Source organism: Esox lucius, chromosome 3 (assembly GCF_011004845.1).
Source record: "Esox lucius isolate fEsoLuc1 chromosome 3, fEsoLuc1.pri, whole genome shotgun sequence".
NCBI classification, from domain to species: Eukaryota; Metazoa; Chordata; class Actinopteri; order Esociformes; family Esocidae; genus Esox; species Esox lucius.
In genome coordinates, this window is record NC_047571.1 from 14,305,428 (window position 1) to 14,359,736 (window position 54,309).

Consider the following 54,309-nt stretch of genomic DNA (forward strand, 5'->3'; position numbering starts at 1 on the left):
GTCAACTAAATGCCTAACAGTTACAGCATCTGACCAGTAACCCAAAGGTTATTAGATTGGATCAATGAACCAGCAAAAGGAAACATCTGGTTAACCCTAATTGAACCTGTAAGTTGCCCTGGCTAAGAGCATCTGCTAAATGACAAAAATGTGAAAGCATTGATTTTTCTCAGAACATGTCCAGGCGTTTTTGAACGCCGGCCACCAGGTGACAGTGTAATACAAGCAGGAGCCTATGTAGAGGTGCCAAGCATACTGCAGTGGTGTGAAAGTAGAACCGATTTTCGGCTCAGAAACATTCAGAGGGTCTTCATTTGCGAGGTCTAAGACTTTGAGAAACAACTGAAACTAGCATATAAAAGAAATACTTATCAGCCTGTATTCAGTTGAACTAAAGTCTTTGTAAGGCTAAATCCTAGAATTGAAACAACATTTTACTTATTGGTAATTTGAACAAGGTTTTGAGATTGTACATTGTTTAGAAACACTGTAGAGGATTTGGCTGGTCTTGGGTTCTTATTGGGTATGCCGTTGAAGTAAACTTATTTAACAACATTGAAATATTGCAATAATCACTGAACACAATTTGTTCCAAGGTCAAAACATTTAGCAGCTCTATTTGCTTTTAAACCAGTGCCCACCTTTTCACTTAATTTTTGTTATTGTTTGAGTTAGCCTATGGTATGTTAAATGAACCACTTTTTTTTTTTAATCCACATCAAAGGGGGAAAAAAACAATTGGACTCCTTGACTTTTTAGAAGGTTGTAGTTAAAGCTTCGAGCATAGATACGAACCAGATCTATCCCCATGTGCATCGGAGTCAGGTCCTCCATTGGCCATTTATAGTTCCTCCCTAAATCAATGGGGAGAACAAGTATTTGATACACTGACGATTTTTAAGGTTTTCCTACTTACAAAGCATGTAGAAGTCTGTCATTTTTATCATAGGTACTCTTCAACTGTGAGCGACGGAATCTAAAACAGAAATCCAGAAAAAAACATTGTATGATTTTTAAGTAATTAATTTGCATTTTATTGCATGACATATGTATTTGATACATCAGAAAAGCAGAACTTAATATTTGGTACAGAAACCTTTGTTTGCAATTTCAGTGATCATATGTTTCCTGTAGTTCTTGACCAGGTTTGCACACACTGGAGCGGGGATTTTGGCCCACTCCTCCATACAGACCTTCTCCAGATCCTTCAGGTTTCGGGGCTGTCGCTGGGCAATACAGACTTTCAGCTCCCTCCAAAGATTTTCTATTGGGTTCAGGTCTGGAGACTGGCTAGGCCACTCCAGGACCTTGATGCTTCTTACGGAGCCACTCCTTAGTTGCCCTGGCTGTGTATTTCGGGTCGTTGTCATGCAGGAAGACCCAGCAACGACCCATCTTCAATGCTCTTACTGAGGGAAGGAGGTTGTTGGCCAAGATCTCGCAATACAAGGCCCCATCCATCCTCCTCTCAGTCGTCCTGTCCCCTTTGTAGAAAAGCATCGGTTGGGATGGTGTTCTTGGGGTTGTACTCATCCTTCTTCTTTCTCCAAACACGGCGAGTAGAGTTTAGAGAAAAAAGCTCTATTTTTGTCTCATCAGGCCTGGACATGCGCTGCAGGATTTTATTCCATGACGGCGTAGTGTGTTACTAATGGTTTTCTTTGAGACTGTGGTCCCAGCTCTCTTCAGGTCATTGACCAGGTCCTGCTATGTAGTTATGGACTGATCCCTCACCTTCCTCATGATCATTGATGCCCCACGAGGTGAGATCTTACATGGAGCCCCAGACCGAGGGAGATTGACCATCTTGTTGAACTTCTTCCATTTTCTAATAATTGCACCAACAGTTGTTGCCTTTCACCAAGCGGCTTGCCTATTGTCCTGTAGCCCATCCCAGCCTTGTGCAGGGCTACAATTTTATCCCTGATGTCCTTACACAGCTCTTTGGTCTTGGCCATTGTGGAGAGGTTGGAGTCTGTTTGAGTGTGTGGACAGGTGTCTTTTATACAGGTAACGAGTTCAAACAGGTGCAGTTAATACAGGTAATGAGTGGAGAACAGGAGGGCTTGTTAAAGAAAAACTAACCGGTCTGTGAGAGCCAGAATTCTTACTGGTTGGTAGGTGATCAAATACTTATGTCATACAATGTGATTTTCTGGATGTTTGTTTTAGATTCCATCTCACAGTTGAAGTGTACCTATGATAAAAATGACAGACTTCTACATGCTTTGTAAGTAGGAAATACTGCAGATTTTCCAGGTTATCAAATACTTGTTCTCCCCACTGTATTTTATATATCCTTTTTTACATCTTTGTGGATGTTAGCATCATTATGGATTAGGTTAATGATGCAAATTGTATTCCTCTTACTTTGTAAACAAATGTTTACCCTTCAAATCAAGGATGTTTCTGTGCCCCCTAATTATACATTGATACCCCAAATTGGAGGAATGTCTTATGGGTTGAGGACCCCTGCAAAGTTCCCCATTTATTTTACATCACTCATAACATTACTTAAACCTTTGTTGAACATTGTCCCGAAACCTCTGAATTTCCTTCCTCAACTGGAATTAACTTGGCTTTACCGTAATGTTCTGTTTGGGCATAGGTTTAGCAGTAGGTTCAATGTTAGACCTAAAGTTGGTTAATGTGTAAAGTGGCTGTCTGACTAAGCACACATCATTTTGTACCCCAGAATAGCAAAAGTTCCTCTGTCCCACTGACATAAATGCAAAAAGACACAGTTGAGTTTTGGTCATGGGGTCATTCTGACAATTGCAGTCACGGTCTTAAAAGACTCACATAGGATAGATCTACTGCAATGATAAAACTAGTATTTTTCTACACACTTGTTTCCACAGTTTTACCTCATCTGTTAAAGGACAATGGGGCTGGAGTCTCCCCAACACCTATCCTCTAAGCAGCAGGACTTATCAACTCGCTGGCCAACCCCTGATCTGACATCCCATTACACACATACACAAACACACACTGGACCTTCCCTTGATAGCGTAAGCCTGATTTAAAATTCTCCTTTTTGGGAGCGTGTCATGTATTTTATATGCATGGAAAAAAGAAGGGCTTGAGCGGGGCTCAAACTCAAATGAACTTGGCTCCTATGTTCCTCTCCTCGGGGATTTCGCTCTCCTTTCATTCTTTTTCTCCTCTTCACTTCTTTTTTTTTTCTCTCTTAGCATTAGTTTTACTACATCATGCTTTTGAAAAAAGGAGCACACGACCTTAGCCTTTGAAGACAAGTGTGACATGAATGAAAAGGGGAGAGGGTATAAAAGTCAGGCCTCTGGGCATTTGGTTTTTTTACACAACCCATTTTGCTGAACGGAGAGGGCGTGGAGTGACACGCTTTGTGTTTGGGTGGGGGTTGCTTTGATGTTTTGTGGGGTCCAGATGCCGTTCCTCTGCAGTGTCTCTTAAGATGGGAGGCTATGGGCATCGGACGGCCAGGTCGACCCTACTGGCCCGTGGCCTGACCAGACGGCTCACACCAACAGTGCCACTGATCAGTCTCCTAAAAGTATCTCCCTTCCTGCTCCCTCTTCTCAAACTCTCATTTGGTTTTCATCCCACTCCTGTCTCTCTCTCGTTTACAGAGAACAGCAATTTTTCCATGAATGCAAAGAATCATAACCACATTTTATAAGATTTTCTTTTGAGCAGACCAGTTGTTCATGTAATGTCACCCACAAAGATATTACCAGACCACATGGAGAAACAAGACACAAACATCCAAGTCAGATTCCAATAAAGATGTGGTTTATTCATAACATGGTGTTACCTAGGAAACACTGGGATTTATTCACACCTAGCAAAGTTAACAGTGTCTTTTACAATATTCATCCCATCTCCCCACTCTTCTAACTTAAATGATATAGGTTAGGTGGTATTTCCATGGAATTAATTAGTAGGTTTTTAAATTGACGCCAAGACAAGTCTGTAAGTTAACTTGACCACTGAAATAAGAACTACTGCGTAAATACTGCAATGCATGTTTGATTTAATTAAATCCTAATAATTGTGGATATATACAGAGCAGTAAGCAATGCTCATTGGTTTGGTTTCACCTTTTAGGTGCCACAGGTTGAGGATTTTAATTACAACACTACAACCATGATTTCACATGAGCTACATTCATTTAAACAGAATCACAGAAGGGAATATGAGACTTCAAATGATTCCTTATCACCATTATTTTTTTTTCATTATTCAGTTACTGACTTTTTATACATTTTATTTTTGTTTTCAGAATCAGTTTCATTTGGATCACTTGAAGGGTTTATCATGAGTAGGAAGTTCACCTCTAACGTTACAATGGAAACAGATTAGTGCCCTTAGTTATGATGACAGACGCTAGCAGGTAACAAGCACACAACTGTAGACTTTTCTGCCATTACATAAACTCGAGAGGTAAATAATAAATCTGTTAACAATTAACATACGTGTATATCTTAAAAGCAGCACAGGTCACCATATGTACAGCTAGGTACGTTCAGGGGCTACAGGATCTACTTTAATGTTATTGAACAACAGGCCAATATTGACTGTCCCCAATTGCCCCTTAGTGCGCAAATATTCAATGAAGCCCTATGCCCAGCGATCAATGACAACCTCCAGTCCGGATGTTCCGATGACAACTCATTTTCATTTGCAGTACGGGCCCTGGTCACTAAAAGTGCCCTATAAATGCGACAGGTCGTCTATACAACAACCCACATAAAACCTCAGTCCGACAAGTGAATTGGCATGTGTTTCTGTTCATGCAACATGTTTACATGTTAGGAACATTAAGTTTCTACCAGGTTAACTATGGTTTACAGCTTTCTATAACGATACTGTGTGGCAGTTTGAAGCTGTGAGTTCAGTTACATTTGGACTATACAGTACAGCAGCGTTAATCCAGTATTAACACATTTACATGTTTTAGACAAAAAGAAATTCAATGTTGCTCTACTTTCCATATAAACAGCGGCCCCCAAATGCTGTTAACTGTTCATCTATCATTCACTTTTTATCTATCATTTAAAAATGTCTTCTGGTACCTCTCAATAAATATGAATCATTAGTCAGTATGTATAAAATTTGATAATTTTCTTATAAATATCAGGATACATAGTTAATATTGTGATGAACTTCGGATGACATTTTGTACATGAAAGAATGAGACCTTTGGTGAGAGAAACAGGTGTGCCAGTCTACACAATATGAGTCAATAGCATGCTTCCTACACTAGAATGCTAGACATTAAATACTATAGATAAGCCTGGCTTTTCATCATTTCCAACACTAACAGCTCAATCTATAAACTTATCTATTCAGGGAATTTCTTTATTCTAAAGGTTTTTCAAATATTTTTTCAACCCAACACCTGAATGACACTGACCCAAAATAGTCCTCCATTGACCCAAATTAAGAGTGACATTTATTCTAAAATGTTATTCTAAAATCTCTTTACACTTTAATTACTAGGGCCCACTTTGGGTCCTGACCCTTGGTTTAAGAAACCTGCTCTAAAGAGATGATGTAATCTGTGCTATTGAAGAGGCAGGTCCTGCAGGAGAGTTCAAATATGTTACTATTAACAAAATGGACACCACTCAACTCCAACACAGTAAAGAGTGTCTCCAACATGGTCCTCCTTAATGTGGAATCAACCATTGGTGTGGTCTGTGGGGAGGTATGTGGGGCCTCTTTGTCCCCTAGCTCAAAACCAAGCAGCATTAGCAGCTGGAGGACACATGTTCTGGGAGATATGGCGGTTAGGTTCAGTCCCCTTTCAGAAGTGGCTTGGCTTTGGTGAGGCCAAGAGTTCTGGTCAGAGATACGGGCAGGGAAGGTGGGAAGAAAAGAAGAGAAAGTGACAGGAAAACCAGCGGCAACAGGTGAGCACAAAATGTTTTCCAGAGACGTCCGTAGCGATGACACAGTGAGGTGGTGACTGAAGCCCAACAGATCCATGCTGGACCATTCCGGGACAGTTCCTCCAGATCAGAGATTTTAACTGGCTGTAGAAGAGCACAGAACACGAACAGAAATCCTGGCTATTACTGAAATCTTATCTTTGACCCCCAGAAATTGTGCCTAACTAATTATATGTTTTTCACCATACCCATGTTGATGCTCAGTCCATTCATTTCTCTCTGCTTTTGCCCCCTTATTTTGTCCCTTAACAATCCCTTTCTTTCTGTTTTTTTCATCCCTCTATTCCCGTATTCCCCTGTCTACCTCTGATCATAACTAAGCCAGAAAGCTAGCAAAGGGGAATCATATTTTTCCTCTTTCTGTCAGTAACGTGATCAGACAACTTGAACTAACCTGCCTTGTCCTCAATACATCCGTCTTTTCCTCCATTTCATCCAGGTCAAACATCTCTCAGATCTCTGCAGATTAAGTTATACCTGCCTGGATTTTGTTCTGTTGAGACCTTGTGTTATATAATATATTGTGTGTGTGTGTGTGTAGTGTAAGTTTAGTGATGCTCCTGGAATATTGTGGTGTAGAAGCGGTGGACACATATTAGCGATATCCTATCACAGAGACCAGCTGTTATGTGGATGAAGTTCTTTTGAAGTCAGGCTGGAGGAGGTATGCAGAGTCCACACAGTTAAAACAATTCCTCGTCCTAACAAATAGGGGCTGCCCGCTTCTTTGTCGGTGCAAGCCGTTTTATCACTCATTGTCCTTGCAGTCCTAGGTAGGTCTCTGGGTAATGCGTGCCATCTTTTAAAACAATGACACATGCTACACAAGTCCACACGAGCACACAGAGGTTTCATGCTACAACTAGTACTGAAGCAGGCAGGACACAAACGATGAATGCCAACCCTCCCCTCTCCTCTGCAATTTTCAGTCCCTCAGTCGCCACTCTCAACATTCTCTGATTAGAGTTAAAAGGGACATCTTTTATTACACATTTCCTTCAGTTTGGGCAATTACTTCGTTTCATGCTGCTGTTTGAGTTGTGTCCTTGTTTTGAAGTGAGTGGTGAAGAAGAGGGAGGTTTTCTTGGTAGCAGGAAAGGAGGTGGGGAGAAAAAGAGGCTTTGAAGACTGGTAGGGGATGCGGAAATGTCATAGAGGGAGCAGGACTCCCTTTGAAAAACCAGGAGTGAAAGAGGAAGAGAAGATGAGAGAAAAAGAAGTCCTTCACTTCTGTGTAAGGTATGCTCCAATGGTGAGGCTTGCAGCCCCCAGTGCAGCCAGGCCAAAGACAGTCTTGATGGAGGGCCATGAACAGAACACAGAGTCCCTCTGTCTGTCATAGAGCTCCACAAAGGCCTCCTGAAAAACACAGAGACAAAGGGAGTCAAAACAAGCTGTGTGTGTGTGTGTGTGTGTGTGTGTGTGTGTGTGCGTGCGTGTGTACGCAGTCTCGTGTTCACAGCTTGCTGGGGGGTCTCTTGGAAATGCCTGCAGATCTAAACCCCTCTGGCTGACTTTCAACCACAGTGTTATTACATGCATTCAGAAAGCTGGATCAATTTCAAAGCAGCTTTCTCACCGTAATATAGCCACTGCCTACAAAAACTATGAAGTCTGGAGTCAGACACATAAAAAAACTGGAACATGTAAGTGATATGTTACATATTATCAGTGGGAGATACAATACACTGTTACGTAGTTATATAAATACATTCATCGGGAACACCACAGCCGCTGTGATGTTCCTTATTGAGGCTCCCCGGTCCTGCTGTAGTCCCACATCTGTGCAACTGTTTCATAATCTGTGTATCAACATAATCTCAGCCCGTTATAAAACATTCACATATGTCCTTACGTACAAAAGGGTTTGGTAGCAGGCGCCACGCAGGCCAATTCTTTTTTAATTTATTGGGTCAGAGAAGACTAGGACATTTTCATTCAGGAAATGTGTTCAGAAATAATCCCACAAATAAAATGGTAGATGTTATAAAACAGGGGTTGCATTATATGAAAACAGAATGTGGGAGTATCTAGAGCAGTGCTGTTTAAAACAGCTCTGGCTTGAGTCTTGACAGTGACAGACATGATTGATGTATGTTGCTCACCGTAAGTTCCACCAACAAAGTCGTCTCTCAGTATTACCTGCATTTACAATGTCTTCCAAGACTGTTTAAGAAAATAAGGTCTGCATGTATTACCAGTAAAATTGGAACAGTAAACAAAATCATATTTGTCATGAATGTGTTATACAATATCTTATACCACAACTATCAGCCAATCAGAATTCAGGGTTTAATCCACCCAGTGCATAATACAGTATACACCCTTGCTTGGTATTTTAGACCATGTGTTTTATGAGGAAATCAAGACATCTATCCATAAGCTCCCTGGCCTTAATAGTGTGAGCAGGTGGACAGGAAGCACAAGTACAATGATCCCCCTTGAAAGTCCCATGTATGGTTGGTGTTGATTGTCCCCTGTCAAACTGGTCAACCCAGGAAAGAGTCACATTGGCTATATTAAGAGGGTGAAGTTTGGCAGTGTAGCCTTTTGCTCAACTAAACGAGGCCCCGTTCAAGCTTTTACACTACAGTATAACACTACCGATAATACACTGTAGTAACAAGCACCATTCACCTTCAGTCAGTTCCTTCAGGTAGTTTGTTCCATTAGAATTCTTCTTCAAATATTCTTTTTACCATATATAAGCTCTTAAACATTTCATTTGTGATTCAGTGGTTTATAGGTACAAAACACAGCGACTATGGCTAACAACCTGGTTATGGCTGAATTTAAGTTTAATACTATTCTACTTTATTCTCCTAAGGACCAAGTATATTTTGGTCTGTTGTGATTATATCAAGGCTACATTTACCTACACTAACAAATAATGTTATGTACGATGTACTATTTGTAAAGCAACACATGTTTGTTTCAAATCAGCCCTTGATCTAATAGAAAGAAAAACCGGGCCATCTTCTATGAAGCATGTCATACTATTAGAGAGTGTAAGAGAACATTTCCAGTAAAGCAAACCAAAGCTTCACAGAATGACTAAAAAAGGCAATTGGTTTCAAATGGCTACATAAAGACAAAAGTATTTCCTGCCTCCCTTTCCTCCTTACCTTTCCTGCAGCATTCCTGAGGCCAAGGGCCATTGACAAAGAAAAAGGTTCAGATCAGCACTTTCTTAAGTTTGGGCCCTCTGGTATCAAAACAGACACTCATTCCTAGGCAGCTAAGAATCCAACTTGCCGACAGGCATTTTTCCTGTATGATACCTTGTTTACTGTTTGTTGGTAAAACTGGAGGCAGAAAGGACCAGTTGAAAAGGCATGTAGTTAATTCTGTCTCCTTAAAAGCCCTTCACCCAATAACACACACACACATCGCTCCATCCTTCGCAATGTTCAGGTATTAATTAGTGTGCCGGTGCCTCAGTCAGACCTCCTACTGTCAGGAATGTGTTCACAGTTGGACTCCCCTGGCAAAAACCCAGGCTGCCTTCTGCCCTCCTTTCCCCACCTACACGAAAAACTATTTTGCTGAAACAACACAACGCTTGCTCCTGGTTGCCACTAGCTGGCGTCTGGACACCTTACTGGCCGTGACAGCACATGAGAAATGACGACAGGACAAAAAGACAGGAATGTTACAGAAACCAAAAATAACTTCTTAAATGTTTGGGTTTCACACAATGGATGTTTTAGATGTTTAAGATTGGGTTGACATTCCATTTAGCCCCGGTAGGCTGGTTTGTGTAATAGGTTGAGACAGAAAGCACCGGGGGTGGACTGGTAACATGGGGTTGATGGTCAGTCAGGTGGACATCATGAGACCGTTCCGTGGCTGTATCATGCTCTAGTTCACTAGGTCAGCTGACAGAGTCCATTACAGACACCATGTGACTACTGTTGGGGAAAAAATACAAAAAAACTATAGGTCACTATCCTGCTCTCTTTATCGTTCTCTCTCTTTCTGTCTCTATTTCTGTCTGTCTCACTTTATGACCGTCTCCATCTCAGTCTGTCTCTCTGCATTTTTGCCAAATGCAAGGTCAGAAGAGCCAAAGGGCCGTTAGCTTACGCTGAGACAGTGAAAAATCATTATGCAAGACAACTGTAGCCAAGTTTGCTTCTCACCAAGACCATCTGTTAGCTTCAGCAGGTGATTGGCTAGGGAATCTGTCCAAGGTTACAATCTTTTAGTGCTGAAGTTCATCACCACCTTCTTTTAAGCTCAGTTTCTGGCACTGCTACATCACAACAGCAAACAATTTAAACAAAATGAGGAATCACTGGCTGCCATTGGCAGGGGGCGGAACCATGGAGCCACATTGTCATGGTTACCCTGTAGCTTGCCATCTCCGGATGTCATAATATTAGCTTGAAGTCCCGAGATTTACTTTTCCCACCAGCAGGACTGCGTCTTCTCTTGAGCTCTGATTTGCTTTTCTCACCATACAGGCCTTATGTACCACCTCTAAAAGACCATCTACAGTGAGTTTAACTATACTATCCACAAATGGAACAGGAAATCCCAAAATGTCACTCCAGTCCTGGGTACTGTGGGTTTCCCCTGTTCAGTACTGTGAATGGATAATTAGCTTACACTTTCACTGTGAGTAGAAGATATGAGTAGCTTTGTATACTGGCCTCCTGTCTTCAGCCTCTCATGACATTCAGAAAGAGACAGAACGTTGATTGAAACAAGAGGCAGATAATGTATTAAGCCTGTTCTATCTGTGGTTTAGAAACATTTCACTGACTATTTAAGGAGAATTATGGAAAACAGGAAATTCCAACATTTCACTCCAGTCCTGGGTACCCTGGTTTTCCCCTGTTCAGTACTGTGAATGGATAATTAGCTTCCACTTTCATTTTGGATGCTAGATAAGGCTGTGCACACTGGCCTCCAGTCTCTAGCCTCTCAGACTGACGACAGACAGACCTAAACACCACAAGGCAGCAGAGACAAACAGAGGCCTTACTAAGCCTGTTATCTCTGTTGTTTGGAAACATTTCACTGGCTAATTATGGACAACATGGGAGGTCCCATCTCATAAGGATCACAGAGACGTAGGAGATGAGAGGAAGAGGGATGAGAGGAGCTGGGTTGGTGAGAGATGTAGGGATATGGGTTGAAATTCAGGCTTTAATTAAAGTGCCAATACGCTGTGGCTTTACAGCGGCTTCCAATGCTAAACCGAGGGTTCCCCAATGTGGTGGATTACAGTAGCAAAGGATACCGAGCAGACAGAAACAAAGTGTACTCTAACAAGGTCCTTGCTGTTTAACCGTATTAAACTAAGACAAAACTCAGAGGGAAGAGGGGAAGAGTGTGAGAAAGGTTGACATACAAAACAGGAGCCAAAACAAAGCCTGGGTATAGAGAGAAAATATTGTCCTCATTTTTATTTTTATTGATTTAACAGGAAATCCTGTGTGTCTCTACATACACTCATGTTTCCAGTGTGGAATCTTAACAAATGCAGCCATTTTCAATCCTGTCCACTTCAGACACAATGGGTGATGATAGCAACCTTGAGTCTGTGATCGCGGTCTCTGTACGTGTGTAGCATCTCTAGGGATTCATCCCCGACCAGCTTGCCTGGTGGAAAATAGATGACTGTGGAGTTTTCAGAGACACAATCATTACCCAGAAAATCCACTACCGTCAGCAGACACCTGCCAGTAGCTAACTCTAAGAACACGGTCTGAGTCCTTGGATAGCATCGATATTACATACAGAAGGAAAACTGATAGCCCTGCAGTGAAGTGACAAAGAAAATACACAATGGACTCTAGAGTCAGTCAGTGTAGAATGTAGAAGTTAAAAATACAGGCCAATAACAAAGATAATTTAGAACTTTCCATCTGCTACAAAGTCAGAGAGGGAATTCTGAATGGAAAGAAAAGATACTTGTAACTTTACTTGAACCACAGTGTAACTGTAGAGGCCTGCTTGGGCCAGGCACACACCAATGATATTACCACGACACTTCTTCCAATGTCAGCTAACATTGCTTTACTGATTATAATCTTCTGTGGCAAAGAGACATTATAAATATGTATTTGGTTGAGCAATTTTTAACCAAAGAACAGGAGGAAGTGGAGAATAAACCAAAACCAACAGACAAACCACTTTGCTAGAGTCCTCTGGGGTGTCCGCATGGTGGCGGTTTGGGAACTATTGGTGCGGGCGGTCGGGTTTCGGGGTGGGTTCTGCACCCTTCGTCTCCGAACTGTCTTCCTCTTTTACACCTGCCTCGCTGGGGCAGAGTGTTGGCGTTGCATTCTTCTGCTGCTTCTACTTCACCCTTTTACCCACAGCTGCTCCTCTGGGGTCCTTATATCTTCTCCCGAACGAGCCTTGATGGGGAGCTGGCAGCCGAGCTGAGTTCAGGAGCAGGTGGTTCTCAAGGAGACATTGGCTCGACATTGATGCAAGAGATGGCGCCACAATATGCGTACGTGTATATGTACATAAGTGGTGGTGCAGCGCAGTCGAAAACAAAAAGGCAAAATAACCTGCAAATGGCCCGACTGGTTCTCATAAATATTCAAATGTGTCAGCAGCATCAGTGTGTTTACATAACAGTCGGCTCCCGGTCTCTTTACATCTCTGCTGAAACATGTAACGTGATAGGCCGATAAATCACCTGAGTCTAGCATGACACTTCATATTTTTATCATCTCCCTTATACATATTTTACACTACGGTAAACAGGCCAGGAGAAATCTGTCCTCAACGCTTTATTCATGTGACATATTGTGTTACGGGAGCCTGGAGAGAACGAGCTCTGTAGGCCTCAAGCGTATTTTGGATAGTGTTATTTAGCACTCAGAAAACACAAGTGAAATGAGATCCCGTTAAAGTACATTGGTGGATGACACACCTGTCGGACTCTCTCATGATTATATAGAATCCTTTGACTTTAAAAAGGAACACTTACTCTACAAACGGCCTTTGTTAGCCATGATTGACTGCAGTATACTATAAGTAGATTACAGTGTGTCCTGCACTGTAATATAATCCATTGTATGAGGTCTTTGATCCCGAAGCAACCAAAGAGCAGTGTGACATCATGGGGTGCAGGGAAATTAGTGTAGGTGGATACAACCAGAAAGACAGCATATAGGTGGATACAGACAGACAGCGAGAAAAGAAAGAGATTGTCTCCTCTCTGATAGGCTATTGTCCTTCCTGTCCTGGCTGGGGGGCTGGTTTAAAGGTGCTCTTCAGGACACTCAACACTCAGGCTCAGAGAGCGTGTCGTTTCCAGGCACAATGGGACACAGCCGGTGAATATAAAGTACAGCAGAAGTACATCAAAGGAAAGGCCAGAAGCCACATGCATGGCAAGTCATACGCCTCATTTACACTCCATTTGAACTGTGTCCATTTTCTCCACGACCTTGCCTGTTTACACTTGTGAAGTGACGTTGCAATGCTTCTTTTTATCATCCACACCTTTTAAAATATTTTTGTACAATGGGGAATCTAGACAAGATCAGGACAAAATACCCATTTTACAACCAGCTCTAAACTGAGCTAGACAATACCCAAGCATTATACTCCAGCTACATTTAGAGTCACAATGAGGTCACAATGCATCTTTCAATGCTCTACACCTGTCTAAAGATGTGGAGACAATCAGAATGTGGACAAAGTCAGGACAAAGGGCCTACTATGTTAGAACCAGTTATAAATAGGGCTCCGTTCTTCCCTTCTAAATACAGCATGAGGCCAAATGTACTGTAACCACCACACTTCTTTCCAGCCCAGAATTCAGCTTCATCGATACAACACATCTTCCAAAAACAGACAATCTCTACTAAGCATTTTTCAATCACATCAAAACCCTCCCCTCAGTAAGATATCATATGGAATCTATCAGCTAAAGAGCCTCTATTGTACGTCTGTTCTCACTCGGGAACAGAAAAAGAGTATCAGCAGCAGGAAACAGTTGAAAGGATGACAAAATACTGATTGTTCTGGTCCCCCCCCCCTTCTCTCTCTATCCCTCTTCCCTCTCCCTCACGTCCCCCTCTATCTCGAGCCCTTTCTCTCTCTCTCGCTATAAATAACGACGCGCTGGCTGGCCAGGTCAGGGCTGAGGGCTGCTGCTGCCCAGTCTAATAAAGCTGCTCTCTCTCATCTCCTCATCTCTGGAGCCCTGGCTGTTCAAAAGGCCAGCGGTGACGCGTGAGAATGGAGCAGAACAGGGCTGCTGAGTCACACAGTTCATCCTGATGGGTGGGATTTGGGGGTGGGCACGAGGACAGGAAGTCTTGCCACACTGGTCACTCGCTGGACGCCCAGCAGAGCAGAAGTATTGGTTGATAACATAGCGATGGCTCCCTCTGGCTTTTACAATCAGTGATACCATGGGAACCACCGAAATCCATCAACCGTGGGCTCTGTTGCCTTGGTTAGGTGCCTGAGAAGATTTGACCTAACTGGCTGTTTCGTTTAATCATTTACTCTGTGAGCCAGAGTGACCAGAAAGATTGACAAACTCAGTGGCAACTGAGCAAGGTTGGAAGTTCCCTCGGTCGCTGTCAAGCTTTAGTGCCTCCGTAGTTCTGATGGAGCGCCTGATACGGCTTCACAGACCGTGGGAACCAAGTGATTCCCAGGTGGCCTGTTCCTTCATGTGATAAGTATGCCCAGTGGGAGAGGTCCACTTCCTGTGACAGCAGAAGGACCACCACACTCATGCCTGTAAAATAGCACTCTGTTGACATCTCCCATTGTTAATATTAGATGCTTAAAACACATGTCATGTCATTGTCACTTTGTTGTTATTACATGGAACTGGTCATATGGTTGTTATAAAATGCTAATTACAATGGTCATATTATTATTACATGCTTATAACCCTTTTCTATAAGCACTCATAGTATCACATTGAGAAAACAATATGTATACTTATTCCATGTTGACTGAGTTTTATTTAAAGTTAATGGGAAAAGCTTGTGTTCCTTGAAAATCCCCTTGGTAAACCCTTAGATCAGTTGCTATAAGATCACTTCCTGTATGGGTGGAAATGACAGTGACATCATCGTCTGGTTTGAGCCTGCATGGTTTCTCTGCTGCGGTTCAGCCAGCCGTAATCCATGGCCAAATCACAGAGGCTGTATTCCTGTAACTAAAGGAGACCTGCAGGCAAGCCAAACACTCTTTTAAACTGATACCATGGAAAGACCATGGAGGCACAGCTGTAGGGAGCCAGATCCCCGGTCGGCTCAGATTCACCAGAGGTTTTGAGTGTTTGCAAGCCTACATATAACTGGTATGGTTGGCCAGTACATTATAGAGTTGTGATCAAAAGTTTGCATACCCTTGGAGAATTGGTACTATATGTACCATTTGTAAAGAAAACATGAGTAAGCAGGCAAAACACATCTCTTATTTCTTATGGGATTCACATTTAACTGTAGGTCATAACAGAATGGCACAATCATAAAACAAAACATAGCAACAAAGAAAAAAATTATTAACTGACCCCTGTTCAAAGGTCTGCATACCCCTAGTTCTTAATACTGTGTGTTGCCCCTTTAGCATAAATTACAGTGTGCAGTCTTTTTTAATAGTTGTCTATGAGGCCCCAATTTCTCACAGGTGGTATAGCTGCCCATTCGTCTTGGCAAAATGCCTCCAGGTCATCCAAAGTGGTCGTCTTGCATGAACTGCACGTTTGAGATCTCCCCAGAGTGGCTTGATGATATTAAGGTCAGGAGACTGTGATGGCCACTTCAAAACCTTCATCTTTTGCTGCTGTAACCACTGGATGGTCAACTTTTCTCTTGTGCTTAGGGTCATTGTCGTGCAGGAAAGTTCAAGAGTGTCCCATGCGCAGCTTTGGTGCAGAAGAATACACATTGTCTGCCAGTATTTTCTGATAACATGCTGCATTCATCCTGCCATACATTTTCACAAGATTCTCTGTGCCTTTAGAGATCACATACACCCAAAACATCAGTGAGCCACCACCATGCTTCACAGTGGGGATGGTATTCTGTTCACTATATGTGACCATAAAGCTCTATTTTGGTCTTGTCACTCCAAATTGTGTCAAGGTGTTATGGGGCATATTGTAACCAGGCTTTTTTGTGACACTGGAGCAGTAAAGGCTTCTTTCTGGCAACTCAACCATGCAGCTCATTTTTGTTCAAGTATTGTTGTATTGTGCTCCTTGAAACAACCACACCATCTTTTTCCAGAGCAGCCTGTATTTCTCCTGAGGTTGCCTGTGGGTTTTTCTTTGTATCCCGAACAATTCTTCTGGCAGTTTTGGCTGAAATCTTTCTTGGTCTACCTGACCTTGGCTTGGTTTCAAGAGATCCCCAAATTTTCCACTTCTTAATAAGTGATTGAACAGTTCTGACTGGCATTTGCAAGGCATATCTTTTTATATCCTTTTCCATCTTTTCCATCTTGTTACGCAGGTCTTCTGACATTTATTTTCTGCTTCCCATGGCTCAATATCTAGCCTGATCAGTGCATCCACCTGAGAGTTAACAAACTCATTGACTATTTATACACATACACTAATTACAATTTAAAAAGCCACAGTTCTGGGAAATTCCCCTTTAATTGACATTTTCACCTAAACATTTGATCAGGGCCATTTGGGTGATTTCTGTTATCATTATGATTAAAAAGGAGCCAAACAACTATGTGATCAGTCATATTTTCAAAATCAATGCCCAAATTCCACATTTCTGCCAGGGTATGCAAACTAATGACCACAACTGTACAGGTTGTTCCATTTAAAAACTTGCTCATGCGATATAAAAGTACTCTTTTTTATTACATGGAACATATGCATAGTGTTTGTTTACCATCATATGCATTAGTAAATGAAATAAAGACTTTCACAAGTGAACTACACAGTGTATGCGTTTTGGTGAGCACCCCACATTAGTCTGGAGACACTTATCTAAGCCAGTGGAGGAGAAAGTATTAGCTATGAGATCAAAGCTTTTTCATGGAGTCTCCCTTCATGACAGAGGTATCTTGTGATGCTGAGTGAGTCTTCAGTTATCTCGTCAGTTTTGGCAACAAGGTAGCAGTTCTCCTGATGTTATTGGAGCACGAGGCCATGATTTCAAGTCATATGCAGGAGGCAGGGACAATGTTCAGGGAGCTGCAGGATCTCAGATGACTAGTTATTATCAGGTAAAACAATAATCTTCAAAAATTAAGTTCTGGAACTGCTTTGAAGCAGTGAGCTGAGACACTCTATTCCCTCTCCAATTACAGTTTGGTTTGTGATCAGCAGTTCCCTATAAGGGAGTTGGGAAAGGACGAAAGACTGCCCATAGAAGTCAACGATTTACCACAGACTAGTCTTCTGGAATGCATGACAATGCTGTCTCTCCTTCTCGGAACATGAAGTCATGGTTAAAGAGCGGAATCAGGGGTAAGAATGTGTTTCAGTTTTTTTCTGTTTTAACCACCTAGTGCTATGCCCTTCAAACAACACTCGTTCATCTACTATTGACCAGAACCCTGTGGAAATAAGAGCGACTGACGTCCGAAGACATTATTATATGTTGCCCTGCTTAATAAAAAGACCTACACCCTTTCCCTTTTCACATTGAAAACAAGGGAAAAGTTCAACAACCTTTCTCTCTCTCTCTCCTAACTCTGTCTTCAGCAACCAGCTGATTATCATCCCAGGCCATGGGAAAGGAATGATGGGAATGCATTGATGTGAAGAGACAAACAACTCCACTGTGTCTAAGCTGAGGGGGATGATATGAGAGCTATTCACCCTCAATCAAGTCTTACTGCTTTCCTCCCTCAGATGAGCCAGCTAGCTCACTGCCCCTAAAGAACATAGCTTAGCTCACCACAACAGAATTACACAATAAAAAAGAATACACCCCTGTTTAAGACAGGGCAACACTCCTTAATTGTCTGATGTATAAAGAATAACAAGCAGTTAAGAACAAACAGACTGCAGTTACATATTTGACTTTTAATGTATTCATTTAGCCCATCTGGAAGGTACTACCAAATGGAGACATTTTGAAAGGCCTTCTCCCTTTGGTGAACAACCTCTCCTTGAACTACATCAAGTACTGTGACTTTCACTGTGTAATTGCTTACAGTCAAAATTGAAACAGGAATGACAATGAATGGAAACTGAGGACTGAAACTAAATGGAATCTAAGGAATGAAAATAAATGGAATCTGAGGAATGACAATAAATGTTTAATGGTGACATTATAAGGCTGTGTGAAACAGCAGTAAACAGGTTGATATGACTTTCACAATAGACTTAGGTTTGAAGCATTTTCTCAGCTCCCTAAACCTACACAATAAGGATCCACGGGAAATGGCTCAGCAACAAACTGTCTATTATCTGTCTATTTAAAGGCTCAAATAAACATGTACATGATGACGTCCAAGTGCTAAATCTAAAAACATCTCAATTAAAAGATTTGTTTTTCTTAGACCAACCAGTTGCTTGACCAAAATTGGCATGAGACTGCTTTGGAAATTGCTTTTCTGATTGTATGTGGTGAAGTGAATGCTTTTAAATGTCAATTTGTTATCAGCAAAAGAAGCTAAAGGGTAAACAGGTGACATTGGCACTCAGGAACACGCTGTTTGGCTACATTACATGGCATTGTTTAACCAGTTTATGACACCATTTACTCTATACCGTAACCATTGTATCCCTTTACCATCGTATTAACGCTAACCATCCCTCACTAGCCTTGCCACCCAATTACCCTGGCACAGCGCACGCTGTCTCTCTCCGGCCATGAAGCGTGTGGCTGGATGCTTGGCAGTCTCCCGTTCCCTTGGCCACGTTCCCTGGTCTGATGTGGTGGAGTTGGAACTCCGTTTTAGCCCTGTGGTCTTGTACTCTGGGCTTTATTAATTAAGTCCCCCCCCCGTCCCCCCCCCATTTCCCAATCCACCTCCTTCACCTTCCTACCTCCCACCCAACCCGCCTCCTCAACCTCGGAGCCCCTCCCTTCTACCGGCCTGTGAATATCCTCTCCTGATCAAAGCCATTCAAATCTCTACTGCTGCGGTCTGCATTTCTTCATTCAGTGGCACTTTCTAACCCACACAGCCTCTTTGTGATAGAGGAACGTGTGCAGAATATTCTGCAGCCTTTAACATGGAGTTGGATTTAAGCACAGAGAAGGAAGGTCAAACGTTCTGCTTTCTGCATGGCTGAACCTCAACCTGGTCGACGGTAGACCTACGCTACAAGGTCCCACATGGAACCGTATTCCATATTTGGTGAACCACTTTCAACCAGGGCCCATGAAGCCATTTTATGAATGTGTTATGGATAGATGGACGATGGGGGGGGGGTGATGGAGGGATGATAGAGGGATGATAGAACAAGCCCAAGGAGTTGTCAACTGATGATGCGTTTTCCAGTGTCAAGTCAACTAAATATGTGTTTTTCTGCGTTATGAGTGTTCTTATGCCCTAACGGCAGGCATCCGGCAGTCCAGCCCATGTGAAAGAGAAGCCATATTGGGTTATTCTTCAGAACACATTGTGTTTTTCCATTGTAACCCTGCTTCTCACCACCAAATGTCATAAAACAGCCCAGAAGATAAATTAAGGCCTTACATAGTGCTGACTTAATGAACTTGCGTCGGTTCGTGGATATGAACCGTGTCTAGACATCTCTATGGGCTACTTGTATTCTTTTTGTTTTCGCTGTTAACAAGCCGACAGAAGCATTTCATGGAGCAACTGGATCCAGTCAGAACAAGGTGAACGTTTCTCCCTTTGACCTGAAGCCCTGAAGGTGTGGCACACAGGCGTGGAGCTCCGTCACCGCAATGCAACTCAGTACGCCTCACATACCATGGCAACTGAAAACACGCCTCCAAACAGCTGTCTCTCAAGAGTTAGAGGGGGACCAGAAAACGGACTCTCCCTCAGGCTGGCAGGGTCTCCCGGTCGGTGTGTGAAGCGGGGCACGGCGTATGAGCAGTTAATGCGAGAGATATGAATTGGATGGTGGTGGCACGCCGTACCCAGCCGATCTCTGAGAGCGTTTGCCCCAACTAGCATTCATCCTCTTGACATCAAAGGTGACTCTGTGTCTGCCAGACCAGAGCGCACGGGGGAACAGCCCACCGGGAATTGCAAGCTGCTGTAGCGTCACCACGCCAAAGGTGCCAGCTTAAAAGCGCTAAAATGCTCATCTACCCAAGGTCTTTCTCATATAGATATTGACATTTTCTCCTCTGATTTTTTTTCTCAGTAATATACAGCACTTGACTTGGGATAAAATAAGGGCAGGAACTGACAAATCGCACATTTGACTACCTTCATCAAAACGTACGTGTTAATAAGGCTTGTCCTTATTATAGACTATCCCAGACGTGCCAGAGGGCTCGTTCCAGACCGTTCCGGCCCAAGTCAAGCACTGGTAAGATATTAGTAAAGGCTCATGCTGCAATCATTTAACATTCTCGAAGACAGATTGACGTGTTTTAAATTCCACTTCCACAACTTATGTTTCAGAAATCTGAAGGTGAATATTTCCTGCCTCATGTGACCCAACCTAAATCACTCAAGTCCTCAGATCAATCAAGCTAAAGATCAATCAGTTAAGCAATCAAAAAAATGGAGACTTTGATTGATCTCAACTTTCAGTGAAAATCTATGTTCTGCCTGAGTGTCTTCTAATACAAGAAAGAGGTTAGGGTAAAAAAACACAAAATAACTTAGAAACTGCTGAACACTAAAAAGACTATTGACCGATCATCCCAATGTATTTTGGACGGCTGTTCTCTCAGTGTTTCAGGGAATTGTCAATAATTCTCATGCTGTTTGGCCAGTGTTGTCCCCAGGTATCTTGGGGGATTTTCCCAGCAGTGGTGGCTGGGCTGTCGTGGCGTTAGCATGGCCAACTGGAAGCTAAGCTACCCGCCCTGAGGCCATCTGGTCCCCGCTCGTCACGGCTCATATGTCACCCTGTGACAACACAACATTATTGATTCACACCACTACATCCGCTTCTCTCTCTCGCTCTCTGTATGTGTGTGAGAGTGTGTGTGTCTTTGTGTGCATGGCTACTGTGACAAAAGAAGATTATCGATTAACACAAACACATCCACGTCTGTGTTTATCTGAGCGTGTGTGTGCATGTGTATGCAACGCTACAGTTTGGTCAGGTTTTGGACGTCTCCTTGAGAGATCTCTGTATAGTACGATAAGGCACATATCATTTATTGTACATCGGACAAAGGTAGGCTATATCCATTGTTGACCTCGATATTATGACAAAGATGGATATTTCTTTTACAGCCTCTTTGTAACAGATCCTAAAATATCCCTAGTAGACAGCTTGCAGGCAGAATCGTTCAACCTTCTTCATTGATATCCAATGGGACTTGTCTGTGTTTGCCCAGTGGCAAAGTCAACGCGCGTCTCGTAGACCTCATTATCTACAGTCAAGCGTGACTGAATATAACAATATTTTTATCTCCCATCAAATGTGCATGGTTTCTGAAATATAGAATATTTGGTTATTGCTGGTGGGGCAATGAGGCCGTGCTCTGTTTTATTCATCCACTAATAAGATAATTTATGGGCACAGGGGAACATGTCTATATTTAGAGGCCTCTCACATGGCCCTGCATTTTTCAAGGATATGCTACGGTGACCTGACACCTGACACTGACAATGTCACTATGTTTGTGTGTGTGTGTGTGTGTGTGTGTCCGTTTGTGTCTATGTGCGTGTACATAAGTGTGTGTGTGTGTGTGTGTGTGTGTGTGTCTGTGTATGTGTGTGACACATTTACATCCCTTTGGGGTTTGTTTGACGGATATCCATTTAGTGTCAGTTTATGGTGCTGTATATTATTCATGGACACGTGAAATGGTATGCCCAGGAGCAGCACAGCACAGCCTAATGGAAGAACAGGTCAATAGACGGGCCAGGATAAACAGGAACTACCGGGTTAAATACTGTACTTACAGTGTGCTCCTCTCACACGTGCACGCACACAGACACACACAGAATATGGCAAAGTACGATCAAATGGACAACACCTCATGTGTGCAACCATAGTGGGGAATGGTTTATGAGTTATTGTGGGCTTGTGGACATTTGAAACCACAATAACACAAACACAAATATAGACATATAAAAACAGGAACACGCCCACACGTCCACTGCTCCGGTGGTCAATATCATGTGACCTGTGCATGGCCTGCCCACAAGCGATTGTCCACGGGAGAACAAACTGTCCAGCGTTCAGGCCGTCCACACCCTTGGCTGTTCTGGTCTGGTCACTCAGGAAAGCTACACCCAGGATCTCCCCATTATTTATTTACAGTCCATGTTCCTGAGCTGCAGACATTCCAAGGCCTCTCCTGAGAAGAGACAGGAATAATGAGAGGACGGGAGGGGTCTGGAGAGGACGGGAGGGGTCTGGAGAGGACGGATGGGGTCTGGAGAGGACGGGAGGGGTCTGGAGAGGACGGATGGGGTCTGGAGAGGACGGGAGGGGTCTGGAGAGGACGGGAGGGGTCTGGAGAGGCCTCAGGGGTCAGAGGACCAAAGGTCATATCAACTCTCACGTAGGAACAGTTATTCATACGGTAATGTAACAGGAATTCAAAGAAACGCCTTGAACTAGATTTCTCAGATACCAGTCATGACAAGCAGAAGAATACAAAGGCTGTGCGAAGGAGGAGTTAAGAAGTAGTGTCACCTTGTTAACGTCCAATAGAGCCACTCACTTCACAGCTTCCATTTCCCCTAAAAACGGTCATGGTTTCACTGTAAATGTCATGCACAGTAAAAAGAATAGGGGACACACGAGGGAAGTGAATCTGAAGCTCAGATGACTGTCGTAAATTTTTATAAAGACAACTTAAAACAGTCCATGGTTGATCATTTTTACGATCTAGATTGTTGTGCTAGACAGCACAATGAAATATAGCAAGCATATTCAAATCTTAACCCGCGAGGGCCAGCGCCGCTGGTTTTCTGCCCGACCATGTCATTAATGTCCCCCACCTGGTGTCCCGGCTCTAAGTAAGTCCCTGATTAATGGGGTGTAATGAAAAAATGGAGTGGAACTGGATTCAAGGTGCAGATTTGAATACCGCAACCATATAGAAACCAGAAACCAGGTCATGAAAGAGAAAAATGCATATAGGCAACTTTATCAACCTCTATCACTTTGAGCCTCAATAAATAGAAAACTCTATCAGCGAATAGTAGTCACTGAGAAAGGTCAGTGACTTTACCAGATCCTCAAGAGTGTACTCGGGGAGAGAGAGCTGGCTCTGTCAGTAGGAAATGTTTCTGAGATTAGAGTGGCCGTCTCTCTCTTTCTGTCTCTCTGGGTATCTCTCTCTCAACTGTGGTGTATAAACAGAGTGACAGATGGCGAGCGACAGAGGTTAACTCAATCTCCACTCTTCCGCACTCCACTCTGCAGAGGAGTGCAGCAGAAGGGGAGAACATTGCAGCTTAGCTCACACATGCTTTTCAAATGTCCCTTTTACCAACCCAGCCCCATTGTCTACAACCCCCAACCCCAACGTTCTTGTCAAAGTGATAACAGTAGTTTGGGGTTTGATTTCTGGTTAGAAAGCATCTGCATCTCTTGATAGCTGTATCAGGCTTCTGAAGGCCCACTGATCATTTCTGGCTAATGGCTGCTTGCTCCCGTTCCCTCATGATATTAAACTAAAATCAATCTGTGCAGTCCTCTGGGGCTTGGGTTGGCTAGAATGGACTCAATAAACAAAAGCCATTTCTCAGGAGCAGTGGCTGAGGATGGGTTCCAAATGACTATTTAGTCCCTAAATAGTACGCTTCTTCTGACCAGGGCTCATGAATATGGTGCAATTTGGGACGCCATTGTCAGCCAGGCACAGGGGAACCAGGTTCTTCCAGTCCCTTTCATGCTGTGCAGACATGTCAACCTGATGGAGATTAATGACTTCCCCACTGTCCCAGTTCCCCTCAGCCCATACGGAGGGGTGGGTAGAGCAGACCAGATGCCCACAGCAACACACTACCCAAAGCAACACATCCCCCGTTCCCAACCGCCTTTATTGGGATTTTGGAAGTACGCTCTTCAGGACGGACCCAATCACATTTGTCCTCCGTTATTACGACATACACCTGCTGTCAGAAAAGCCCACCTGTTCCCCAGCCAATGACAAGCCTGTCTATTGGCATAATGACCGGCCAAAAGGACCTCTGTCCCTCCCCACACTCCAATCATCTGGCTGTGAGGCACCAGACCGGTCATCGGGGTGCTCTCATCACTCTACAACAATGTGGTGAGAAGTTACAAAGAATTTCCCTCAGAAACTCTCCGCTGGGAACAATCACGTTAAGGTGAAGACACGCGCTTTTGCAATCGCGTCCATTTGACGGGACAATCTTGGGAAGGATGTGTGGTGTTTTAGCAGAGCGCATCACGGCCAGACTCATGCCCTCCACGCCCTCAGACAGCCTAATCCCACAGGACACGTGTAATTTCACAAGAAAGTTGGGAGTCTGTCTGCCTGCCAGGCTGCCACTTTCCAATCGCTTGTTATTTCCTAAAACGTCACACATATAAAACTGTGGGGTGGACACTGGGACCAAACACCATGTCTGTGTGGCACTGTCTGTCTGTCTCGCTTAGAGACCTTATTATCCAATCAAAACAAAGCCCCCTTAAACCAGCTGCAATTACTCTCGCCACATGAGACAGGAAGGGGTGAATTTATCCAGGTGAAAGAAGGCACAATTACAGGACAGGCGACAGAGCTATCCAGGGACCCGGTTGAGTCTGGAGGAGCTGTGTAGGAGAGAAGCGGTCAACAGAATGGGGCCATCCCAACCCAGGCGCATTACAAACAATTGAGACCATGTTATTTTTGTGGACACAGGATGGTTTTTGTTTTGGGGAAAGTATATATTCTCCTCGTGCGCCAGTGATTCCATAATTTCCAGACACAACAATGACCAGCGATACTGAGACTCTGTCCAAAAATAACAGGAAGCATGCGGGTGGCTGATGTAGTGGTTTTCCACCCCACACTCATGCGTCTAAGTGTCACCATTAGGTTAATTCGTTTCCCACTTCGTTTTTATAGTACTGGAAAACATCAACAGTATGTTAGCTGGTTGCTGCAGATGACCTTAAAAACATTCTTATCAAAAACCTTCTTAAAATGACCATTGACCTAGAACAAATAACAAACACTGTTTTAAATATATACTTATATTAGACACTTTCGTGACACAGATTATGTACCAGTGGTGCAAGTTTTGGGATTATCAATGAGCGGAAATAAACAAGGCATTGAACGTTCCCAACCTGAAAAGAAAACAACTGTTATTCCAGTGTCAGTTTCTGTGTGCTTTGTTCCAGTGTCACCAGGATCTCTGCAGCACTCTTTATTCTGCGTGAATAGTTACAGTAGCTGATCCATTTGTATTCACATTGTGTACACCATATATGTGTATTCATTCCATTTGCATTCATGTGAGTGAGATGAAATGAACCTCATTTCTCCATAGCCTCAGACAAAATGTAAAATACCTTTTTAGGGGGATTTACAATTTGAGCACTTACAACAACTCCATGGCAAAGTGACCTAGAAAATTGGATACATATACTCTCCCGTAATCTGGAATTATCCTTTGGATTAAAAGATTCCGTGCCCTTCGGTTCCAATGGATGTGGCACATGAAACCCTGTCGCCTTAGCCTGAGAACACTGCTGTGTACACTGACCTACATACAACAGGAGAGAAATGCGTAGTCGGGTTTACAGGCTCCAGAGACCTCTCACACAGACTAGTGCAGCAGACACAGCCAGATCCAACCAGACACAGGTCTCAAACCAGACAAAAGGGCTCCAACTGAACCGAAATGTACTGGAGGTTGCATGTTACATGTTAAACATACAAGCTGGCTCCAGGCTATTGATCTATACTCCTGGAGGGCCCTCTCCCCTCTCTGTGCTTCCCTTTGATATGTGGCACAAACTGCCACCTTCAGGGCAGAGGAGACTCAAGAGGAATGTTAAACGTTCCTTCCTTTAGAGATGAAATGCTCCACATAAATCATTGATCAGCCTCCACCCTCACACACCCACCCCTTTGCTTCTGGCTCCATAGCTGAAACAGTGAAAGCGTGTGTTATGTTCTCATGAAGGGCACTTCTGTCAACTAGGGAATCCTTCTGGGCAGTTTGGCAAGAGGGCTGCAGAAAAGAGTGGCTACGCTATTCATCTTTTGATTGGAAATTACAGTAATAAAAGAACAACAGAAGGGGATGTTGTGACACACGTTTTAGTGTGTGTGTGTGTATTTGTGTGTGAGCGCATGGGAGTCCATGCCTGCACGTGTGTGCGTACACTTTTTTGTGTTTCAAACTCAGAGGTGCAACAATGCAAGACTTCAGAAAGTAGACTGGGCAGTCCAGGGTTGGGTGTTTCACAAGTCAATGGGAGAACTGAAAAAAAACGTATTTTTTTCCCTCAAAGTCAGAAAGCAAAACATAGATTGGACCCAATGTGGTAACTGAAACTGAATGCCACTGTGAAAATGGTAAACTCACATGTTTCTGAACACATTTGATTTGACAATCTGGGCAATTTGAAGTTTGGCGTAACAGGACTGTTAGACCCAATGATATGTTCCTGCAGATAGTTAGTCATTTAAAGTCACTGTGATATTGCCTACAAGTGGATTTTTATTGGAAAAGCACTTTTGTGTTATCTTCATCCTCTACAATATTTTATGGTACTATGGATCCAAAACAAGTATTCAAATAATATGCGTCTTCTCTTGTTCAAATAAAGGTCAAATAATGTGTGTGTGTGTGTGTGTGCAGACTCCATGAGGGGCCAGTATGAAAATGTATGCAATCTGGATAAGAGCATATACTCAATTACTTAGAAGGGGGAAAAATGAAATGCTCTCCCAGCATAATACTTTTCTGCAGATTCCTGACAGTGGTCACCACTTTTAATTTTTCTGTTTCTACTGGCCGCTAGTATCCTGTCCCCTGGCATGTTTCTTTCCTGGACAGTCCTGCCATAGCTGTAGCTAGACAGACATGATAATCCCGTACTAGGACGTATACAGTACAGACTGTTCTCTGAATAGTGTCACAGACATCTGTTCTCGAACATTAAACAACAGCAGTGGCTATAACTTGTCCAAACTACAGATGGATTAAGAACAGCTCGGGAATAATATATTATCTAACGTTATTGTTAATCAAAGCTTGTTATGATCTGAATGACCCTCCTTCCCACACAAATCGTTTCGCAGCATATCTTCTTGCAACTGCCAGGCATCTGTCTCTGATTTAGGGAGCGCTCTTTTGTGCTCATGCATGACAGATCTTAAAACACCTGAATCGGTATTTAAAGTATAAACTAAACACATAGAATGCTATAGCAATACGGTCGATGACAAAATCCATGACGTGGCACGCAAAGTCTGAGCGGGGGAACGCAAAACCCGCGAAACGGAGTGGAGTTGACAGAGGCGGGCTTTAGAGCGTGGAGAGGTGTGACAGGGACTCCGAACGTCATTGGTCAGACATGCAAGACAAACACTGTCAACATCAAATCAGGAACACTTTCGTTGATATCCGTTCCCACTGCATCAGTAGCCTACGCATAAATCAACGTGATATCGGAAATGTGGATTCGAAGTAGAGAATACACCTACCCATCCCCCGTTTTCTTGAATCCAGCTGTGCAGGGGTCCATTTAGATATTCTGTCATCCACCCGGCAATGTGGTCCACCTGCGAAGTCATTTCCTTGTTCACGCATTCCACGCATATTGTGCCCCCGAACTCGAAGAAAGCGATAATACGTCCCCAGTTAACTCCGTCTCTGAACAGCTCGTCTATAACCTCTCTGAATCTCCTCTCGGCCACAGAGGACGTCAGATACAGCTGGTGTGACATCTCCAAAAAGTCGGGTTGGTACAGTCTTTCGAGTTCGTCCCCGGCCTCACGCAACACTCTGTGAATAGCTGCATGCGGGTCTGGTTGGGAGAGCCATTTGGAAATATGGGGAACGCTGCCCTGTCCGGCTTTACTGGCCCCATGAATCCGCCGTACCAAACCCGGCGGAGGAGAAATCATCGACCCATTATTAGCACCATCTTCCTCCTCTGCATCTTCGAAATCCCATGCATATCCCCGTTTTAAGAGTTTGTGACAAATGTACTTTTCCACTATAAAACGGTTATCGTCGTCTGCCATTATGGTTGGCACTGGTAGCCTAATGGCCTCCCACCTGAATCCTCGTTTTTAAGAATAATACATCATCCTTGAATATTAGCGCTAGTCCAATACATCAGATCAAACGAAAAGTGTCGAAAAGTGTCACCTTGGTGAAGTTTTTAGGACAGGCTACTCGAAAGGTCCAGAAAGAATTCTGGAAGGGAAACGATATGCGTGCGTGGATTGTAAAAAAAAAAAACACACTTCCCCCAACTAGTCTGAAACCGTGAAAAAGGCAAAGTATGTCCACGTTAGAATAGGCTATCCAAATGTTCCCAATTTTGCTCTCAAATTGAAATCTCTTCGAAGCCTAGCCAAAAAGTGGCGACAGTTCCCCTCCGTAGACTCAACAATCCAGACAGCCAGAAATACGGAAGAGATTAAAATATTATTGACATCAACACAATGTATACTAGACACACATGACCGAAAATACAAAAATAAAGGTTAACATCGCATTTACAGGATATAATACCGACTACTATTAAAGCGCCGTTGTACGCGGACGGAGAGACTCGTCTTTTTGAGGGTCTGCAGTGAGAACTCTCCCACAATTGCAGCCCGTGTCTCTGCTACGCTGTGGTTGGTTTTACGTCACCCGGCCATCTAAGTTTTCCTGCGCGTTTGGAGACTCTCCAAGTAGCCTATGCGCTCTTTGGTTAGATGTTAAATCATTTAAAAATGTTATGTAACACATCGTTTGACTTGGGATAAAATAAGTACAGGAACTGACAAATCGCACATCAGACTATGTTCATCACAATTTATACGTTAATAAGGCTTGTTCCGTTAAAGTAGACAATCCTAGACCGCTCGTAGCCCTAAAAAAGAAACCGGAACGCTGTTTGTCTATAATTAGAGGTACCTGAACGCCGTTCCGGACCGTTCCGGCCCAAGTCAATCACCGGAAACACAAAATGTAATATTATCATCATAAAAATATTTGAGTGCGAAACATTTTCTAGTTGGACTTGTATATGTAGTGAACAGCATTTTGCTAACACATCTAAATTTGTATATAACAAAATGTTCAGTGTTATTTCAAACTCTACTATGGCCAGGGGCAAAGGAGTGAGTTTGACATCAGGGGGCATACTTTATGTAGTTTTAAGTGGTTTTATTATTTTGTGGGGACTAATTTACCTGCTTCTAACATGAATGCTTCTAAGATGAATCATACGTCCTTGTGTAATATCATGGTAAATATCATTTTAAAGTATTATGGACATGGTATCCAGTGCCGGCTCTAGCCTTTTGTGGGCCCTAAGGAAAATGTAATTTACCGCTTATGTTGCTTATGCCTGCCGCCGGCCCTGTGTTTGTCAGTCTGAATAAAGATTTAGAAATTGGTGAACCTTGGTTCATTTGAAGAATTTATAAATTCAAGCTTACTTTCTAAGTCCTGTGGATTGGGGACTTGACCCAGCCAGCACCATAATGAACATCCATCCATCTCATTGGTGGAAATGTATTTATGGCAACAAGAAGACGTTTTGATCAGGGGGTGCTGATAGTGACTGTGTGTGGACTACTGGCACAGATTTGAGCACAGAAATTAAAAGGGAATTTCAGACTCTCGCCAAAGGGTGCTATGGCTGTGACACCTCCTTTTTTTACTTAATATATATAAATCCTTATTTTGAAGTCTTGTAAGACCCCCACCATGAGCTCATGAACTGTTCATTTCAGATGCTGTCAAATATGCTGTAAAATGTCAGATTGAAATCCTAGCACAGTGGCTAGAATGTCATGTTTAAAGAACATTCATAACTGTAAGGAAATTCCCAGATTTTCTAAAGAAAAATCAATAGTCTTCTAGAAATCATGGGAACTTCAGCAGTGTTTTGCAAAGCTACCCACAAGGCTTTGGTTAGCAAAGGAATGCGTAATTCCTATTTGAACCAGAATGCTTGACACAAAGATGGATATTTTATGTAATTATGTAATCATTTCAGTAGTGGGTGCAAAATATATGTTTGACTAAATGATTGGATTACTTTAGACAAATGCATGTGTTTGACGTTTGTGTAGTTAAGATTAATGAATCAGTCCTACAATAATCTGTTACCATCACCTGACCACACCCACCCACAGTACCTACAATAGTCTGTTACCATCACCTGACCACACTCACCCACAGTACCTACAATAGTCTGTTACCATCACCTGACCACACTCACCCACAGTACCTACAATAGTCTGTTACCATCACCTGACCACACCCACCCACAGTACCTACAATAGTCTGTTACCATCACCTGACCACACTCACCCACAATACCTACAATAGTCTGTTACCATCACCTGACCAAACCCACCCACAGTAGCTTACATCACACCTGAATTACTCTATTTCAGGGGTTCTTAAGGGGGGTTTGCCCCAAAATTCTCAGGGGGTCAATGGCCTTACCTAATTTGACAGTGGAAAAAGGTCATTCAAAAGGGGGTGTTCTCATTCAAGCCATTTCAGGTAAAACAAAATGCAGTGAAGGGAAATGTGCTAGCAACAGGAAGTAATCTCAATGTCTGTGAATGTTGTATGCATGATTTGACTTTTCCCTACATTTCTAAAGTTATCACATTTGCGTGAGCTTTTTGGCCTGCATGTTATCATCACGTGGGATTGACAAAATTACTTTGTGCCATTATGCACAGGAGGCAGGTCTAGTCTACATTTTAGAGTGCACAATTACTCCCTACAATTTTGTTTCTTGAATAGAACATCAATTTAGTAAACTTAATGTTAGCAATCAGAAAATATTTGAGGGTTTTCAGACATTGTTCGTTTGAGGGATGATAATGTGGTGGAGCATTGGGCACAAAATGTATCAAAAAGGTCCAGCTCAACATCAGTTAATCAGCTAAGCATGACACCTAGTGAACCAGTAGGATTCTGGTCTGGAATTACCAGAAGTTCTTATAAAGAAGTGGAAATGGGGCCATACATTTACTGTTTTAAAGGCTAATGTGGTCTATAGTGGTTATTGGCATAAAATCTTAACAATATATTGTGTAAATATTGTTTTGTCAATATAGCAATATTGTTCTAGTGCCAGTTGATTGGAAAATTTATAGGTGGCACTTTTTAAATGCACAAATGAATTATACCCTGACAAAATATTTTGACATATGAATATTTGGTCCTCATTTCAACACCATTTACAGATATAGTTACCTTTAGTCATCAGCACTGACAAATTACTCTTTGCAATTATTTATGCAAGTTATCAAACATTTTATTTTCTAAAGGTTATTACGCCCTACCATTATCATCCCATCCAGCAAAACACCTAGGGTCCAGCCTAACATAAAGATCAGAGACATGGTGTGGTTTCATCTGAACCACAGGTGTGTAGTAGTATGCTAAGAACAAAGAAACTTTTTGAGGCTGTCAGAAGAAAGATTGTTGGTGATGCCCATGAGTCTGGATGGGGTCCAAAACTTTTCCCAAGGAATTTGATGTCAATCACTCCACTGTCCAGAGGATTATCTACAAATGTTGAAAATTCCAGACCTATCTAGGTTCCAACCACCTGTTGCTGTTAAAAGTTAATCAGGGGTATGCTCTGATTCCTCAGGGGATTTTGATCCAAAGTTATTTTCTGATGTATTTTTACGTTTCCATGTATATATAATTTTCTTCAGTGACTAAATGACAGCATTGATTTCAAGTACAATTTTAGCTAGTATTGCATTGTTATCCTTTACTTCTGTGTTTCAGAGATTAAGATTATGTGGAAGAAAGGAAAAACTGTTTTCAGCAATAACTAATGTCTCCTTCAGTTCGTATTCATTTCATAATGCTAGCTATATACCAACAGGTGATTAACTTGACCACTTCTCCAAATGTTTCTATCACAATAGTTCCAAGTATATCTGTGGAATTGTGTGGGTCAATGAACTTGGGTTAAGCCATGGAAATGTGATAAGCTTGATAATCTCGCCATTTATTAAAATAAACTATTCTATCAACACACGAGCAGTGCATAACAAAGACAAGCTGGAGCCTACCTCACTGATAGGGCTAAGCATGTGTAACCTTGTAGGCCTAGATCTGCTCGGTAGGTGAGCACCCATGTCTTCCAGTGCAGTGGTTTCCAACCATTGGTACCAGGACTCCTAAGGGTATTTGGCCAATCAAAAGGATGTACTTGAGAGAACTCATGAGAACATAGGCATGCTGGTAAAATGCACATGGGGGGGTTACTTCAGGGTTATTACAAGTTGAACAAAATTCAGTTGGTGGTGTAGTGACTGATAAAAGTTGGCAACCACTGCTCTAGTGGATGCAAGCTTAAACTGGAAGCCAGTGGAGTGTGTGTTGGAACTAGGTTATGTGGGAGAATTTAGGGAGGTTGAAGACCAGGTAGGCTGCAGCATTCCAAATAGGTTTAATAAGTTTGATAGCAAAAGCATGGAGCTGTGAAGATTTTTTGATGTGTACAGCCCTGGTCCAACAATAAGATGGTCTAGCTAATCCACCCCTCAACTTTGTGACATCAAAGAAGGCCAGAAGTTCCATTCCGGTTAAAATTATATATTTTTTCTTACATAAAAAAAAAAGAAAAAGAAAAGGCATTATCATTATTTCCACAATTTGTGTTATTTCAACCTCTACAGTGAAACAGGGAAGCAAGTAGCCCTAGTGGTTAGAGCATCTGACCAGAATGAATATCATTAAATCAAATCCCTGTTAGCAAAGTGAAAGATCGGTCATGCTGTCCCTGAGCAAGGCAGTTAATCCTAGTGTCCCCTAAAGTGTCCCCTGATTCAGTTATTAAATAACTGATGGTCAAATTGCTAAATGAAAAAAATCTTACAAATCACAATAACATATCAGCACAACATTACATAATATAGTACTGTAATGCCCCTGGGTGTAACAAACAAGAAACAGCATTAAGTAGAGAACATTACATGTTCCAAAGTTATTTATTGTTTTATCATGTAAGAAAATAAGACAAAGCAACATTGTTCCACTCCATACATGTTTCTTTTCAATGGCACACACGGTGAGAGTCATACACATTTGGCAAAAACAGAACTAAACAACCAGTAAGATGGGAAAAGAAGCTGAATGTATCATTAGAACATTTAGTAGTACTGTACTTATACTACAATCTTTTGTATGATGTGCGTCTCTAGACGACTTCAGCAAATAGGAAAACTAGAGTGTGAATGAAACAACTTGATTGTACTGTTTTAACAGTGTGAAAATTCATTTGCATAGCTTAAATTTGTTAAAACAAAAATGCTTTTTCCATTGGCTACATATTATACCAAATCTCTATAAACCTCTAAATGAATGTTGCTACCTCTAGATGACTGTGAATGCTAAAAATTAACTTGGATTAAAAAATATGCCAGGTATGGGAGAAACTACAAAGAACTGGAGAGTGAAATCGTGCCTTGAACCAATATCAAATGAGAACCTCATCAAAGTTGACTCATCCATTCTCAATTTCATATTTTGGGCTTGAGTAAGGCCATTTTGTACAAAAACTAAATTGAGAAAAAGTGACAAAAAAAACTGAGCAGTTTGGCAACATAGTTGGTCTTTTTTGCAGAAAAAAACCCTGACTCAAATGAACAAGTATACAACAAGCTGTTTAAGCCACACTATTTTGTGCCGATAATTTTGTTTTAGGATTAGTGTCATCTGCAGTTCTCTCTTAAGGCTTGAAATGGGTCCCCACAATTGTAGTGCTTCATTGCACAACCAACTACAGTTAATCTACAATAGAACAAAGCCTTAACATCAAACAAAATCTCAAGGTTGCAAATGCATTTATAGAAATGGTTTCAATATGTTTTCAATATTGGTGAATCTAAAAAGTATTTCTACTTTCCGATTCAAGTTAAGAACATTCTCCCCACAGTTAATGAAAGGAAGACAGCATGTGTTTATCTCCCCCACCATGCAAAATGCTGTGAAGGCCAAGAAGGTAAAATTCATTCTGGAACATTTTGAATGCTATAGATTAGGAGGACTTCAGGACAGAACTAAAAACACAGTGGGCAGTAGGGGATAACAGCCACAGTGACTGTGCAGGACCATGTCAAAACAGGCAGAACAATACAAGAGCTCCGTTATGAAGCTATGCAGACTGAGTGCGCCAGTCCCTCTTCCCTTGTCCCGCTTATCCTCTATGAAAGAGCTCTGACGCCCTCTGTTGGCCTAAAGGAAATTTGCTCGAACCTGCGAGACCCCCCCCCCCGCCCGGCATCAGCTGTAGTGAATCTATTGTGTCTGGCGCCAGTACCATGCTTATGTTTTACATGCTGCGTCAACTTCCGGTAACAAACAAAGAATGTGACAGCGACAGGCAATTAAGATGAATACAGGACGAAGGAGGGTTTATGTCCCCCAGACACCACCGGTGTCCAATGGCTTCTCTGTCTCCCTGGAATAGGCGTGGTCAGGGTACAGTCATTCAAACACATTGCAATACAACGCTGCATTGTAATCTCTCCCATCTGCTTCCGACACGCTTTCACTCATACTCGCATACACAATCTCTCGAACTGAAAATGCTTCTGTAGTCACTTCCGGGAAGCGATTACATTTCACACTGCTCACCTGCTCATGCTTTCTCAACACTGTGACGTGATATCACTCAGCTCTGTGAGTGCATCGACAGAATGGGCCAAAAACCCAGTTCACATCCACAGTTAAACACCTGGAAGGGTGAGACAGTGTAATAAAAAAAGGCAGATAAACAGAAGCTTTGCCTGCAAAGATATTAGCAACAAAACTGTTTTGAAGGAAGGTTAAAACCCTTTAGGGGAAATAATGGTCGTTTGTCATGGTCGGGATGGCTGACTCAAAATGGACTGAATGACGTGGCGTTAGTCATCATTCTAGTTCCCTCTGACGTAGGGAAAAGGACTGGAGGTCTACATGCAGACATAACCAGTCAGACTGGCTTTCCCTAATTTGTTCTTCACTAAAGGCATGCGAAAATGTCAGTTTGTTGACATGGCCAGTAGGGATGTTTAGTGTGCCCTCAAAGACCCTTCAGTAAAGCAGGTGTAGTTAGTCGAACATTTCATGGAGCACTTGCGTAAACAATAATTCCACTGGAATTATGTAAATAGTTGACAAACAAAATGGCTGCCAAGTAGGGTAGTTCTACATTACAGGTCAAATGAAAAGAACACCCGCCATCTTTTTTACTTCGATATTATTGGTGCATGAAATACCTGGTCAAGAGATAACCCAGGGTTGTGCACTTAACAGGAATGACATAGAGAAGGGGGAGGGGTGGCTGGGGTGGGTTTCCCCCGGTGGCTATGTCTAGAGAGGTCTGGATGGAGGGCGCGTTACTCCCTCTTGTCCGTGGCTTTGGCCTGCTCCCTCTGGATCATACAGCGACGCACGATGCTGTCAAAACTCCCTAGATAGAACAGGGCAATGGTCCGGAACAATCCCATGGTGACAATCTGTACAGAAATAAAACCAGGTCACATTAACATAAGCCCTATTAACTATACACAACAAGTATAAGATGCACTCTGGGACTTTTGAGATCAATAAAGTACGTTTTTAAATTCCCATTTTGGACTGGATGTGTAATATGTTGTTTACATGTTTATAAGCTATAAGTAGAAACACAATCATACCAGTGGTTTGGATACATGGGCACAAATCAGAACATGGATAACATAGTACACAACTTTGGGATCCCTTTTTGGCTCAACACAACCTATACAACCAGTGGCCAAAAATCCCAGAATGCATCTTTAAAAGAGTCAAAGTTTCAGGAAAGTCTATTATGTTAAAACCTTTGAAATAATATAAGTTCCTAATTAGTTCAGGCATGTTTGAGTCAGGTTTGGGGTGTGTTGCAGTGAGACAGTGGTGTTTCTGTGCTGTGAACAGTTACCTGCTGGAGGCCCTCTGTGATGGAGGTGACAGGAGACATTCCACAGGTGAGAGCTGACAGCATGTAGCCATCTGGCCCCACTGAGCTGTTGAAGTTACCTTGCTATAGGAGGCACAAAGACGTCACCCTTACTGACTGGACACTGAGAAAGGCCAAACAGAATTTGATAATGACAGCTGTCAAGAACGCAGTATCTTACCACAGCATCCTTGACCAAGATCTTAGCCACCTGCTCTGGCTGAGTCACTCCAGACGTCTCAGAGATCAACCTGGTCTCTAAAGGCTATGAAAGGATGAAGAGAGAATAGACAAAGTGAGGCGTCTATATAAAACAATCAGGAGTCGTCACTTTGTTCTTGAGGAGTCTCACCTTGGTCCGATTCTCCTCTGCCAGTCCTGGAGTGTCAGTGTCGGGGGGGTAGGCCACTGTCACATAGATATTATATGGCTTCATCTGCAGGGACGGGCAGAGGAAAAAGTACATACAACCAGACAGAGAGGCTTAAAGAGAGTTTGATATTCTGGAGAAACTAAACTACTCACCTCCATCTGCAGGGCCTCAGCCAGGCCGCGCAGCGCAAACTTGGAGGGGGAGTAGGCTGTATAGCCAAACAGGCCGATCTGGCCGGCCTGGGATGAGACAAACAAGATGCGTCCCATCCTCCGCTCTTTCATAGTAGTAATTACAGCCCGAGTTGGATATACACTGCCCAGGTAGTTCACCTCCATCAGACTCTGACATAAAAAAAAAAAAACATTCATTATATTTATAATATACAGTTTCCATACCCTTGGAGATTTGGTAATATATGTACCATTTGTAAAGAAAACATGAGGTCATAACAGAATGAGACAATCATAAAACAAACCATGGCAAAAAAGAAAAACATGAACTGACTGTTCAAAAGTCTGCAAGCCCTTAGTTCTTTATACTGTGTATTGCCCCCTTTAGCATCAATGACAGCATGCAGTCTTTTGTAATAGTTGTCTATGAGGTCCCACATTTTTGCAGGTGGTATAGCTGCCCAATCGTCTTGGCAAAATGCCTCCAGGTCATGCAAAGTTTTTGCTCGTCTTGCATGAACCACGCATTTGAGATCTCCCCAGAGTGGCTTGATGATATTAAGGTCAAGAGACTGATGGCCACTCCAGAACCTTCACCTTTTTCTGCCGTAACCACTGGAGGGTCAGCTTGGCCTTGTGCTTAGGGTCATTGTCGTGCTGGAAAGTCCAAGAGTGTCCCATGCACAGCTTTCGTGCAGAAGAATACACATTGTCTGCCAGGGCGGGCAAGCTTGTGTTCTCAAGACATTGTGTTTTTATATCTAACACTGTACTAAAGTACAATAAGACCCAGCCTAGGTGGGTGAAAACGGCTATTAAATGTATAATTAAAAGGCTATTTAATTTCACTTTGTAACAATTTCGGGCTGGTGTGGGTTTGCTTATAGCTCCCCAGCTCTGCCGCCATGTGTTGGAGTTTACCCCGGTGAACGGGAGGGTCGTTTCCCTGCGCCTACGGGTCGGGGATAGGTCTCTCACTGTGGTTTGTGCCTACGGGCCCTGCTAGTCACAGTTTGTCCATAACGAACACCATGTTCAAGCATAAGGGTGTCCATCAGTGCACGTGGCACCAGGACACCCTAGGCCGCAGGTCGATGATCGACTTTGTTGTCGTTTCATCTGACCTGCGGCCGTATGTCTTGGAAACTCAGGTGAAGAGAGGGGCGGAGCTGTCAACTGATCACCCCCTGGTGGGGAGTTGGATCCGATGGCGGGGGAGGAAGCTGGACAGACTCTGCAGGCCCAAGCGTACTGTAAGGGTCTGCTGGGAACGTCTGGCCGAGTCTCCTGTCAGAGAGATCGTTAACTCCCACCTCCAGCAGAGCTTCGACTGGATCCCAAGGGAGGCTGGAGATATTGAGTCCGAGTGGACCATGTTCTCCACCGCCATTGTCGAAGCGGCCGCTCGGAGCTGTGGCCGTAAGGTCTCCGGTGCCTGTCGAGGCGGCAATCCCCGAACCCGGTGGTGGACACCGGAAGTAAGGGATGCCGTCAAGCTGAAGAAGGAGTCCTATAAGGCCTGGTTGGCTTGTGGGACTCCTGAGGCAGCTGACTGGTACCGACAGGCCAAGCGGACTGCAGCCCGGGTGGTTGTGGAGGCAAAAACTCAGGCCTGAGAGGAGTTCGGTGAGGCCATGGAGAAGGACTAGACTGCTGTCCCCGCGACCTGGCCCCGGATAAGCGGAAGATGATGGATGGATGGAACAATTTCTCTTGAAACCTTAAACTTTGTTATTGTACCGAAAAAACCACATACATTGAAAAACCACTTTTATCATGTCAAAATAATTAATAATAGAGTAACAGTAATTTCAAAAAATCCTGTTTCAAATATCACAAAATATGTTTTGGATTTATCTTTTTTTTTTTATAGAAATTCAAAATCCCACCAAAACATTAACAGCAGTATAAGTAAAGAAATAAAAAATAAAAATGTAAATACAATTGCACTTTGCCTTATTTTAATTGTATAATATAAATACTAAAAACTCCACAAAAACAATGACAGCAAACAGATAAATAGAAAAAAAAAAAAAAAATTAAATAAAGAAATACTAAACCTCACCAAAACAATAAAACGTTTTATAATTAAAATGTTGAATGTTTACTACATTGGCCAAAAAATAAACTTAAGACCAGTGTCTTCGAATTGAACAGCGAATCGCAGATTTCGATGTTGCAAATGCTGCCTTGTGTACAAAGTTTGATTGATACAACATGCACTAGTCGAGGCTGTAGCCTTTCTTGCAGAGATCATCCTCAGACAAAGAAATTCTATTTAAAATATTAAATGTTTTTGGATGCTATCTTTCAATACATTTCATAGCTGCCAATGCTGAAGAACAGTTAACGGTTTCTGTAGAATTTTAATTTTTAATTTTGAGTCATTTGAAAAAACAACGGACAATTAAGCAATAAATGATTGAACAGTACTGACTGGCATTGGCAAGGCTTTTGATATCTTTTTATATCCATTTCCATCTTTGTTAAGTTCCATTACCTTGTTATGCAGGTCTTTTGACAGTTCTTTACTGCTCCCCATGGCTCAGTATCTAGCCTAATCAGTGCATGCACGTAAGCTAACAAACTCATTGACTATTTAAGCACGCACCAATTGCAATCTAAAAAGCCACAGGTCTGGGAAATGCACCTTTAATTGTCATTTTCACCTGTGTGTGTGTCATCTTGTGTGTCTGTAACAAGGCCAATGGTATGTAAACCTTTGATCAGGGCCATTTGGGTGATTTCTGTTACCATTATGATTTAAAAAGGAGCCTAACAACAATGCGAGAATAAATGGCTTTGTATGATCACCATCCTTCAATAAGACAGTTTTTTGCATGATTAGTCATATTTTCAAAATCAATGCCAAATGCCACAATTTCTGCCAGGGTATGCAAACTTATGAGCACAACTGTACGTGCTGCTTATGAGCACAACTGTATGTGTAAAAACCATTGCTCTAATATGGTGTTATGATATTTTTGTGCAGGTTCCAAGTAATCCCTTTTTCTGGAGGGAGGCCTAATGACTTCAGACCCTTAACGAGACATGTGACCAACAGAGGAATGCCAGAACGAGGAGCCAGCGAGCATCACCAGCAGACCAACGCTCCTTCCAGGAAATCTAATAAAGCCCAATAAATAGGATGTGGGAGGCATCCCATCTCATTTTCCCTTGGTCTTCAGAATCAGAATGGGTAATTAGATAAGGAAGAAAAAATGTAACATATGAAACAAATTGTTATAATAAAATTAATAATTTGCCTTTATACGGTTCTAAAGCACACGTGAATAGTTTTTGTCCATTATATGATTGGGGTCCCAGGTTTGACTGATGGCCTGCGTGAAACAGCACAAGGAACCATGGCAGAGTAGATGTTGATGCAGACAGAGTTCGTAGACAGAGCATTACAGCTCAGCCATTGCATAAACAGGTTAATGTGGCTTGATGTGATGAGCATCATAGTCCTATTAGTCCTTATGGAATGAATGGTTGGTTGTTAAGGGCCATAGCACAGGGAAAGACACCCTTCAGTTGCCAAGATTTGATCATGATTGATTTGTACTACAAGCCTGCTGGAGGGCAAATTTTGGTATGTCACGTGCACACACCCAAAAAAACAAACAGGCGCTAAAACAATCTCCAATTTGTAGTAGAGCAAAGAAACCTCATCATTCTGGATTTTAACCTCATTTCCCATGGAATCCAATCTGCTGTAGACCTAGACTGTCGTCTCTTCTTACCTAATGGCTTGCTAGCTGAATCTTTAAACTGAAAGTTGAACCCTTGGTTCCAGCTTCAGACAGAGATCAATCCCATTGAATCTTCTATTTGGGAATCTAACCCCTTATTGTTTATTTAGAGTTTGTTTCAAATGAGTTGGTACTGACACAACATCAAGGTTTATTGAGGCGTTTGAACACTCTCCCCTTCCATCCTCTTTCTCTATTCCTGTGGTTAGGTACTGTTCTTACCCTGAAGCGCTCCATCTCCACCTCCTCAAACTTCCCAGAGTAGGACGTTCCAGCACAGTTCACAAGCATGTCCACCGGACCAAGCTTCTCTTGACACTAAATGGATTAAATGATATTGGTGCAGTCACTCACAAAGAATTAGATTGAAGTTTCATGATATGAACACCCAGTAATCAACATTAACCTGCTTAATCACACTTTCCACCTGCCCGTAGTCCTTGGATACATCAACAGATATGCAGAGAACCACCTGAGGTGAAGAGAAATAGCAGAATAGACATTGCATAAGCAATAAGTTGACAATTAATTGTTTTCATACATCAAGGAAGAATAAATTAAGTAGCTACCTAATACATACCTGCTTGTCATTAATTGCACATTTCTCCACTTCTTTTTTTGCTTGGACTAACTTACTCTAAATGAAGACAAAAATAAACAATAACTTACAAATGTACTGGCTGGATAAAGTACAGGAGAAATATTGAACATGGATTTCTGTGAATAATTCCACTAACCTCATCTCTTGCCACTAGTGTGATGAAGGCTCCTTGTCTGTAGCACTCCATAGCAATGCTTTTCCCTATTCCACTAGAGCCTCCAGTTACCTGCAAGTTCATGGGTGTTGAAGTCAAAAAAGGGGGTCAAAGTACAACTTATATGGCCTCTTCATAATGTAAACATTTCTTGTATGAAAATTACGTTTAGTAATTTTGACAAACTAGCCGACAATTATAACAGATTTTATAGTAGACTAAGCATTGACAAGTTACAAAAGTTACAAACCACATAAGGCAATGTTGCCATTCTCTAGCTACATAGCTATTTATTAAATTTTTTGGCAAATCTAATAATGTATTTTAAACTGTCTTTACAAGCCGTTCATTACTTGTGGGCGTGTCAAAACTAAATTAGCTTCTGCATGCAAGCATTATTTACTTGCGAAACACCAGGCTTCACCTATAACACCCTGGCACTACAAGAATATACCATACTGTGCAATGGTTATTGTATAACAATGAACACTTACCACGACGTGGGCCCCGTTTAATTTCAGAGGTTTGGGGCTAATCAAGGGGGATATCATATACAACAACAATACGAAAGCTACGATGAATGCAGCAACAACTAAAAGCATAATGAAAGGCAAAAGGAGCCACCAGGAATTAAAAAATAGCCAATCCGTGATCGTTGAACTCAATCCTTCCTCAGAGGACATGAGGGAAACTGGCAGTTTGGTTAGCTTGGTAGCTAAAGGTAGCTGGTTTTGGACTCGCGAATGTCGGGGTTGGTGCTCGTCAAAGGGGAGGCGATAAATCACAGAGGCGGAGTTTTCTAGCAGTATATTTGGCAGCGAGTCATGAGGCTTTCACCCAAGATAAAATGCTGTGGTGGTCCTTGGATCTACGATCTAGCTCTTTTCCTACCTATCACCATGTACCAAAACAAAACTACTTTAAACGGATGCGAGAATTTGTATGCTCTAGGTCTTTGTAGTCTTTATAAAGCGAAGTAGACGGTCACCTGACTGAAGTTTCATGATTAAGGACAACACTTCCCAAAATGCATTGGTTCCTTGTAGTTTGTGGACATATTTTTCCTACCGACAAACCGCTTGAGAAAATGCTATCAAATTAATATTCCAAAATGTCCCTAGAATCCTTAATCTGCACCTTTAGACAATACTTAACCATGTACAATCTTTGTAGTAATGTTTTTATTTACATAAGCATGTAAAGGAAAACTAGAAATATGGATATGTTCTGAATTACTATGCTATTCACGCCAATACAAAAACGGTATCATTCCCTACACACTTCTAAAGTGATTTTAATTAAAAAGACAACTCTAAACTTGACCCCAACCATTTGAAAGATTTGTCTTAGGAATACCCCCACTTTAAGTGCATCAGATTACAGTATAGGTATATACTCTTAATAACTGTTTACATTAAATGTGCAAATATATTACATTTCGTAGCAACAATGACAAAACACAATATATAGCGATGTCTTACTTGATATCAACTTCCAATTAAAATGTTTAAACCAAAAAACTATGTGATCTTGCCGTTTGTTTAGAAGGCACATGGTGTAATTGCCACTTAAAATTGCCACATTGAGTATATTATTAGAACTGCATTTCAAATAACAAAAGGTACATGATGCTATTCTTCTGTCCCCAAAATTCCAATTTCAGTTTACCTCTAAAATCCTATGCAGACCAACATATCAGACCTGCTGCTTCTTCAACCCTGTTAAGACAATATGACTGGATGTCAGTAAGGCATCTTTGTCTGGTAGTTCTTATTGGGACCATTAAAGTCATACAATGAATACATGAAGGAAATATGTAGGGTATGTATGGTTTGGGGAAGGGTATTTAGTCCTCAGGTGCCACTAGTCCAGTACCTTTGGTGAATGGGAGTTTGATTCATAATGACAAACACTGAGTAGTCTTTTTTTTATGATGAGGAAAAACAAATGGACAATTATAACATGTCCCAAATCAGTCCACATCCTGAGTATCACAAATGTCTTATGTAGAAGAACACATCTCTGTGTACATAGAATGACATTGATACATTTGCGGTGCTTTAGCTTTCCAAAACCTGGCTTTACCACCACCTAAAAACTACAAAGGCTTAATTTCCCCTAATAATATTTTAAAAATAACCATTAAGCAATTTTAAGCATTTTTACTTAATGGAGCACGGAGCAAGGAGCTACTGTATATATGCATGTCCATATAGTATCCACTAGATTAAATAAAAAAAATAAGTATCTTGTGTATAGAAAAGGATTATAAGGGTTGTCGGCAGGCTGGCCTAGTGGTTAGGAGCATAGGACCAGGATCCTACAGGTTGCTAGATCAAATCCCTGAGCCGACAAGATAAACACACATGTAATTCTGCCCTCAAACCAGACAGTTGTCCTGAACAGCTCCCAATACTCCTAATGTGTCACGCGCCCACACCCCGATGGTCACATTTTAGTTGGATCTTGCATGCAACTGACAACCAAAATGTAATTCTTTAATAGAAATGAAAAGTGAGATGTAATTTGATTGATGGCGCATGGACTGGTACTTGGAAACTTAGCTCATATTTATTGGGCAAGTTAAATATGCATGTTCCAAAGAGCAGCATCCTAATTTGTTAAGTTAGCATCCACACCATACATTTCCAGATCAAACTCAAATGTGTCAGGTTGGGTTCGTCCGACGACTGTGTAGAAGATATGCATGAGTAACATCAATGCTCCTAATTTCCATGTAGCTTTCCATCCATCCATCAATCAAATCGAACTCCAACATGTTGTAGTGAAAAGATACATAATCCTTTGGACCTGGAGGGGCATCTAAGAAACAATCACCCACTGGTGACACCAACAAACAAATGGAGTACAACCATAGAAAAATTATTGACTTATGTGGGAACGTCAGTCAAACTAGTAATTCTATTTCTGTTAGCAGAACAGTCCGACAACACACACCTGTGACGATCCAACAGAGAAGCCCAAGAGGAGAGTGGGACAGAAACAGAGGGAGATAATATAAGGAACACTTCACAATTATAATCTTTGTTTTGGCTATGATGCCATGTTTAGCCCTCCTGACCAAAGTCCTCTGTGAATTTTTTCAGTTTTTCCAAATCCTGCTCGTTGACGGTTGGCTTTGTATTGGTCAGAGACCTCAGCATGTCAGACTGCCACAGGAAGGAAAAAAGGTTATGATCATTTTAGAAATGTTACAATTTGCGTGAAAATGCTGTTTTTGAATACTATATTAAACTAAAAAAAATATATGTTGATATTTGACTTACCATACTAACAACTGGCTCTGAAAGCTTTTCCCCAGGGACGTCCATCCAGTTCATCTCAATGGCATTTGGGTCTCCCGGGGAGCATGGGGTCAAAAGGTCATCAACTAAAATGTTGGGGTCATCTCTTGACGGCCCTCGTACCTTTAATGCAGCAAAGACCATTGCAATGAGTTAAATACAGTCACGCAGCACAGTTTACCATCACACAAGCATCAGAGCAGGGCAACAATGTTCTGCACCTGACATTCGGAGTATCAAGCCTTGGAGTGAGGTCAGAGAAACATAACCGGCTGTGTCTCTGCACGCACATGTTTGTGTTGAACTATCAATAAGTGGCTGTAACACTGACGTAAAGAAGGTAGCCATCTTCTGAGCGACAACCAAAAGGTAAGAAGCAAGCTAACCAACTGTCAAACTCGACAGCTACAATTGGCTCCAATAGAGAGCATCATGCTGGAAACATTAGAGATTTGGCAGCAACAATAAGACCTCTGGTTTTTGTATTTTGCCTTCCAAATAAAAGTATGTGGTGAAATGTTATATACATTCGGCAGCATCAATAACGGTACATGCACACTTATTCGTGATGGGGGCTATGGCTCAATTCATTTCAATGAAGGAAAGCGCGGAGAGCGAGTGGCTTGTTGGGCAATGCATGGGATCCATGGGCGGCACAGAAAAGTTCAGATCTCCCAACTTTATGCTAATCACTTATATTACATATAATGCCATTATTAGCTAGCTAGTCACATTAGCTAACAAGCTACCTTATTCTAGCTAGCTGTTTTTTTAACTAACTAGCTAGTTATAATCAAACATTGACACACAATGTAACTGCTGTTATGGTGCTAGCACGCCCACAAGCAATGCACTCTGGGTGATGCTAGCGGTGGGTATGTGAAATGTCACGAACTGTGTGAACGTACCGTAAGTGGGAAAAAAATACTAAGCAAAATTACTATTTAAATTATACTTTACATAAGGTGAAAAATATTATAGGGTGGAGCACATTGAAAAATGGTTAGAGCATAAGTAATTTAATGTAGAGAACATATCTAATATTTAAAAAATCCTATTTTGATTATATCACTGTTGTTAATTTGCTTGGAGAGGAATGGGGTTTAAAATCCAACCACACTATATTTAGCAATATATCTATATTGCTTCATTAGTTAGTAGCTAGATGCTTTTATTTGGCATCTGGGAGGCAATTCATGAACAGTTTTAGAGAATGGTTCATTGAGGGGGAGTACTTAGGTTATTATTAGGGAATGATGTTAAAGTATTGTCAAATAATGTTATGAAAATAAAGTTGACAAGCAAGATTGGTGTACAGGGAGGACATTCTTGCAATACATTAAAACACTTTTGTAGGATTTCATGTTTCAAGGCTCGTGTCATTGATGTTGGTATACACCCCCTCACCACCTGTTGTTGGGGGGAAAAGTAGGTGAAACACTTACAATATATTTTTTACCTTTTTGAAGTGAGTGGCAGATTGCACCTTCCTGACAGGCTGCATAAGGGCATCTCTGACGATGATGCTGATGTCAGCACCAGAGTACCCCGCTGTCTTTTTGCCCAAAGAAACAAAGTCAGAATCGTTGAGGGAGGTGAGAGTGGAGCCCAGGTGGAGCCTGAACATGAAGGAACGGGCATGTTCCTCTGGTAGGGGGATGTAAATCCTCTTCTCAAACCTGGCAAGAACAGGAAGGGGCAGAAGTATGAGTTGTAAACAATGTCTCAGACACACTCGGGGGAAAAAACACGCTGTGTCATCCCTTCCACTACATTCAGCTACAGGACAGACATCAATCCCAACAAAAACATAAAAAGCAGTTTCAGTTCTCACTTTAGTGTGTTCACATTACATCGAATTAAGTTAAATCTGAGAGGTTTCTGTTAGTGCACATTTAATGGCTTTATGTTCCACATTCAAGAATCCAACGAAGTGTAGGTAGATAGTGACAGACATGTCAAGTTACACCCTTATTAAAATACCGTCGTCTGATGGCAGAGTCCAAGGTCCATGGGATGTTGGTGGCCCCCAGCACTAGTACGCCATCATTGTTGGTCCCCACTCCCTGCATCTGAACCAGGAACTCGGTCTTGATGCGGCGAGCGGCCTCGCTCTCATTCTCGCTCCGGGAGCCACACAGTGAGTCGATCTCATCTATGAAGATTATAGAGGGCTTGTGCTCCCGGGCAAGGGAGAATAAGTTCTTCACCAATCTGAAAATTAGAGGGGAAAAAGCATTGAAAAATCATTGGGGCAATATTTTTCCCCAGTTCAACACGTTCAGGTGCTGTCCTGGAAACAGATTAAAACGATACTTTAGTAGTAAGGGATTTTTTATCATTTGATCATTGTTGGGAACCACGTATGCATGCCACCCACTACTGTGTACACCAACTAACCCTTGTACGCACTCATTTGCGTACTATTTGTGGTTTTACCTTCAAAACCGCTAGAGCCCTCCACAGTATTTACAAATAAACCCCATCGGCTTCCTGGATTATGAGTAAAAACTCACTTTTCACTCTCCCCCAGCCACTTTGACACCAGATCAGAGGAGGAGATGGAGAAAAAGGTGGAGTTATTAGCCTCCGTGGCAACAGCTTTAGCCAGATAAGACTTTCCTGTACCAGGAGGACCAAAGAGTAGGATCCCCCTCCACGGAGTCCTTTTGCCTATGAGAAACAGGTACGTTTGAGTTGGGAGGGGTTGGGAATTACAGGATTATATAATATGGTGTATGTCAGTTCTACAATCAAACACATTAGTTGCCAACAGGGGATCATTCAGCATATTCTTCATACAATCAGGTATTAGCTTTCATAATTTATTCCACTGAGATCTAAGGCAGTAAGACTACATTACCTGTGAAAAGATGTGGGAATTTTATAGGCAAAATAACAGCTTCTTTGAGGGCCTCTTTGGCTCCCTCTAACCCAGCAACATCATTCCACTTGATATTTGGCTTTTCCATGACAATAGCCCCTGAAAATTTAAATCCAGTATAAGGGAATTAATGATTTTACTGTAAAGGGACACTGATCAGATACATTTATATTAAAACATAATACACATTTATTACACAGCTGAAAATGAGATGGTAGGACAAAAAAGTGGAACTAAGCAAAATAACCTTTGACTCTACATTGAGACAGAGCATTGGGGTATTATATAAAAACAAAATCAAAATACACTATGTCGCGAACATGCAACTAACCTGAAAGCTGATTCTGAAACTTCTTTTTTTCCGGGTCGTCTCCTTCATCACTCTCATTCCTGTAAAATAATAACTAATCTTAATTAGTCTGAAAAGCGCAAGTATATCGGGTTCAAAAACAACTTTGGAGAACAGTAGCTACATTGACTAATCACATTCCCAGATTCCACATTACTGTGTATATCCACAGGCTAAACCCAACCCATAAACACACGCCTCAGTGCCCACACACCCTTTGTCAGCTTGGGACTCCTTCACAGGCTTGGCAGGTGGAGCCTTCTCTTTCTTTTTCAGGTACTCTTTGAGCGTCTCTGCTCTGTCCAAGTACTCAGCACACTTGGCCCTGATGCTCTGTTTGGCCTTGTCTCCCTGGGTGTCATCTGACAGTGGAGTAATGGAAGAATTATTAAATACAGACTCATACAAAATCTCTTTCTATTCATAAAATGAATGAACATAGAAATTACAGTAACTGCCCCTGGACTATTTGAAATGCTATGTTAAGGAAAAATAATGCATTCTGCTGACAACTACAAGTGCATAGTTAACAGAGGACATACAGGGTCCAATAGTTTAACCCAAATACCCTTAACCTAATGACAGAAGTAAAATGCCCCATTAGCATTTAACAGAAAGAGGTGGTGATACAAAAAAGCTAAACATAAATCAACTGACTACAACTCAGAGGAAAGCACAAACTATGCAAATGTCAATTTTTTTAAAAAGCTTACATTTTACTACGTGTAGGAAGTACTGAACAGCGTGTTGGTACAGACGTAGGGCTTCTTCGTAGTTCTGAGCTTTATCCTCCTGGGCAGCCTTACTGGCCAGGTCTATGGCTTTCTGTAAAAATATAAATGAGAAAGTTATTAAAGTGCAGACACAATAAAAACTATTTAAAGAGCATTAGTTGCTAGATACGATTGATATTGACAATCAGAATGACCTGACAATCTAAAAAGCTATGGTATGTTACAGCGCTGTTTATCAACAAGTAACATGTACGGCGTTACAGCTGTAACTATGTCGAAGTTCAATTAATTTAAGTGCATGGTCTATTAATTTAACCATTTTAAAATGTTCACCGATATGATGTAGTTTCCCTTCCTACAAAAGGTAGACTGCAAGGAAGAAAATAAAAGCTAGTTAAGTTAGCTAGTCAATATTTTGACAGTTATGAAGACAGTTATTGTTGATGGTAACTAGCTTGGACTGGAAAGCTAGTATCAGGCGTATCAACAATCAGCTCAAGAAACTAGTTACAACACCTACTTTTTGATAGACATATAACGTTAACTAGCTACTTCAAATATCATTCATGGTAACTATATTTATAATGTCAACTGAGCTAGTTCCTAGTAGTAGAAAATGTTCAAACTATCACGTTTCAGATAAAATTAATTAGGGTGTTGTTAGCTACATTAGCTAAATATTTGAGGATGACTACTCAAATCAGCGAACTCGGAAGTACAGTAGGACAAGTAACAAAATACAACAAAGGCTAATTTAGCGAGCTAAAATAGCATAGCCCAACCAGATTACTCCAGCTAGCTAACTTCATAGCGAACCTAGCCGTGCAGCAACATTAGTAGTAGTATAACGCCGAGCTGGTCACTTTTCAAAGCAAGTTACTCAACGAATTTAATCACTGTACCGTAGCTAGCGCACATAGATGTGTGTTTTTTAATGTTGCTGATCTAGAAAGCTACGTTCGCTTGCGAGCTAAAGACGGTCGTTTGTATTTAGCTAGCTTTCCCAACTTACCTGTAAATTGTTGTTGGCAGCCATAACATATGGGCTGATGACAAACAAATGCAATGTAGTAATATTAAGCAGCAGCAAAATAGTCCCGTTGCTCGCTAATTATTCAAACTGTATTACTTTAAAAAATGCACTTGTTTTCGATGTTGTGATCGTGGAATAACACTAAACTCGCTAGGTAAAAAAAAATATACACTTCCGCGTTATCAGGCGACAAGTTAATTTCCGTATAATCCCACGTGACAATGACGCACCTACTATGTCTGAGATATTTTGCAATTATTTGCTACAAGGCGAGTCAAATGTTTAGGATTATGATTATGTTAACAGGTGAAGAATGAAGCGCATACACACCATCTCGCGTATCCTGCGTACGAGTATATCATTTCAATGGTCGGTCAAACATATGCAAGTACAGCATGTTGACATGTTCTGGGACTATTTAGAATGAAATGTAAACCTCTTTCTTTTCAAGATACTCTTGCAGTTCTTCCACTCTGTCCAGGTACAATTTACAGTTGTCCCTGATCTTCTGGTTGCCTTCTTTACCTTGTGGTTCACCTAATGAGAGGAAGATAAGTTGTCAGGTATTGATGGACCTGAGATCAAATACAACAATGAACCTTAAATAAAATGTCTAATACCATCATTATGCTTTTAAAAGGACAAGACATCGTTTTGTGTGTTTCTTTTTTAATCGTGTTCATGGTGTTTATCTTGTTTGCACTGCAATTTCATTGTTTATTGGTAACTGGCAATACAGTGGCAGTTAGTTTATGAGCAAGTCTACCATGGTGCTCAAGTAGTAATGCCAAGACAGTCTTTTGGTATTCACATGGTTATAAAAAAAATATATATATGAAAAGCTGACAGAAGTACAACCGTATGTTCTTGTGGTACCATGCCACAACTGTTTTCATTTGTCAGGAGGCCTTTATGCATCTAAAGCAGAGTCCTTTGAGGTGACCATCCATAGATGCTTAGTAGATCAATGTTCCCCTCTAGAGATGCCTGAACATCTTGTGAAAGTATTGGTTCTATGAGATAAGGAATCCATTAATATAAATTGTTTCCAAGGTGAAACCAATATGTACACAAAGACCCTCAAATAAATGGGAAGAATGTATCATTTAACCTACCTCATAGTAATTAATGATTAATTAATGATTTTAAGTCCAAACTTTTGAAATGGACATTGTAGATTAAGTGTAATTGTAGTATTCAACCTTAAAATAATAATCTTAATGCTATAGATATCTTAATTTTCTCACTCATGTGTTCCTGCTATGAGGTGTATACTTTCAGAAGCAAACAATCTGAGAATACTGAACCATACCAAATCCTCCAGGGTCCATTGGTGTCATTTGTTCTTACTTGTGGACTCTCGTCTTCAGCTCACCCCACAGTTTGTTGATGGGATTTAGGTCAGGTGCCATCCAAATAACTTGTTTGCATGGAGGTGGCATCTAATTGTAGTTTTGGAAGTTTAAAATAAACTCCTGGCAAGTTTATTTTACAGGACTTGCTTAATTTACATATACATATCTGCTAAATTATGACATTTTGTCTCATTTCACTTGTTTGTTCTCTGACCTTCCCCATGGTGATAAATTGATATGCATCCAATGTCACTGGACAACACTTCACCTTGGACAAGGACAATGACAAGGAGTTTCTCAGAAAAGTGGAATTTAATTGACAGGCCAAGTCAGTCATCCAACAGGAATCCAACAAGCATGCACTACACTTGGTGAAGAAAGGCTAAAGCTAAAATGCCCAACACAAACACAGACTCCATTACAGATCTGGCATAGAATGAATAGGGAAGACACCTGGTGTCATGTCCCAGAATGCAAATAATTTACAATCATGTACTAAATATGATGACTATATTACTTCTAAATGGATTAATGGCAAGCTCTTTATGGTCCTCCACAAAATTGGAAGGGGACAATGTAACGTTTTCCAACTGCTCGTACTCACAGATCGTATCACAGTTTGTAATATATGTTCTTGCGTAGGTGTATAGAAAATTACCTGGCCAATCCAAGCCACTGCACAGTGCAGTTATCAGAACAATTGTCTTGGAATCCAAAGCTTGGGTTAGGGTTATTTGAGGATGACTCAAATCAAGATTACACTATACTTTGTGTTTTTATCTAAATTTACATACTCATTCAAAACAAAACTGTAGTTTACATCTAAACAACTCTGTATAACTCAAGAAGATCTAAATGCATTTCCACATTAATGAGATTAAAAGGTTACTAGGCTACTATGGAGAATTATAATTTACGATCAAATGCGGTGATGTTTTTTGTTATACCATTTCACTGCAGTGGTGTTTTTTGTTATACTATGCTATTACATTTTCTTCTGTAATGTAGCACAATTGTGACAAAATTATGTTGACTGGCACAGATCATTAACACATGTGCTTGCATGTTTGTGTATGGAAAATGTTGTGTTTGTGAATACCACTCATAATTTTCATTTTCATGTAGCCTACAGCTGTGGATGCTTGAGAAGCGTGCACAAATCTTTCCATGGTTCTGTTTGTTAATGTATGATTTTGTTTTATTATTCATGTTTATATTAGGGATTTTTTTGTAATGAACATGTAAACTGGTTTCACAAGAAATACTTGTGAATATTATTTGATGTTATGAAAGTCTAGTTCACACTTCATTAGCTGACAAAGAAGGTTTTAAACAGTTAAGTGTGTTTAGTTGCTAAAAGTATTTCTACCTGGTTTTTGGAGTGTTCAGTGTTGAAGGGGAGAGTGTCAGTGGATACGCTGCTGTTTATACTCAACATATAGGCCATATCAGTTAACTATATTGACCACATCTATGTTGTGCTACAAATTATCTAGGATAACTTAATTTTGTTTATCCATAAGCAATAGATGAAGATGTGAAAAGTAGATTTTCAAAACTATTAGATTTATTTGGCATATACAAAACAACGTCTCTTTCCATTAGTTACAATGTGTGATATATCAGTGTATTCCCTAGTTAGGTAATCATTAATGGCACGTTATTACTTTATAATTTAGTAGGCCTAAACCTATGTATATATAGATTGAAATGCATTTGTTGTCTATATGTCTGTAAGAAGTTAATGTTATGACATTAGTAAATGTCCTTAAGAGCCATACATACGTTTGATGACGTGCAGGAAGAACTTGACAGCGTGTTGGTAGGATTTGATAGCCTCCTCATAATTCCCAGCCTGGTCTTCCTGTGAGGCTTTCTGTGCTACAGCTATAGCTTTCTGAAAAGACATGAAGAGTGTTGAGTAGAGGTCAGAAACGTTTGAGTGGGAGATGGGTTCATCATTCAATTGTCGCCGTTAATCACAGTCACATATTGTGTCCACATTCATTGTTTTATTTCAATGAGACAGACTCATAACATAGACTCATAATATTGCTATGATTAGATAAGGAAATACATGGATGGAGCATCTTTAGAAATCACAGGCCCGCACAGAATTTCTCTCAGCTATGTTAAAGTGTAAGTCTACCCAAGTGAGTCACTGTACTTCATTTAAACACTGACTCAGGTTTATCTAAATTGTGCTAGATTATCTTTCTCCTGTCTGTTTTTATAAAAGGAAACAGGTTGATTGGAGATTTTAGGCCTCTCTAGTGACTTGAATTTGAGGCTGGCATGAACTAATCTCCTTTTCCAGCTGTCTTTGTTCTGAGAGACAAGGCGAAAGGGGCCTTCTATGCCATTTAAAGGTAAAATAAAGCTTGACATCCCAGTAAGGGTCTGTTTTAAAATAAATCATTAATTGAAACCCATTGCCCTATATGGTTGTATGGTCTGAGCTCATCAACCAAGAATTCATAAATTGGGACAATCACCCATTTAAGCCTCTGCATGCAGAATTCTGTAAATGTATTCTAACAGTTCAAGGCAAAAACATGCATAATACAAATAATACATGCATACTAGTGTCAGGACTACACAATAATTAACCAAATCCAGAAAATATGTGCAAATGCAGTAACAAGAACTCTGACCATTTACCTTGACAAAAGGGCAACCAGTGCAGCACAAACAACATCTTAATTTAACAAATATGTATTGCTTTATTTTCCCTTGTTAGAACAACGTACATAGCTAATCATGTAACATTTTAAAATATGTTTTAAAGCATTTAGAAGTACATTCATGTTCTGTTATTTCATTTTAATTTATTTCCCTTCATTTGGCAATGTAAACATGTTTACCATGGCAATAAAGCCCTTAAAATTGAGATTTAGTGATAGCACTACTAGCCCCAAGACAGAAGAGGAATCAAACTCATATTAGTAATAACATTTATTACTAATTCACACGAAAACAAACATGAGTCTAACAAGATGAAGGTCTATGTAGGCAGTCATTCCATACCTGTAGATTTGTTGGTTCCATTGAAAGATTCAGAGGGTATGTTCTTGCTTAGAACCACTCAGCTTTAAGTTTGGGTATTTCTTTCGTTTACTTTGCCATTTCCTTGTTGCTCACAGACTCGTCACAGGACACATGGTCCAAAGATTTGCCAGTCGAAAAAAATTATAACAATGCCGGGTTGAGACTGAGAATCCGCCTGCCCGTGAGTCACAGCATCAACATTTTAAAAAAGCTTGAGAAGCAACATTCACATTGATTCTGGCAAAACTAATTAACAAAGATTGTAGTAAATAACTATTAACCCCGCATACCTTTTCAACAACATCATTTCTCAGACATGTTTATAAGGGTAAATTCTACAAATCTAAAGCCAGTTCTTAACAAATACAATATACTATTGGCAACATTATTGAGATAAGACGTTTCATTTATAAAAAATTCTGAAGAATGTT

The 54,309-nt window shown here is 41.4% G+C and overlaps 3 protein-coding genes across 4 annotated transcripts; all 3 read right to left on the reverse strand.

The window, feature by feature from the left end:
* Positions 1–3,752: 3,752 nt before the first annotated feature.
* On the reverse strand, positions 3,753–28,800 carry bcl2b (BCL2 apoptosis regulator b). Its single transcript, XM_010884826.4, has 2 exons — positions 27,647–28,800; positions 3,753–7,295 (listed from the first exon to the last, which is right to left on the reverse strand). The coding sequence occupies exons 1-2, from the start codon at positions 28,187–28,189 to the stop codon at positions 7,161–7,163; spliced, it is 678 nt and encodes a 225-aa protein (XP_010883128.1). The 5' UTR covers positions 28,190–28,800; the 3' UTR covers positions 3,753–7,160.
* Positions 28,801–33,109: 4,309 nt separating this feature from the next.
* On the reverse strand, positions 33,110–42,130 carry kdsr (3-ketodihydrosphingosine reductase). The gene is made up of 10 exons (XM_010884814.3): positions 41,665–42,130; positions 41,153–41,242; positions 40,996–41,052; positions 40,822–40,887; positions 40,638–40,733; positions 36,640–36,831; positions 36,467–36,550; positions 36,296–36,379; positions 36,097–36,198; positions 33,110–35,653 (listed from the first exon to the last, which is right to left on the reverse strand). The coding sequence occupies exons 1-10, from the start codon at positions 41,851–41,853 to the stop codon at positions 35,534–35,536; spliced, it is 1,080 nt and encodes a 359-aa protein (XP_010883116.1). The 5' UTR covers positions 41,854–42,130; the 3' UTR covers positions 33,110–35,533.
* A 953-nt stretch (positions 42,131–43,083) lies between these two features.
* Positions 43,084–53,989, reverse strand: vps4b (vacuolar protein sorting 4 homolog B). 2 transcript variants are annotated; one of them, XM_010884793.3, is made up of 12 exons: positions 53,858–53,989; positions 52,616–52,727; positions 49,912–50,012; positions 48,422–48,533; positions 47,923–48,070; positions 47,691–47,749; positions 47,339–47,458; positions 46,992–47,148; positions 46,459–46,689; positions 45,935–46,154; positions 44,458–44,598; positions 43,084–44,340 (listed from the first exon to the last, which is right to left on the reverse strand). In XM_010884793.3, exons 1-12 carry the CDS (start codon positions 53,876–53,878, stop codon positions 44,239–44,241), a joined length of 1,524 nt encoding a protein of 507 aa, XP_010883095.1. In that variant the 5' UTR covers positions 53,879–53,989; the 3' UTR covers positions 43,084–44,238. The 2 variants fall into 2 exon arrangements, with proteins under 2 accessions (XP_010883095.1, XP_010883104.1); XM_010884802.3 differs by lacking the exons at positions 49,912–50,012; positions 52,616–52,727; positions 53,858–53,989 and adding an exon at positions 49,455–49,775.
* Positions 53,990–54,309: the final 320 nt, after the last annotated feature.

Coding starts and splice junctions, on each gene's coding strand:
- bcl2b (XM_010884826.4), bottom strand. CDS start 28,189: ATGGCAGACGACGATAACCGTTTTATAGTGGAAAAGTACATTTGTCAC. Junction 7,296..27,646: donor TTCAAGAAAACGGGGGATGG/GTAGGTGTATTC, acceptor TGTGTTTTTCAG/GAGGCCTTTGTGGAGCTCTA.
- vps4b (XM_010884793.3), bottom strand. CDS start 53,878: ATGGAACCAACAAATCTACAG. Junction 52,728..53,857: donor TGGAACCAACAAATCTACAG/GTATGGAATGAC, acceptor ATGTCTTTTCAG/AAAGCTATAGCTGTAGCACA. Junction 48,534..49,911: donor AGTATCTTGAAAAGAAAGAG/GTTTACATTTCA, acceptor ATATTTTTACAG/AAAGCCATAGACCTGGCCAG.
- kdsr (XM_010884814.3), bottom strand. CDS start 41,853: ATGTCCTCTGAGGAAGGATTGAGTTCAACGATCACGGATTGGCTATTT. Junction 41,243..41,664: donor TAAACGGGGCCCACGTCGTG/GTAAGTGTTCAT, acceptor ATGAACTTGCAG/GTAACTGGAGGCTCTAGTGG. Junction 36,551..36,639: donor CTGAGGCCCTGCAGATGGAG/GTGAGTAGTTTA, acceptor CCGTCCCTGCAG/ATGAAGCCATATAATATCTA.